This window comes from Schistocerca piceifrons, chromosome X (assembly GCF_021461385.2).
Source record: "Schistocerca piceifrons isolate TAMUIC-IGC-003096 chromosome X, iqSchPice1.1, whole genome shotgun sequence".
Classification (NCBI taxonomy): Eukaryota; Metazoa; Arthropoda; class Insecta; order Orthoptera; family Acrididae; genus Schistocerca; species Schistocerca piceifrons.
The window spans coordinates 969,828,569-969,900,657 of record NC_060149.1 but is presented as its reverse complement, the minus strand read 5'-3'; the positions used below and the strand labels follow the sequence as shown (position 1 = coordinate 969,900,657).

The following is a 72,089-nucleotide window of genomic DNA, read 5'->3' as shown; positions in this document are numbered from 1 at the left end:
TGCCTACAGGAAAATTCAAGAGACTTTTGGAGAGAAGAGATCCACTTGTATGAATATCAAGAGCTCAGATGGCAACCCAGTTCTACGCAAAGAAGGGAAGGCAGAAAGGTGGAAGGAGTATATAGAGGGTTTATACAAAGGCGATGTACTTGAGGACAATAGTATGGAAATGGAAGAGGATGTAGATGAAGATGAAATGGGAGATAAGATACTGCGTGTAGAGTTTGACAGAGCACTGAAAGACCTGAGTCGAAACAAGGCCCCCGGAGTAGACAACATTCCATTAGAACTACTGACAACCTTGGGAGAGCCAGTCCTGACAAAACTCTACCATCTGGTGAGCAAGATGTATGAGACAGGCGAAATACCCACAGACTTCAAGAAGAATATAATAATTCCAATCCCAAAGAAAGCAGGTGTTGACAGATGTGAAAATTACCGAACTATCAGTTTAATAAGTCACAGCTGCAAAATACTAACGCGAATTATTTACAGACGAATGGAAAAACTGGTAGAAGGGGACCTCGGGGAAGATCAGTTTGGATTCCGTAGAAATGTTGGAACACGGGAGGCAATACTAACTTTACGACTTATCTTAGAAGAAAGATTAAGGAAAGGCAAACCTACGTTTCTAGCATTTGTAGACTTAGAGAAGGCTTTTGACAATGTTAACTGGAATACTCTCTTTCAAATTCTGAAGGTGGCAGGGGTAAAATACAGGGAGCGAAGGGCTATTTACAATTTGTACAGAAACCAGATGGCAGTTATAAGAGTCGAGGGGCATGAAAGGGAAGCAGTAGTTGGGAAAGGAGTGAGACAGGGTTGTGGCCTCTCCCCGATGTTATTCAATCTGTATATTGAGCAAGCAGTAAAGGAAACAAAAGAAAAATTCGGAGTAGGTATTAAAATCCATGGAGAAGAAATAAAAACTTTGAGGTTCGCCGATGACATTGTAATTCTGTCAGAGACAGCAAAGGACTTGGAAGAGCAGTTGAACGGAATGGATGGTGTCTTGAAGGGAGGATATAAGATGAACATCAACAAAGGCAAAACGAGGATAATGGAATGTAGTCGAATTAAGTCGGGTGATGTTGAGGGTATTAGATTAGGAAATGAGACACTTAAAGTAGTAAAGGAGTTTTGCTATTTGGGGAGCAAAACAACTGATGATGGTCGAAGTAGAGAGGATATAAAATGTAGACTGGCAATGGCAAGGAAAGCGTTTCTGAAGAAGAGAAATTTGTTAACATCGAGTATAGATTTAAGTGTCAGGAAGTCATTTCTGAAAATATTTGTATGGAGTGTAGCCATGTATGGAAGTGAAACATGGACGGTAAATAGTTTGGACAAGAAGAGAATAGAAGCTTTCGAAATGTGGTGCTACAGAAGAATGCTGAAGATTAGATGGGTAGATCACATAACTAATGAGGAGGTGCTGAATAGGATTGGGGAGAAGAGGAGTTTGTGGCACAACTTGACCAGAAGAAGGGATCGGTTGGTAGGACATGTTCTGAGGCATCAAGGGATCACCAATTTAGTATTGGAGGGCACCGTGGAGGGTAAAAATCGTAGGGGGAGACCAAGAGATGAATACACTAAGCAGATTCAGAAGGATGTAGGTTGCAGTAGGTACTGGGAGATGAAGAAGCTTGCGCAGGATAGAATAGCATGGAGAGCTGCATCAAACCAGTCTCAGGACTGAAGACCACAACAACAACAACAGCATGTTTTAATAAACCAGATGTTTCAGTTATTACTGAGCACTGGTATACCAAAAAAGAATCTTATTATGCACCCATTAACAAAGAATTTCTGCTCATCTTTCAGTAGGGATATCAAACCTTATGGTGATGTTGCAAAAAGTGGCAATAATTGATGCTCAAAGATGTAATTCGTTACGTGTTGAAGGTGTTACTGAACTTTCTGTGATAAGCTATAGATGGGAAAGGAAACATAATTTTAGATATAGAAAGACCTCCATCTGAAAGTACAGATATTTTTTTAGCTATTCTCTATCAGTTGCTTGTAGAGAGAGATAGTAAACACTCTGGGAAAACAGCTGGGTAATTATGCTGATAATTGTTCAAAGTTTAATAAAACCTTATCTAACACAAATCAGTTTTCACTCTTAAGGATGGTGAGTGACACACACAGATCTGACATTGCCGATATGTAATACAGGGTACCCAGGACTTTGTACTGGGATACGTCTGTTGATTTATGTAAATGACAAAATACTGCTCCCCAAATTCAAGGATAGTTCTGTATGCCGATGCTACATCCATTGCACACAAGTGTAAAGATCATGAGCAACTACAAAGACTATGAAACTGTATTACAAATGAAATAATTCGGTATTTCTATGAAAATCATCTCATTGTCAGCACAAGATTGCAGCAGTAATGGATTTTCACCCCACAAGACAGATTTTGAAATTCAGTTGTGCACTGGAACTGATATTGTCATCAAAGAAAACTACTGCTTGGTTACAGTCAAACTTTCTATATTTAACATGTTATAATGTGGAAACTAATTACCATACAAGAACATAACTTGGTAGCATTAATGTCAAGGACATGGGGAAGAGAAATAATGCAGAATCAATTCAATTGAAACACTTAATGTGCTGCTACAGTACACCATACCATTCAGTACCATTACTGATGATGGTGATGGAGGCTGTTATGAAAAGCTTGCAGTTTTATTCAAATCTGATGTGGCAAGTCAACAGAACTTTTTATCCATGTGAGTAAAAGTATTGTGTAAAATCGATAGCGCAGCTTCTTACAGAAGTCTCTTCTGGGCCCTTCGGAGTCTTTCACTTACATGTCAACATATTTACTCCCTAATAGTATTTGTTGTCCATAATAGGGGTAATTTTACTCCGTTCAGTTAAATGAACTTGCAAAATACTGGAAGTAAAAACAATGTCCATGAAGACTATACATCCATGCCTACGATTCAGAATGGAATTTCACATTTGGATCGAAAGTCTTCAGTAGGTTGCTGCTAGCCATCAGGCAGAAAACTGAATATCCTAAGATATTAAAAAAAATACAAAATAAAAAAATTATTTTATTAGTCTCTCCTTCTATAATTATAATTAAATGTAATGTTTCGACTCAAGGATGCATATGCTAGTTAACACTACGGTTCAAATTAACAGGATTTTAATTTTATCATTTTATGCAGGGCTGACAGTACTCATTGCTTTGTACGAAGTATGAGAGAAAAACAGAACTTGAATAAAAAAAAACAAAACATTTCTAGCTGTCACGGTCATTACTTCCTTCCTCTGTGAAGATGAATATCTTTTGTGACTGAAAATGAGGGGAAGATCACTTACACCACCCGTATAGAACACTTATGTGACACATTCATGAGTATTGCTCCAATGTTTGAGATCCAGGTCAGATTTAAGCAACACACTGAATCAACTCTGAGGTTGGACGCTAGATAGGTTACCAGTAGTTTCAAACTATGTGCGAGTATTATGAAGATGCTTGGCAAACTCATGTGAGGATTGCTGGAGGAGAAACAATGTTCTTTTTTTATAACACTATTGAGAAAATTTAGAGGGCATGAGAAAACAGGGCTCAGATAGTAGATAGCCTTTCTTCCCTCTCTCTATTTGCGAATGGAACAGGAAAGAGTGATTTGTAGTGGTACAAGGTACCCTCCACCAGGTACCATTTGGTTGCTTGTGTAGTATGTATATACATCAAAATACGGAAGTTAATTGTGACTACTTACTACATTAAGAAGTAATAGTTGAACTAACCTAAAGCTTCGTGATTTACTTCAAATGTTTTCTCCCACTGATACACTCTGACAGTCAGTGACTTGCATCTATAGCAGTCTTACAATTTGGAGATGTCAGTATTGCTTAAATCTATTAATATTCCCTCAGTGAGCTCTTTTTATCTTAAGATCACATAAACTGGATTTTTGAGAAACTACACACAGGAAGATGGCATATAGCTGTTTACAGAAAAACGATAAAAATTTAAGCATATCGGTAACAGACACTGGGCAAGAGCACATATCTGGGCTAGAGCACTATACTGGATTCCGCCCGCTTCCCCCCGCCCCTCCCCCCATTTTCTCTAGAAACCTTGGCTGGAGTTATAAATTTATTTGTAGCATAGTCTAAGGTATAGATTAGGGTGAAAAAGAGATCATTTCGTTGACAGTTGTGGAACACAGCGAATGAGAAATAAAGGTTGTGGTAACAGACAGACGTGTGGCTTTGCCTAATATTTGTTTGCGGCATATTTAAATGTATTTTTCCCACATTTAACGCATTTCTCATAGTTAAAAAAATAATAAAACTTCTAGGTCATCCACAAAAACATATATTAGAAAATGAATAAGCATCCGACGTGTTTTGATGCATATTACGTACAGATATCGTACACAAACTGGAAAAATGCAATGGGCGTTCCACTACGTATCCTTTACCATATTTGATTCGTTTTTCCGCATTTGCTACTGCTGGTATGGGTTCAAAGACAAATTCGTGCTGCAAACGTCTCAGTGGTAGTCAGTCTACATTAGTAAGCTGCAGTTAATGTGTTAAAAACATTTAGACACATTGTCCTCAATGCGTAATATGTGTTATGCTATAAATCACTCTGCCTTTCGACCAATAATTTGTAATCAGTTGGCTTCAATCAATCACGTAAGACTCTAATACGTAACTTTGACTACGCTGCGGATTATTATGTCACTATAATCGAGATTATTCGCATTCAAATCTTCTTTCTACATTTAATTCTGTTAACGCAAGATTCATTCAAACAATCCGGATTGATTTGACGTTCCAAAACAACAGCTGAAGGCAGGTCTGTATAAACGCTGTTTTGACGTCACTTACGTCAACAGAGTTGTTAACAGGGCTAGTCACCAGGCAGCGCTGTCACGCTTTCAGCCTTTCTGATGACGTCATGAAGCGATTCCTCGGGGCCCGCGAGACGCACGTGCGCCGACAGTGGCGCAGGTGGAACTCGCGCAAGTGGAGAGTCTCTATGGCACTGGCACCAGCTCGCATCTTTGCACCTGTGTCTTGTTCGGACGACACAGCGCGTTGATGTATGTCAAGTTTAGAGACAACGTATCTGTAAAGAACTCTTTCGCAGTTCTGATAGCACTTTATTAATCACTATCAGGCTCAGAAAAGATCGTCTTGTTTTGGTGTAATAGGTACAGTAATACTCAACAACATTAACCCAAGAACCTCATTGTGTAAGTACAAGCTGAGGGGGAAATGGAGGGAAGCTCCTGTTCTATAATTTTTGTACTCTTAGTGGAGCTTTCACATAGATTTTCTTGCTAGAGGAGATCGGTTGGCTCACATCAGTGCAATTTAATTTCACCTCTTCTGCAGCTCTGTACAATGCGTGTGCAAGGCAAGTGATGTGTGCCACACTGGGATAGAGACTCTGAAGTCTGTAGGCTGCTACAGCCATGTATGAAGCACCATTTATTGGTATCTATTCACACCAACTAGCGACAGTAGCTTCATTGAGTTGTCAAACGCAAAGGCGGTTGTCGAGCTGTTTATTCTGCTGAGAGCTTCACACCCCTAGGAGAAACATTTCTCCAGGTCCGTCAACTTTAAGAACACCAACAAAAGTATTTACAATTTAACCCCTATCCAAATTGGTGATTTCCGATAGACGCCCTAATCTCTTGGTCAACAACTTTAGTTCGTATTTTGTCGAGCACTTCCTCGTAGCACACAGATAAATAGTCGTTTCTCAGCGTAGCTTCATCTGGAACTGGATTTATTTTGTACTTCAAGAACTGTCTGAAGCGGGGATTCTTCACTTTCTCCAATAGGACATTGCAAGACACCACCATCTTAAACAAGTTCTTGCACCTCTGAAGATGGACATGTCTACTCAAATAACAGCGTTCGTCTGCTGTCCTTTTCAGCACTTATCTTCGTGCAGCTACTGTGTTTGGAGGTGTTGCAGTGTTTTTACACTATAAAGCCGTTTCCCCCATTAACCTTAACTTCATATAGTTTATAAAATAATATTTCCTTGTCATTGCTGAAGAATTTCTCCCCTGGTTTCGTCGAATAGGACTAAGTTTGTATTCAAACTGAATGGGGCGACTACTTGTGCTACGTTTATTACGCCAGAAGCCACCCTTGTTGGCTTCGAGAATGTTTTTTAGACTCTGTGCAACAATCTTTACATCAGTGAATGGACTACATAATGTGTTACACTGCTTGTCTAATATAAACCCGATAAATAAATCTTTGTAGTAATTGTGTTTAATTGTGACAACATTACCTCAAACATTGTCATGTCAGCAAAATTTTCGTGTTTATATTCTTGTGTACCTAAAAATACGACAAACATTTGGATTTCTGGAAAAAAATTTGGTCGAAATATGATTCATTATGGAAAAAGTTGTCCGAAATTTGACATATTACTAAAAAAGATATAAACATAATTTTTGCTACATTAAAGCTTTGTGGATGAATTGCTGTAAAATTCACCCTAAAGTTCAGGAAAGAGATTTGACACTAAGATCCATGCCAAACTAATAATAGAATAGTAGGCCCTCATTCAGAGAAGACAGTAATCCTCACATGGCTGAGACCTATTCTTGAATAGTTGTTTAAAGAAGGAAAAGTAACAGCTAAGGAAGAACATTGTAAACCAATAGTAGTGAGTGACATTTTTGGAAAGAAAGTTGATGTTCACCTATATTCTGTGCATAAAATATCATTAATCTTACACCATGGCTAGCGCTAATGAGGAAGAAATATTGTTGCCTCCTAGTACCAGTAATGGGAGTGTGTGTTACTTGAACCACCTGTAATAAAGGGAAGCAAATTAAAAAAGAAACATGACTACCAGTTACGATTAAAAAGTGGAACTTCCATCAAACATTGTTGCTGGTGCCGTAGATATCCTGTTAGGATAAGATTGGTTACTTGATAATTATTATCGATTGGATTTCAACCAGAAAATATTTGTGTGGAAAATAGGTAAAAAGGTAGCTAGCATACCTTTCCAAAGTAATCCATTGAAATCTAAGCAAGGCCCATCATCAGAGGAGCATATTCGTTTAGTTGTGTTTACTGATATTATTGCAACAGATGAAAATAAACAAGAAAAAGAAGGGAGGTATTAAATCAAGAGGAGTTGGCATTTAATCGATAGCAAGAGAATCACCTGTAGTGCCAGAAGAACAGAAATTTTAATTAGAAGGTATTCTGTTAAAACATAAAGATGTGGTCACAGATAACTTGGGACTAATGAAGGAATACTTCTGTAACTTTAAAGTAAAAGATGACACAGTTTTTTTCCTTTTGCAAGTCATATCCACTACCAATAAACCTTCGAATTGCAGTGAGAGATGAAATACGAAAGGAGATAGACAGCAACATAACTCAATGTATTTTTAGGGTCTGTTGTGGGTACTTAAGAGACTTGTGGTAGGTGTTCATTTAGTTTTAGATTCATGATCACTCCATAAACACAAAGAGACAGAAAGGGTTAGAACCCTGAGTACAGAAGAGATGTTATCTAACTTTGATGAAGCAGAATTTCATATTTCCATAGATTTCATGGAAGGATACTGGCAGGTAGCATTACATGAACACTCAAGGCCATACACAGCCTTCTTATTTGAAAGAAAATCTTTACAGTTTAAAGTAAATGCCATGGAAGTATTACAATTCGCCTTGGGTTGTGAGCTGTACCAAGGAGAATGGAATCCAGGAGAGGGTGATCACAGAACAATAGCTTTCATTAGTTGAAGTCTTGGCAAGCATGATTGAATTACTCCATTACCGAATTGGACATTCCTGTGTCAGTTTTCATTCCTGCTCAATATTTATTAGGGAGGGAATTAGTGCAAGAATTAATAATGTATGTCAATGATTTATTAATAGTCTACAAGACTTGGGAAGACTGTTGACAATTATTGATATATATTTTGAGGTGACTGGAAGAAAAAGGGTTACTAATAAAAGTTTCTAAAACATACTTTTGGTGACAAGAGTTGACTTTTTGGGACACAGTGTGGGAATAATGGGAATACAGCCATGTCCAGAAAGAATGCAAGTTATAAAAGACTGTCCAGAGACTAGAAATATTAAGCATCTATGATCACTTTTAGATTTGGCTGGATTTTATAGGAGCTTTGTAAGAGGTTAGGCTGTGAAAGATGCTCATTTATCGGACTTATTGAAATAGAAAACTATCTGGATCTGTGATGAAAGTACAAAAGAAGACTTTAGCAATATTAACCAAGCTACAGCAAAAGCATCATCCTAAAGTGAATCAGGTGTTCAAACTAGCCATTGATGTATAATAATTCAACTTGGGTTGTGAGCTGTACCAAGAAGAATCGAATCCAGGAGAGGGAGCTCAAAGAAAAACAGCTTTCATTACCTGAAATATTGGCAAGCATGAGTTGAATTACTCAATTACCGAACAATTTGGAAGCAAGACAAGTCACTATTTTACACTGACTATGAACTTCACTACATAATAGGTGAGAATAAATATTTTATGAGTATATAGCGTCCCCAGTGCTATATTACGAAAAGACTTAAAAAACAGTATTTATAAAGAAGAGACATTTAAAAATTGAATGATATATTTTTATCATGTAGCCGTAAAATAATAATTCCTCTGTCGAGAAATGCAAAGAAATGCAATGCAGAGAAATATAACAAAGTGATCTAAAGAGACAACAAGATACGCTCTTTCGTTAATTTTTTTAGTAGTCTTCACTTCTTCTCTTGTCTTGATTGTGTATAGACGGACATCTTACGAGTGCTGGCAAATGTAAGCATCTTTGTATGAGTTAAGCAGATTATATATATATTTAATATAATAATATTATATATATATATTTAATATTATTGTGCACTTTTAATTTGTAAGAGGTGATCCCGATTTCATGTCCGCCTTCCTTGAATTAACCTGCATTCAAGTAATTTACAGTTCAACAATTGCAGCGGCTGATGCAGCCAACGACGCCATTACGTGGCGATATTAACTTATGAAAAATTAGTGGAAGCGAAATACTCGCCCGCTATTAACATAATATTAATTTTTCTCCACGGTCGCATGAAGTTGCAGAAATACGTAGCTTTAAGATTCTTATTTTCAGTACCATAGCCGAGAGCCAGAGCCAGGACTCCGACTACAATACAATGGTTAATGGATGTAAGAAAAAATACTCTCGCGCGTGTGTGAGCCGCAATTGTAATTAATAACTAAAGATCTTTTGCTTTAAAGTGAGCTGACTAGCCGAGGAAATTAATATGAAAAGTTTATTACATTGTTCAGCTTATATGCTCATGTTTTAAGATTCAGCGAGTCTAACATTCATTAACGTAACAAATAATTTGAGATTAATATTGCTAAAAAGGAGAACTTCAGGAAAGCATTTAATCGTAAATCAAAATTAAATGAAATATCATTTTTATTAAGGCCCACCATGTAAGTCGGCAACAATCAAAAAATAATAACAACAATAATAATATATTAAATTACGACGGCCGACGGACGCGAGACCAGAAAGAATGCAAGTTATAAAAGACTGTCCAGAGACTAGAAATATTAAGCATCTATGATCACTTTTAGATTTGGCTGGATTCTATAGGAGCTTTGTAAGAGGCTAGGCTGTGAAAGATGCTCATTTATCGAACTTATTGAAATAGAAAACTATCTGGATCTGTGATGAAAGTACAAAAGAAGACTTTAGCAATATTAACCAAGCTACAGCAAAAGCATCATCCTAAAGTGAATCAGGTGTTGAAACTAGCCATTGATGAATAATAATTCAACTTGGGTTGTGAGCTGTACCAAGGAGAATCGAATCCAGGAGAGGGAGCTCACAGAAAAACAGCTTTCATTACCTGAAATATTGGCAAGCATGAGTTGAATTACTCAATTACCGAACAATTTGGAAGCAAGACAAGTCACTATTTCACACTGACTATGAACTTCACTACATAATACATGAGAATAAATATTTTGTGAGTAATATCTAAATAAGTATGCATGAGAAGATAGCATTTACTATTAAGGAATTACTCATTACTCACAGAAGTCACCATAATTTACCACAGCTCACATTTAAAAAGAACAAGAGGTCAGAAGAGACATCAGAACTGAATAGATTCTCTCTTACATGCATAGCCATCACCACATAGAGAGATGGTAATAAATGGCAAGAATATCCAGATTACATTCTAAGTCCAAAAAGGCTACTCTGTAAAAGGAACAACATATATTTTGTCAAGGACAACCTTGTTCTGTAAGTTCTAAGCTTTTCGATCTCTGATTGTGGCAGGAGCTGAAGTGGTGTAATAAATGAAGAAAATCTTAATATCGGTCTAGATGACTTTACTCAAAATAATGTTTCTTGCTCATGCTGAGTTGAACAAAGAGTAGTATATTTAAGAGACAGTCGTATATTTAAGAGACAGTAGTATATTTAAGAGGAAGCTCAGTAATAAGGTATGGGTTCAAAATACAATAGAATTAAGGTAACTAAAGTTATAAGAGGAAAGACGAGAAAGTAGCGGTTTAATGGGAGTGATGTAATAATGAACAGGCTATGATACGCATATATACATGAATTATATTATGAATAGTGCAGGTGGGATAAAGGGAGTATTACTTAAGTTTAAATGGAGGAAAAATGGAGGCATATATATAGGGCCAATATAGGTATAAAATTTGAATGGTCTTTATGAAGGATTTTTCTGTAGGAGGAGGAGTATTTATGGGTTTCTGCAGAAGTAGGATACTATTAGCTTTGAGGATTACTCCAAAGTTGCAAAATATAGGAACGAACCTGAGTTTTGTGGTCTAATTCTTATACTCATTTCAGAAATGGATAACTAGGACAGAATTGTCTTAACTTTGTGTGCTGCTCTTAACACAGAAAGTAGGAAGTTAACGAGTTTACTACATTAGTTGTTATCAACATTTATTACATTTGATTGTTTGGAATTGACAGATTAATATATAAACTCCGAAAAGCTCGAAGTGTCTATGGAAAACTATAATTTGCTGTCAGAACTGAATGGATACATCCAACGACTTGGGATGGTTGCGTGTTTCACAACTATTCCTTAGAATGTTTCGTACTTTTCTTATGGTTAGCAGTACCTTTGTTTGCTAGGAGCTTTTTACGAGGGGAATTTTTACTTATTTTGGATGGTTAAATCACATGATTTAGTTTATACACATTTTTAGGGAATGTTAGCTTAACTTAGAATAAGTAGGTTAACTGCCTGCTTACCTTATCCTACTTGAAGGAAGTGTAGAGGAAATAAGAAATGAGGCTCCTAAGCCTATGTTTCCTCACAAGTTTAGTTGGTAATCAAGATGAAGATACAACTATGATCAATTCATAATAGGAATTAATAATTACTCCATGTCCAGTCAGCATGACTAGGCTATGAATACTCACTGTGTCTGAATAGACCATTGATAATTAAAACAGAGGTACAGCTGGTTTACCAGCCACCATTGTGGCTGGTCCACATACATAAATAGAGACAATGAAAAAATAATATATGGTCATAACATTTTAAGACTATAACTTACTTCAAGAATTCAAATTCCTATTGAAGAATGGTTACTTTGCACCAGTGTTTATCCGACCTCAAGCATAGTATTTGAGATCAGATACATTGAAATGATAAATTTTTACTGAGTCTTTGTAAGTAATCCACAAGTAATCATTAAGTAAGGTTAGGGCTATATCATGAGTAAAGATGTTTTGAAATGGAATTATATGAAATATTACTTAGTTCAAATACCATAAGTAAAGGGTTTTTATTTTACAAAGTTTTAACAATTTTCGTTTCTGAAGACAAATGTACAATCTGAACTAGCAGTATTATTTATTTCTCTATGTCCTGTGGTTGTGATGACATCATTTACATACACAAAAAGGTGACATACAGTATAACATACCACTTGGGTAAGGTAATGTGTTGCACAATGTCTACCAGGCCGACAAATGATGAGTATCATAGTGAGCATACCGGTTTTTTATAAGTTTGTTGTTCTAGAATAGCACGTTGTTTGGAAGTTTATGACTGTCTGTGCATGTACATGGGTAAGGATGGGCGCCACATGTCTGCAAGGTGGAATGACGGCAGCTGCTTTACTTTACTTTTGTGGTACTTGCTGGTTCGGCTGTTTATTCCATCGGAGATGTGACTTGCCATGAAACTGCATACTGTGTGACAATATGAATTATTGCATGCAAGAGAAAAAAACAAAACAAACATTTTTTATATGTCAAAATGGATTAAGATAACTTTCATTAAGGTTAAGCAGAATGCATGTAACGTTACAACTCATATTTGAAAACAAACCTTTATCAAGTGTTTTTGCATCATATATGAATGGTCAGTACAATTGTACTTCCAAAGAAATGCTATCTCCTAATTAGCAGAAAGTTACTAATTTGAGAAAAATATACAGCTTACAGCACCAGAAAAGTTACAGTGAAGAGAAATCCATATTAACAAATAATTACACAGACCAACAATGGAAAACTTTTTGGTGAAAATACCTTATTCTTTTTATTGTTAGGATGGGAAATCTAAATATGATACTTCAAAAACTGTATCACCCACCATTTCTTCACACTTTACAGTTAAATTCATTAAATTAAGCGATTTTTTAAAGAATTTAACAGCTTTTGTATAGTTAAAATAATTTAAAATGAGGTGTAATAAATGTAGATGAGAAACATTTGCTGGCACAAAAGGTCAATTCTATTTTTGTGTTAACAGATGGTGGTTTGTATACTGTCAATCTAACTTCACTTTCTCGTTTCCTGTACATGTGCTCAATACAGTGTTTAATTGTGGTTGTAAAAACTCTGCTGACAGTTTTTGTTACATTTGTGTTGAATTTGTGATTAAAAACACCAAAGAAACATTGTTGACTTTTTGAAAAACGTTTATCTATCATACTTTCGATCTAAACTTGGTGATCAAGATAAATTTTAGGCGCTACACAAGGCATATTGTGTGTGTGTTGGAGACCTGAGAAAATGATTCAAAAAGGAGAGAAAAGCCTTTAGATTTGCTGTTCCCATGATATGGAGGAGGCCAAGAAATCATTCCGATGATTGCTACTTTTGCAGTGTTGATATTACTGGTCATTATGAGGAAAACAAAAAAGGTAATAAGCTACTCTAACCTTTCATCTGCCATCCGACCAGTAAGGTATGGTGTAGATTTGCTGTTTCCTGACCCACCAGATGATTTAAATTCTGTTCTAACAGAAGTATTTTCTGATGCACAATGTGATTTAGATGAACCAGATGATGATAAATTCCAATGCAATACAGAAAGTCTAGAGCCCAAATTGTTTACTGAGACCGAGCTTAACGATTTGGTTAGGGATCTGGGCTTAATGAAAGAAAAAGTTGAATTGCTTGGCTTTAGATTAAAAGAAAAGAAGTTATTGGCAGTTGAAACCAGCATATACATGCATAGAAAGAGTGAGCAGCAATTTTCCAACTTTTTTCAACAAGAAGGTGATTTAGTGCACTGCTCAGACATTCCAGGTCTGATGAATGAGTTTGGTATTGAATACAACAAGGAAGACTGGAGGATGTTTATTGATTCATCCAAAACTAGTTTTAAGGCTGTTTTATTAGACAATTGTAACATGTATGCATCTATACCTGTTGGACATTCTGTACACATGAAAAAAAGCTATGAAAATATAGAAATAATGTTAAATAAAATAGGCTATTCTGCTCATGGTTGGATGATATGTGGCGATCTAAAAGTAACATGCATGCTCCTTGGTCAGCAAGGTGGCTTTACCAAATTTCCATGTTTCTTGTGTGAATGGGACAGTAGGGCTAGGGATGAACACTGGTACAGAAAGAACTCGTCTGTGAGGAAGTCTTTAAACCCTGGTGAGAAGAACATTCTACACAAAACCTTGTAGATCCAAATAACGTCCTCCTGCCACCTCTACATATAAAGTTAGGCATAATGAAATAGTTTGTAAAGGCTTTGCCTACAGATGGACTACTTCTTTTTCTCGATCAGTCGATAATAGCTGACGTCGAGAGATTGTGAATAAGATATTGGCCACGCCTTCTTTGCCAGCCTCCTCCACTTTCGTCTCGCACGCCGCTGCTACGTAAGACCACCATGCAGCAGCGAATACTCGATCGCTGCTGCCCTTCGTTTTACAACTTATTGTTAATCCTAAATCGCACTACACTGACTTGTGACCGCTTTGAGTTTCCCGTCGTTTCGCCTCAGACGAAACTCACACACAGGAGTGGGTATGATGACAGTTTTTCATACCGGAAATTATCAGATTTCTAAATTACCACGATTAGTCGTAATTTTTTCTTCATACTTGGTGTTTATTCACTCATGCCGCAACTACGGCTATAATGGTTCTGCAAACAAATATGCTGCATGAGTGTGGAAAACCACAGGATGGTTGTCATTTGTCATGATTAACATTTTTTTAAAAACTTTCGAGAAATCGTGTTTTCACTAATAGAAGCAATAGATTTCTTTTATGTTGCCTCATTTGGTAAGAGGGTTTGAGTTGATTTGGGGTGAGGGGACCAAATAACGAGATCATCGGTGGTCGCATCGGATTAGGGAAGGACGGGGGAGGTAGTCGGCCGTATCCTTTCAAAGCTGTCACCCCGGCATTTGCCTGAAACGATTTAGGGAGATCACAGAAACTTCAATCAGGAAGGCCGAACGCGGGTTTAAACCGTCGTCCTCCCAAATGCGAGTACAGTGAGCTAACCAATGCGTCAGCTTGCCCAGTCGTATGGCAAGAGTACTGCGCAAAAGAAACAGGAAGAACAAAGTCCCGTAAGCTGCCGTCATTCCGTCGGTCACGTGGTGACGTGCTGACACGGGATTGGCTGTCTTGAAGTGGCGTGATACTCTCATAGCAGTACAGAGCAGGGTGTGGTCGCATCCACGTCATCTCAGCACACAGATCGTTGGAAAGAGTGATATTGTATTTCTCTAAATACAATTTTAATAACATTCTCGGATTAACACATCAATTCAAAAATGCAAAATTAGCCTCTCAGACAGTGCAATCTTTATGGTTAAAGCCTAACACAACTGTGAAGCTAGTAGCGGTATCCATTCCCTTTGTTTCCAGCGTCTCAAGCATAGTAATAAGGAAAATATAATAATAATAATGCTACCAATAAAACGTGATGAAGTTGTTGATGTGGTCTTGAATCAAAGACTGGTTTGTGCAGCTCTCCACCTTACTGTATCCTGTGCAAGCCTCCTTATGTTGGCTAAATACAGCAACCTCTAATTGAAACTGCTTAACTGTATTCATCGCTTGGCCTCCCTCTACAATTTTTACTCAGCACACTTCCCTCTGCTATCAAACTACCGCTACCTTCATGCCTTAGGACATGTAGTACCAAATGGTCCCTTCTTCTAGTCAAATTCTTCTATAAATTTCTTTTCTCCCCAATTAGATTCAGTACCACCTCATTAGACACTCGATCTACCTATCTAATTTTCAGCATTATTCTGTAGTACCACATTTGGAAAACTTCTATTCTCTTCTTATTTGAACTGCTTGTAATGCACATTTCATTTCTGTAGAAGGCTACACTCCACACAAATAGCTTCAGAGAACACTTCCTGACACTGAAATTTGTATTAGATGTTAACAAATTCTGCTTCTTGAGATATGTGTTTCTAGCTACAACCAGTCTGCATTTTATATCCTCTCTGCTTCCGCCATCCTCAGTTACTTTGCTGTCAAAACAGCAAAAATCAACTAAAACTCTTACGTGCCTCATCAGTAAACCCATCACCTGATTCTTGAAAGATTCAAACTCATATGTATGAAACACCTTCAAACGTCTGATTAATATGCGAATGAGGTAAGGTGTTAAATATTCGACACTAACCATGTAAGGGAGAAAAAATTTTACAAAGATTTAAAATTACGTTTAAAGTTATGTTTCATGCTCTTCGATTTCATAACTGCAATACGGTCTGTTCGCTAGAAGTACATAACCTTCTGCTCTCTGTATTTTATCCCAGCTACCTTTAGAATTTAAAAGACTGTATTCCAATCAACATTGTTGAAAGCTTTCTGTGGGTCTCCAAAATTATAAATGTAGGTTTATCTTCATTTAAACTGTCTTCTAAGATAATTCGTAGTCTCAGTATTGCTTTGTGTGTACCTTCATACTCCAGAACCCAAACACATATTCCCCAATATCAGCTTTAATGGTTTTTTCCATTCTTCTGTGAATATTAGTGTCTGTATTTTGCAACCATGACTAAATAATTGATGGTTCGGTAATATTCGGACTTATCTGCAGCGGCCTCTTTTGAAACTGGAATTAATACATTCTTCTTGAATTCTCAAGGTATTTCGCCTGTCTCTTACATCTTGCACATCAGGTAAAATAGTTTGTCATGGTTGGCTCTCTACAGCGTCTAATAATCCGCACTGAATATTGTCCACTACAAGGCCCTTGTTTCCACTTAAGTCCTCAGTGTTCTGCCAAAATTCTTCTTCCAGTGTTATATTTTCAGCTCATCTTCATCTAATTTCTTTTCCCTTTCCATAACATTACCTTCAACATAATTTACACTGCATTGCTCTTCTGTGTATATCTTCCACCTCTCAACTTTGCCTTCTTTGATTAGTACTGGCTTGCCATTGAAGTTCTTGCTATTTATACAGCAGCTTCCCTTTCTCCAAAGGACTCTTTAATTTTCTGTGGGCGGAATTTATCTTTGCCTAGTTATACATGCTTCTTAATCCTTGCATTTCTCATATAGCAGGTCCTGCTTAGCCATTTTGCACTTGCTGTCAATCTCTCTTTTTGGACATCTGTATTTCCTTTTCATGGCTGCAATTGCCGTATTTTTATATTTTCTTCTTCGTCAATCATTTCAATATCTCGTGCATTATCCAGCTATTTCTACTGGTCCTTTTCTTTTTACTTGTTTGATACTCTACTATCTTCACCATTTTATTTCTCAGTGTTACCCATTTGCCTTCTGTTGGGTTTCTTAAGCTTCTTTCAGTCGATAGTTGCCTACTTCTTCCTTGAAATTCTCATCAACCTCTGCTTATTTCGACTTATCTGTGTCCCATCACGTTAATTTCTTACCTTTCTACAGTTTCCTCTGTTTTAATGTGCAATTCATAACCAATAAAAATATTTGCAGAATCCATATCTGCACCTGGAAATTTTTTGAGTTTAATATCTGGTTTCGAGGTCTCTGTCCTACCATCAGGTAATGTATTTGAAATCTTTCTTGTGTCTGCAAGTCTTTGCCATGTGTACAGCCTTATTTCATGATTTTTAAACCATCTATTAGTGATGATTAAATTATGATCCATGCAGAATCTACCAGAATTTTTCATTCTTTCCCCCAGTCCTTGTCCTGCTACTCTTTTCCCTTCTTTTCGTTTTCCTGCTACCTAATTCCAATCCTCATCAAAGTTAAATTTTACTCTCCCTCAACTATCAGAATAATTTATTTTATCTCATCATAAATTCTTTCAATCTGTGCGTCATGTGCAAAGCTAGTTGGGATATAAACATGTAATTTTGTAGTGGATGTTGGCTTCATTTTTTTCTTGACTACGATAATGTGTTCACTATGCTGTTCATAGAAACTTAACCTACACCCTTATTTTCTTCTTCATCATTAGACATATCCCAGCATTATCCCCAATTGATTTCGTATTTATAACCCCGTACAGACCTGACCAGAAGTCCTGTTCTTTCTGCCACTGCACTTCACTAATTTCAAATATATCAATCTTCAAGCTATTCGTTTCCCTTTTTAAATTCTCCAAACTACCTGCTCGATGCACCCCACTTGCAAACAGCACTTGGCAGACAGGGACAGTGACACATCCGAGTGCTAGCCAAGCTCTACAGCGCTTAACTTGGGTCATCCAATGGGGATCGGTGTTACCACTGTGGCAAAACCATTGCCTACATGTAGCTATAGAGTTATGAACCCTGAAGTGCAGTAGGCATGTTGCACAATATTGTGACAACCTGGTGTTAGAGTATCATCTTGTTTCTTCAGTTCTAGGCTGTTAAGTCAGTTCTACTGGTTAACTTGAGTTTTTTGGGAGCTTAGAATGCTGACTGTGGGTTGCACATTATCCAAACAAACCAAAAAAAAAGGCTTCATTTTACTTTAATTATGCAGGTCAGCCCAAAACACTGGATTGTGTGAAAATAATCTAATAAATCCATTCACATGATCAGACTTTACATTTTGTAAGCCAGATGACTTAAAAGTTACTATTTTAATCAGTCACTTTTTATTGTTATTTTTGTGATATTCAACAAGGTTTATGTAGCCTGTCTGACTTTTTCGTTCTATTGCAGTATTCAGTGACAATCTAAACATTATAACTATATGAATGAAAATATCTTTAGTGAATATTGTCTGCCATAATTTCCCGATTTGTTGAATCATATGCAAATGTCATTTTCGATCGTTTAATTGAAAAGAATGTATCCATATTCATTATTACTAGTACAAAAAGATTTACTTTGCATTTATTTATGAAATATGCTTGCCTTTTGGGTTATGAAAGTAGTGTGTTCTTCAAAATATACTGAGTAAACTACCAATGCTTTGAGATACAATAAAACTGATAATACCATGTTACAATTTATTCTTAGGGTATAATTGTCTGCTGAGGGTCATATCAAATACGAAAATTTTAAAACCTTGACCACTCCTGAATAAATTTCTGCAAACATCCACGTTTGCTGCATTTAAATATGGCTGCCATCAATGTTTGCACCATATCATAGCTCAGAAAAGAAAATACACACTGTCATCTGAAGCTGTCAAACCAAACAAATGTGTCCCTTATTAGTTGGTTAGTAGATAACTGCCTATAACAGCTAATTTTACAATGGTGATGTGTAATGTCGTTCTTATGGCGTCAGGTTATAATTACACAATGACTTTTCAATCAAATTATCGTTTAAACAATTTCAAAGACAACCAAAATGATGTTCAGGTATCCTTACACTCTGTCTCTGTTGTTTGGAGGCAAATCGTGTTTGTAATATATTGACTAAACTGGTTTGGTGTGGGGACAGAAGGGCTAAAAGTTACGAAAACATTAATTACTACAAAATCAAAATTGTACATAATTTAATTGGTATATTAAAAGACTGTATCTGATTAGCACATTACGTATTAGGCGTCGGATTTTGTAAGGTTGAGTTATCTCGAAATTTGCTGCTACATCCTTATTTCTGTTTTAGTTAATTAATAATGACTAAAACATCTTCTTTTAGATTAATCAGATCACTTCCATCACGACATTTTGACCTCACAGTTTGATCAATCTATCTCATATGCTTAAAAACTATATTTAACAAAAGTACCAAAAAGCAAAGTGAAACACACTTTCGTATCAGAGTTAGTGGGATTAGTCCATAGAAGCTATCCTCCACACACACAATGTTACTGTGGGTGGTTCTGGTTTCCACTAAGTGTTAGTAATTCTGATGATAGTTTCTAAATAAGAAAACTTAAATTACAAAGTGAAAGCTGATAAAGTAGATATAAGTGAAAAGATTTATATGAAAAGACACAATAACTTGATAGCATTTTTATGTTGTATTAGGGACTGTTTCTTATGCTATGAGTGACTGAAATCAGGAAGTACCACAGTGTGTGACTGGCATTTGCATGAAATCAAACTGTGACATGATGTCTTTCCCCCACAGTGTAATGTGCTCTTTGTCTTGACTACCACATTTATGAAAGCGCTGCTAAAGATTCGATCATAACTAAATATTTATGACAAAACGTTCAAATATGTGTGAAATCTTATGGGACTTAACTGCTAACGTCATCAGTCCCTAAGCTTACACACTACTTAACTTAAATTATCCTAAGGACAAACACACACACCCATGCCCGAGGGAGGACTCGAACCTCCGCCGGGATCAGCCGCACAGTCCATGACTGCAGCGCCTTAGACCGCTCGGCCAATCCCAAACAGCATTTATGACAAGCAAAACTATAAATATGGTTGCTGCTCATTTCATTTGCACCAATTTAAGCTGTGCTCTTTGGTTTGTGTATAACCACACTCTCAAAAATCGTGGCTTATTTCAAAGAAACCACAAAGTATTGGTAACAAGCAAGACTATACATATGATTGCTGCTCGTTTCACTCGCAGTAACTTAAGCTTTACTTGTAGGTTCCCACCTAACCACACCCTCAGGAATCATGACATATTAAAAAAAGGTCAAGTATTTGTGATAAGAAAAAATATAAATTTCATATGATGTAAATGTCTTTACTGCTTGTTTCACTAGCAGCAGTTTCATCGTTCATTTTTTAAGCTTGAAGCCATGAAAGAGAAGAAACTCATTTCATGTAAATAACATCGAATATTGTGGGACATGCTTCTATTACATAAATAAGAAGACCCAGAATGTGTTACAAAAGCAAAGCTGGAGAGAAAAGGTATTAGTGTGTTCTAGGATATTATCCTACTTCTTTCAGTTCTGTAACAATACGTCTCTAACCACAGTGAATGCATTTCATCTTGAAATCTCTTAAGGACTGATGTGTCTAAGAGATATTTAATTATAACAAATCGTATATAGAGTGATGTGTTTGTGATAAATCTTCTATTTGACGTTGCCTTCAAATTGCATACTGTCAAAAAATCCAAGTTATAACATGGAAACAACGAAATATGATGGATACAATACTGTGTCTCAAAATTAGTAAGTGAGGAATGTCACATGACCGATTTCTGATTTCAACCAAACACTAGCCACTAATTTCTGATTTCAGCCAAATGCCAGCCACATAACATAATACTTCCTAATTTTAGTGACTAACGATACGTTATGTCATAACCAGTGATTAGTATGTGAAAATTTATGTTATGATGGTACCACTGTTGTTCCAACTGGTATAAATTGAGGAGCATTAAAGCAGTAAAGTAGGGATCATTTCAGTGGAGCCAGTAAGTGGTTCCATCTCACTGAATTTTGTTAGGTAAACTAAGGTCATGTGTTAATGATAAGCTATTGCTAAATGCATACTATACCTTTTTCCAAGCACCATTGACATGCCATTGTGTTATTGAGGAATTTCCCTGGAGCAAAAAAAGATCACATTTGGCAAAAATAAGGAGTTCAGATGCATCTGTGGGGCTATAAATAATGAGTCTTGGAAACCCTATTTAAAAAAAAAATAAAAATACCAACAGCTACATTCCTCTTCATATTAAGTTGTCTAATACATACAAAAGAAAACTAGCATTATTACAAACTAAAACACTCTACCCATTGATGTTATTTTGGAAATTTGTGGTACGTTCCTATTGGGACAAACTGCTGAGGTCATGAGGTCATTGGTTTACACACTACTTAATCTAAAACTATCTCACGCTAAGGATAACACACCCATCCATGCCCGAGGGAGGATCCGAACCTCTGATGGGGAGGGGGGGGGGGGGAGCTGCAGGAACTGTGGCAAGGTGCCTCGACCCCGCGGTGGTGTAGCCACGTGGCCCATCAATATAATACACACCTAAAACAGAAGACAGATATCACAGTCGCTAGACTTACGGAAACTCTAGACAGTTACAAATACATGAGGGTAAAACAGTTTAATATGTTGTCACTACAGGTACACAATGTGTCACCAATATGTTTAAAGACGTCGCACAGATGTGGCTTTGAGAGAAAAAGCATTTTATACAATAGAAGAGTTCGAAATAGGCTTTAAAAATTATCTCAGACGGTAATATAGTTTCATTACATTAAACTTATGTATGTGATTCTACAGAATACATCATGCACAGTATGATGGACAATTTAATGTCGAACAGTAATTACGTAAAATATTTTTTAGTCTGTGCTTGTTATTTATGTAATAGTATTGCTATGTCTGTGTACACAAAAGATTATGTTGGTTGCATTTTTAAAGGTGTATAATAAATAAATAAATGAAACATCCTTCATCTGAAGCACTTGATTAGATAGAAAGTGTGTATTTGTAATTAACCTTGATCTTTTTTCCTTTAAGATGATTTTGCAGTTACAGTCATCTCGAATACAGGCTGCTGTGGCAGACTTATATCCATTTATGGAATTTACCAAACTATTCTATTCATTATGTTCGGCTGACGTAGAGACCCATAAATCTTCCTGTCTATTCCAGAAATTGGGAATCTAGCACTTTCTGCAGTGTTTGCTTATTTTTACATGACATCCATCTTCTCACTGTCGTTTCTTGGGGTGGTAGGTTTCATATTTCCACAATATTATTTTCCAACTAATGAGAACTAATCAAGTAGATATATATGCAAAACAGAACTAACAGCCCCTTGGTTTCCAGAGCTCTTACTTCCATAACATAAGGTGTGCAAAGTAAACGTATCTATAGAAATACCAGTAACTTGATGTTTTTAATTTCTGGATCTGCGTCGTTTACCAGTCATGATTGGACGGACTGTGTGAAGATTAAATATGCAAGAGTTATTTATCATTTTTCATATATATAAGGAAATATATATGACACACACACTGAAGAGCCAAAGAAACTGGTACACCTGTCTAATATCGGGTAGGGCCCCCGCGAGTATGCAGAAGTTTTGCAGCATGACGTGGCATGGACTCAACTAATGTCTAAAGTAGTCATGGTAGGAATGACACCATGAATCCTGCAGTGTTGCCCATAAGTCTGCTAGTGTAGAAGGGGGTCGAATCTGTTCTGAACAGCTTGTTGCAAGGCATCCCAGGTATGCCCAAACATGTTCATGTCTGGAGAGTTTGGAGGCCAGCGGAAGTGCTGGACGTGTGGGGTGCCGGATTGACCTGCTGGATTTTTCCAAGTCCGTCGGAATGCACAATGGACATGAATGGAGGCAGGTAGACATGATGTTTACATATATGTCACGTGTCAGAATCGTATCTAGAAGTATAAGGGGTCCCATTTAATTCCAACTGCACACGTCCCACACCATTACAGAGCCTCCACCAGGTCGAACAGTCGCCTGCTGACATGCAGGGTCCATGAATTCATGAGGTTGTCTCCATACTCATACATGTCCATCCGTTCGATACAATTTGAAAAGAGGCAACATGGTATCAGTCATTGTTGACGGGCCCTGGCGAGGTGTAAATCTTTGTGTTGTGCAGTTGTCAATGATACACAAGTGGGCCTTCGACTGCGAAAGCCCATATTGATGCTGTTTCATTGAATGGTTTGCACACTGATGGCCCAGCATTGAAATCTGCAGCAATTTGCAGAAGGGTTACACTTCTGTCACACTGAATGCTTCTCTTCAGTCGTCGTTTCTCCCATTCTTGTAAGATTTTTTCCAGCTACAGCGATGTCGTAAATTTGATGTTTTACTGGATTTCTTATATTCACCATATGCTCGAGAAATGGTCATATGGGGAAATCACTACTTCATCGCTACCTCAGATCTGCTGTATTCCATCCCTCTTGCACTGACTATAACACCATGTTCAAACTCACTTAAATCTTGATAAGCTGCCATTGTAGCAGTAGGTACCGATCTGATAACTGCTCCAGACACTTCTTGTCTTACATAGGCATTGCCATATTCTGTCTGTTTATATATCTCTGTATTTGAAATCACATGCCTATGCCAGTTTCCTTGGCGCTTCGGTGTGTGTGTGTGTGTGTGTGTGTGTGTGTGTGTGTGAGAGAGAGAGAGAGAGAGAGAGAGAGAGAGAGAGAGAGAGAAGATTACTCTTTCATATCTTGTGCAGTTGTCCTTTTGAATGGTCCTGGTGACAGGAACTGCACTTCTGGGGCAATGAGTTGAATATTTTTAAAGCAACCATTGTATCAATGTTCCTTTCATGATTATGCATGTCTTGTCTCGTGCAGATAACACCTTGGTTTTCTTTTACTCTGATGTGGTATAAAAACACGTAATGGATGTAGATTTCCTTATTCCTAATTGGGTGAACATAGGCTTGCAGTGCTGCAGTCTTTAGCTTGATGCAAAGATTCTGACTACTTTTTTTATGTAGCACTGCCACATTCTTGCAGCCTTCAGAATATCCCCATAACAGTAGGCCATGATTGATGTGGCTATTAAATATTGCATAATGCACTGTTATAAGGTATGGGTCAGCTAATACACCTGTTCTCCTCAGAAGGTATATTACTGTACACACAAACTAAGTTGACACTCGGCGCGGTGGCTGAAGCGAGTGACAGTGGAGGCATCTCCCATTTACAGTCATTCCCATAAGCCACGGCGCCGAGTGTCAACTTACTTTCTGCAGACAGTACATCGGAGAGCTGGGAGCACACATACACTGTTTGTTCATTAATTATTAATTTGCTGTCAACCAGGAATCCCAGCAGTTTGATAGCCTCCATATTATCGGGGTATGCAACATTTGTAAGGCTACATGTAAGATTTTGTTGTGTTATTTCTTCATTCGTTTTCATTTTATTGTCGAAGAACCATTGTTTGATGTTTTGTAAGATCACATTTGTTGTTTGCAGAGCTTGTGCAGCAGTTTTTGTTTTCGCAGATACTAAAAGTGCACTGGCAAAAAAATAAGTTAAAATCTATGTGGATGATTGGTGCTGTACAAACAAAACACAGAAGGAAACGTATACTGGAGACTGCCCAACCGAATGAACTGCTGGACAAGGAAATATGCATGTGTGGTTGGACATTTAAAAAAGTAAAATTCGTAATGTCCTGTCGGTGCCGAATTCACTGAAGACATGATACATGCACGGATTGGAGAAGGATAGAACTGTCTCTGTTATTTTCCTTGAGTTATTTAGTGAGATTACAGAATGCATAAATCTGGCAAATGAGTCGAGGATTATACACTTCAGAAAAGTTGCAGTAATATTTTCAGTGATCAGACCACCGCTACGATCGCAAGTTCGAATCCTGCCTGGAGCATGGGTGTGTGTGATGTCCTTAGGTTAGTTAGGTTTAAGTAGTTCTAGGGGACTGATGACCTCAGAAGTTAAGTCCCATAGTGCTCAGAGCCTTTTGAACCATTTTTTGAAACTAGTAAAGAGTATAGGAAGGTGTTTTGTACTGAGTGACTAAAACAGTCAAACAACACTTCGAAAATGTGCCTCTGTTTAATGGTTTTGTTCAAATTTAAATAAGAAACTCTCGTGTTACAATGAGCCAATAATAGCAACCAAAGCATTAAGCCGTAAAAATCATATGCAAAATTTACTATAAAGATAGTGACATTTATAATAAGTAACCTTTACTTCCAAAGCAATTCGTATTTTCTCCTTGAGTTTCATTCTTCTACACATTTTTCTAACGCACACTGTGGACATTTTTATAAGCGGAGGTAAGTTTCTGGAAATTTCTTGTTTAGTTGTTAGTGTAAGATCTACGGTCTCTATTGGAAGTCCCCCTTAAACATCCCAACAACCACCACCACCTCTATTGGATTGGATTGGCTTTGTCAATAATGATTTTTAATTCTGTCATCAAATGCCCCCACTTTCGAAATCAGTACTTTAATCTAAAAAGCCATGGATTCATGTCAGCAAATAACAACTCTGCTTTTTCCTTCACATTTTAAATTAATCAAATAAACTGGCTTGTTCTAGTGCGTAGTTCCGTTGCTTTGTTGTCTTTGGTTGTCGGTATTATTAAAATCCACTGCTCCGGTATGTCTTCATTTATTAAAATACAATCTCTGAAAAGCAGTTTGTTTTGAGGCGTATGAAATTCAGTGCTGTGTTTATCTAGGTTTGTTATTTTGAGTATGCGAATGGTGTCCATTGTCATGTAATCGTATCGGGTTAAGAAGTTATTTGTGTGTTCGAAGTTTGGTTGCGCGTTGCGCGATTACTTGCTAGTTGCAAGCAGTTATTTTTATCGGTGTACTGCTACAAATTATTCGATTGTTGTAAAAGACGTCTCCAGGGCTATTACGAGTCATAACATATCAAAATTGATGAAAATACGTCCTAAAATAATCTCCCTTCGTTGTCTCATACCATTATTATATATACTGTCTGATGTTTTTGGAGCATTAGTAACATCCAGTACTGGTATGTAATTTCACTGATAAAATCAAACCATTACCGTCGCACCCCTCCAGTTCTGTAGGACTACGGTTTTGTTGAATACAGATTTTTTAATATTGAACTGTATTAATCATCCCTTTTATGTGTAATCATGCTTATTTCTAGACCTCGGTATATTTATTTTATTACGCATTGTATCGCAGTCATGTTTTACGTGAAGTTTCATTGCTCACATCGAAATAATTGTGACGCATTGGCATTATTTCACCTAAACCAAGTATGTAAAGATCTGTATTTACGAATACCGGTACATGAAATGTGTGGATATTGTAATTGGAATTGTGAATAAGTTTTGTTTTAATTGTAGCGTAACTATGACTGTGTAGCTAATATCTAAACCCCAGAAAGCACCAAGCTGGTATTCTGAAGGGGGTGTGGAATCTGAGAAACAACCAGTATTCAAGAATATTGCTATCAAAAAGATGTTTTTGGGAGTTAATTTGACAAACTTAACCATGATAGCCTCATGATACTTATTCAAGAAACTGGACTAAGCAATAAATGCTTGTGTGTGAAAAAATAAACGTGTTTGGAGTCCAGTGAACAACATGAGCCATAGGTAGCCTATATGAACTGTGATGTCATATGGCATCTATGATATTTTGTTTGTTTCAGTGAAATATTTTGAGTGTGTGTTTTGATCATAATATGAAGTTTATTTTTTGTGGCTGGTAGCTTAGACTGTATTGTTTGCTAGGTGTACTTTAAGTCTAGGCCTACTGGAGATGGTGTTCGACTGGGGGAATGCTTGTGGCATACAAGATGTATATATGTGTTCATTTACATTGACAGGCTGATCTGTAGACTAGTGTAAACATATATCTAGGATAAGTTGGGTTGGTAGGTCATTCCACAGATACATTTAAGGTAGGTCATTCCATAGATACATTTAAGTACCTATGTGAGGCTCCATTTTCGAATTGTGGTCTGGTATTTTCAAGTTTTTAATATATTTGAAGGACTAATAGAAAGAACATCATGGGCCCAAAACTACCTTTTCTCACAGAGATCCTGTTAGTCTCTAGCATTTTATTTCGCTAATGTTTTCGTATTATTAGTTATGTGAGCAGTTGATCAGTTCTGTGTCTTATATCTCCACCACGTTAAGGGTGTTGTCGTTCATAAGCTTGGTATCACATTTTTAACTAATCCTGTTGTTGGCATTTCAAAGATTGATTTGGACACAACAGTTCATAACCAGTTCTTTGTCTTGCCTTTCTCCAACCAGTCAGTTATAGAGAGGTCTGTGGTTTAACATGAACTCTAAAAACAGTGCAGTTTTTATATTAACAGATTGTTGCCAGAGGTTAAAGAGTGGTAAATGACAGAAGAAAGGGGTTGTGACATTTTGAAAACTTAAAGTAAGTGCAATTTTAGGGTATGCCTTCTTAGTCACTGTCCACGTTCTCAGACTAACATGTAAAAATCTTTTTATGTACCGTGATATCATGTCTTAGAGTTGAAGTTCGTTGTCTAGATAACAATAGGGGGAACAACCTTACACGTGAGGTGATATCAGTGCAAGAATCCAAATATTAAACAATGAAGTTATTAAGGAATTGTTTTATAAAGAAACAGTATGGCTGGTCACTACTGATAGTCAAGGAAGCAAGATCCCAGGAGGCCCTACTGCTGATTAACACTTTTAAAAGTGAAACACTAATCTTATTTTTCAGAACTATTCATTCTTGTCCTCACATCCTGTCTGTCTGCGTGAGGTAGGAACTAAGTTAAGGGGCCATTGGAAGTGTTCTGTTCCACCTGTCTCCTTTGACCCATGAGATAATGGTGTTGTGTGTGTGTTTTTGAATTGGTTTGTGTTTGTTGAGTTTAACATCTGATATTGGGTTCATTATCACTATGGTAACATGGGTTTATTTGAGTCTGGGTAGCCAGTGCTGTAATGTGGATTTGGAAATCTTCGTGCGTGTGTGTGTGTGTGTGTGTGTGTGTGTGTGTGTGTGTGTGTGTGTGTGTGTGTGTGTGTGCGTACGTACGTACTGGTAGCGGCGGTCAACCTAGGTGATTTTGTTGCATGCTTTTGTTGGTAATAAACTTTTATTTTTGTTTTAATGTGTAGTAATTCTGATGTTCTGTCTGTTTTACATTTATCGTACTTTGGTTGGTTTTAATTGATCTGGTGTATATACAAGTTTTTGCGTTTTCGAGTTGTTGAAGGTTTTGGTTTTTGTGATGTTTTTTGAGTTATGTTGGTGTGTGAAGTTTACATTGTTTTCATTATTATTATTATTATTATTATTATTATTATTATTATTATTATTGCTGGTAGGTATTGAGAGCTGCATTTGAGCTACATAGGTCAAGGGAAATGTCTGATTCCACTCTTCGGGTTGTAGCTATTGGTTCCTTGGTATCTGGGCTTCCTTTCAGCTGTATTGGTTCCTTGCTATCTGGGCTTCCTTTCAGCTGTATAGGTCGAGGGAAACATCTGATTCTGCTTTTCGTGACACTTATGCAGTCTAGGGAGTACATGCACTGATCACGAGAAAAGTACCTATTTTTGAAGGAAACACGTATTTCTGAAGATATAAGCATATATATGCGCTGAATACCAAAAATTTTTTTATTTCAAAACTTGAGTGTTACAGTCATATCTGACGCGCTCTTCACCAAAAAAGTACTTATTTTTCATTTGGATGCAAAAAAAAAATCAGTTAACTGTCTCAAAAAATTTTTTTTGTATCAAAAATGACATATTGCATATGTATGCACGGAATTTAATTTTTTTTTTTCCTCTCTCTCTCTCTCTCTCTTCAAGAAAGGTGGAATTAATAACAAAATTGTGGAATGGATTTTCCCAAAACATTGACGCCAGAGAAATTCCGCCAGGTAGTTATTCAGCATAGCACGGTGAGTTCTGAAAGGCCTTATAGGATTTTTTCTTTAGCTTTTTGCCAGACTGACTTCATGTGACTTGTGGTTGCGTTTGTAAAGGGATCGAGAAAATAAAGCGAATGATTAACAGCCAGATTATTGTAGCCCAAGTTACCTATGGTGTTGTAAGTTGCCACAAATCAGAAACTGCTGTGGTTCCAGTAGCAAAACATACTGTTGCAAAATTGGCAGCAAATGGGTAGCATCACGTTGTGGCACAGCAACCATAAAGCTTTGCTTTGTCTCAACGTCATAACCACCAAAGACCCATTGCTCTCGCACCTATGACTTCGATGGTGCTGACGAAGCAGCTCTCGTCTATTTCAACAGTATGGCCAGGGCCGCCCAAAACTATTGGCTCAATTAAGAAATATTCATGGCAGATATCTCTACAAAATTAGCACCAATCGACCACAGTGTGCTCACTGCCAATTTTGAGCTCCCTCATTAAAAACTTTTGCCTATTGGGTTCGAAAACCCACATGTAAGACAGTTGCAAAATTTTAGAAATGTCTAAATGACTGCCAGCAAAAAATGACATTTTCCTGATTGAACATTTCTTTCTACAGTCCCTGCGAATGGAGCAGCTCCAAATTTCGCCATCTTTCCCTGTAGTTTTCTCCAGCTTCATCTCGTTGTATTCAACACAATACCCATTTTCACACACCATATCGTTCTTCATAAGATCTTGTTGCCTAGCCCATTGTATTGAGCTTTGGGTGTTCTCCATAACATGGTATAAATCTTCCATTACAAAGTCGCTCAAATCTGGAAAATTTCTCGCCATTTTGGCACATGCAGTAATATACGATACTTCAAAACGGACAGCCTCAACAGAAAAATATAGGTTGTTGGGCGCACTGATCAAGATGCATAACTGTGAGCAACAGGGACATATACCATATGCAACAATATGCAAAGCCAACAATAGCTATAATGGTTAGGATGTATGAAACTGTAAGCATTACCTATGGCTAAAGAACTCTGTGAAGAAATATATTAAAGTGTCTGCAGCATATTGGCATAGCAACATGAATAAGCTGGTGAAAGCAGACAGTTAATCTTTTTTTTCCCCCACCTCCATATGAAAATAAGTACTTTTTTGGTATTCCGCGCATATATATGCTCATATCTTCAGAAATATATTTGCTTCAAAAATAGGTATTTTTCTCATGATCAGCGCATGTACCCCCTAAACTGCGTAAGTGCCATTTTCGTTATTGCAGATGTTGGTTTTTTGGTATTGTGGGCTTGGTTTGAGCTATATAGGTCGAGTGAACTGTATGATTCCTGCTGGCTTTGTGGCTGTAGCATTATGTCGTAGGTTGAGACTTTTTTAGGGGTGATGTGATGTGATGTGATGTTTTGTATTGTTAAAATTAGGTTGTCCTTGCCCTAGACCCCCTATTTCCCGCGGTTGTTCTGTAGTTTCATTTTATCATTGAAGTAAGATTACTTTCACTGTTTCTATTTTCCTGCAGGTTTGTTGGCATGTGTACATAGTGACAATATTGACGACATTTTGTATACTCTGGACGTAGGCGTTTCTGTCATATGGATGACGTCATGGGTCAAAGCAGATGGATTAAATCGGATGCTTCCCTAATGCCGAGTTCCGAAGGTTTGATTGGATCTACTGACACTGCCTTTGACTGGTAGCATGCTACTGATGATGTGGTGTGTGTGATATCCATGCACAAAACTTCCACACAAACACATGGGTCGTTTCACAATGCCGTAATTAGTTTCAACCAGTCAGTGGTAGTCTTCAGACGAAAGGCATATGCTGAAGCTGACGGTAGACAGAGATTAGTTTCTGTTGTGTTCAATGTTGTTGAGAACAGAATGGAAACCAGTATGTGCCTTTACCCTAAAGGCGCTAGCTGGCTTGTCAAAATTGGATACAGCGTTGTGAAATGCTTGTGAGATTATGTCAAAAAATATATAAAAGAATTTTAGATCCCTTATCTCTAAAACAGTATGTCATTTTTTTCCATATTTATATTGCTTCTGCATTATTTTTAAATGCAAGTGGGGGAGCCTATGATTGTTTCGTTATGAGAATAGATAAAATTGTCGTTGCAGTGTGTGGCTGATTTCGATGAGTGATTTATGTCCAGCATTTTGATTATGTGATAGGTGAAAGCAGACGGTTGGTATTGATAAAAATCAAAATTTCTGTTATGTAAGCTAGGACTAGTGGGCCAGGGAAAAAACTAACTAATCGCTCGGTCATTTCAGAAAAAAATTGATATTTGCTGGATGAATTCCCGAATGTTTAATGGGTTTAAAGACATTTTTTAAAAAATTTTATTCTCAACATTTAGAAACAGTGGCTATTTTTTGCTTTTACAGGCATCTGTTTTTCTTTTTTCTTTTCTTTTCTTTTCTTTTTTTTTTTTTTTTTTTTTAATTATTCAGTACTGAGTTGAAGAATCATTAACTGGACTATAAATTAAAAACCATGATAACCATGCTGAATGTATTCCTTAATATAGGCCCTACTTTTAATGGCTCAAACTTGTTGATTGCAAGCTAAAAAAGCGTATTCTTTAAACTATTTAATTGGATAGATAAAAATTCTACTCATCAAGCAGCGGCAGAACACATACATAAAAGACAGCTGTAATTGGCAAGCTTTTGGAGCCAGTGGCTCCTTCTTCAGACAGAAGGGTGGAAGGGGAAGTAATCGAGTGAAGGAGAAAGACTGGAGAGGTCTAGGAAAAGGGGTAGATATTGGTTAAGTCACCCAGAACCGCGGGTCAGAGGAGACTTACCGTACGGGATGAGAAGGAAAGACATTACTTACGGTAAGTCTCCTCTGACCCGCTGTTCTGGGTGACTTTCCCGATATCTACCAATTTTCCTAGACCTCTCCAGTTCTCTTCCTTCACCCCTCTTCCGTCTTTTATGTGCGAGTTCTTCTGCCACTTGGTGAGTAGATTTTTTATCAATCCTAATTGTATTTTTCCAAAGTAAGAGTAATTTCTCAGCCTTAATATTTATTGTGCTATTACACTATACAGTATAACTACTTCTTATGGTGAGAAGCTTACACAAAATGTACACTATTTTAAAAAATTGATTTTTTGAATTTTTTCGTTCTTTGACCTACAATATCTTTGTAAGGAGAGCAGATAAAAGTCTGAAAATTACACACTTAATGGATCTTCATGATATCAAACTTAAATTGGAAGTAACAAACAGAAAATATTGTGGGGAAGGCTAACCAAAGACTGCAATTTATTGGCAGTACTAAGGAGATTGCCTACACTACGCTTGTCCGTCCTCTTTTAGAATTCTGTTGCGCGGTGTGGGATCCTTGCCACATAGGACTGACAGAAGTACATTGAAAAAGTTCAAAGAAGGGCAGCACATTTTGTATTATTGCGAAATATGAGAGAGAGTGTCACAGAAATGATAATGGATTTGGGCTGGACATCATTAAAAGGAAGGCATTTTTTGTTGCAACAGAATCTTCTCATAAAATTCCAATCACCAACTTTCTCCTCTGAATGTGAAAATATTTTGTTGACACTGACCTACATAGGGAGAAACGATCACCACAATAGAATAAGGGAAATCAGAGCTCGAATGGAAAGATATAGGTGTTCCTTCTTTCTGCGCTCTATACGAGATTGGAATAATAGAGAACTGCGAAGGTGGTTCGATGAACCCTCTGCTAGGCACTTAAATGTGATTTGCAGAGTATCCATGTAGATGTAGACAAGCCTGTACAAATCTGTGTGTTGTCATCCGCCTTCCACCAACATCTGTTCACTCACACTTAGTTAATAATGAGCCCTTGAAGTGTGCAGTTGAACAATGGAGTCTCAAAATAACGAGAATAGTTTTTCTAAGTGTTGGTTACTAACCTTGAAAACTCAATAGTGTGTCATTTAATTGCCAAAGTCAGGATAAATTTCTGAAGGGCAAAAGCAAACCTTGGCAGTTGATGAATGTATAGTTCTTGCTGACTTTTCTGAAAACTATTCCTTTGTTGTTCAAGTGAAATACAAGGGCGCCACTGGGTAAACAAACAGGCCACAGTTTGTCCATTTGTGTTCTGTTATAAAGATCCAGATAGACTAGAGTTATAGTTTTTGTGTTGCAAATGATTACTTTGAGCACAAAGCTACAGCAGTGCATGCTTTTCACCTGCAGTTAACAAACTACGTAAAACAGCACGACAGTTCCATAAACAAACTGATGAACTTCTCTGATGGTGCTGCAGGCCAATATAAAAGCAAACAAATATTAATATCTCCTTTCTCAAAGAAAAAAAGACTGTTGGCTCGGTGCAGAATAGCACTTTTTTGCATCATGTCCTGGGAAGAATGAGTGTGATGGCATAAAGGGTACAACAAAGCGAGCTGTCACAAAAGCTAGTCTGCAACGGACCTATGAGAACCAAATCTGGACACGTCAAGAAATGTTCAAATTCTGTAAAGAATAGGTAAAAGGGATTACGTATGTTTCATTAAATGTGAGGAAATATGAGAACTCTATGCCAATGTCTTGGAGGAAAGATTCAAAACTTGTCAGAAGATTAAAGGCACCCGATCTTTTCATTGTTTTATACCTCAGTCATACAACTTGCTCAACTGTAAGTTCACATCAACATCCTCTGATAGTGAATGTCATCACTGTGGAAAACTTGTACCACTGACACTTCAAAGTAAGGACATAGTGGCTTGTGTCTATGATGAACAGTGGTGGATTGCCAAAGTTGGTAACATTGCTCGTCAAAACCAAGATGTGGATGTTACATTTTACCAGCACCAAGAACCCCATTTAAAAAATTTGAAAAGGATCAACACGAGAGGCCCGTTAAAAATGCATTAAAGGAGTTGTCTTCTCCCCTGGAATTTATGACTGTGACTAGCGAACATTTAACTCTGTGCCCAACATGAGTGAAGAAATATCTCTGTTGTTCAATAAACAATGTAGCAAAAACAAACAAGTTGAGAACGGGATAATGTAATGAATTGTCTCATTTTTTGAAGAGTTATCCTAGATATTTTTAAATTATGTAATTTATACACTGTTTCCATCAGCCCAGATATTGCAAACAGTAAGAAACATATTTTTGACTCATATTTGAAATTTTTTTTGTCCATGGAATCTCAAGGTTGAAATTTATACAGAAGTTTGATATCATAAAGGTCTATTAAATGTGTAATTTTCAGATTTATATCTGGTCCATTAACAAAGATTTGCAGACCAAAGAATGAAAAAATTCAAAAGATTTGTTTTTAAAGTGTTTCTAAGTATAAGCTTGTCATAATTGTTTCTCTAAAAAAAAAAAAAAGGTATCTGTACTGAGTAGTGTAATACCACAAAATGTATTAAGGCTAAGAAACTACTCTTTGGAAAGATAGTATTAAAAATGGGTTTTTTAAATTTACAACCAACAACTTTGAGACATTAAAAGTGTATTCCCTAATACATTCAGCAGGGTGATCATGGTTTTAATTTATAGTCCAGTGTCTGCTGAAATAAATACCTCTTATATGAAAGGTCTGGGGCAATCCATTACTGAATAATTTAAAAAACCACAGACGCTTATAAAAGTGTAAGAAAGCCTGAAACAAAAATGGCTGCTCTTTCTAAACGATAACCAATAAATGTTTTTAAAAAATATTTTTGAGTCCACCAAACATGAAGGAATTCACCCAGCGAATTCTTTCTATGAGAATGCAGTTCTCTCTCTTTGTAATTTTATGGCTTTCTCAAGTATGTTTCCCTTTGGATACAATTAATTGATAGTTTTATGGTTTGGATGGTGTACGATCATCCACGGAATGCTTGTATTTACTTAATAGGCACACGTTTCAAAATCCAAATATTAGATCATTATTTCTCTGAAGGAAACATTGTTTCCAGTATAAATCCTAGATGCAGAATTGTATTGTTTACATTGTGACTGCAGCACTATTCTTCTCTCACCTGTTGTATATAAATATTCCTGGAATAATTTTAACATCTGTTTAACAGGACACTAATGACAGCAGCAGAGAAGCTTGCCGCTGTTCCTGATGTGGATATCGACCCAGAAGGAACATTTAAGTATGTTCTAATACGTGTCTTTGGTCCAGAGGGTCCTGATGGCAAAGAACCGAGCAAATTAGTGGTCAGTAACTGGTAAACTAATATTTGGTCAACTTTGTGATACATTATTATTTGAGAGACAGTCGTTAGCATCATTTTTCAGTTTTCTCAGTTGAATTTTTCTTCTGATGTCGGTGACTTGCAATGGGGAATTGTAGCCTAAGGTTGGTTGTTATCTGCATAACATAGTGTTTCAGTGTTTACTGTTAAATTGGAAGTGAGATGGTGGATGGCGATACAACTGAAAACGCACAAAAGATTTTCACTGAAACACTGTTGAACTACAGTTATGGCCCTGTGTGCTATGGTATCTTTGCCAGATAGTGTTGACAGAGGACATAAAAAAGCATTCAAAGAAGAGCAACTTATGTTGTTTTATAGCTAAGAAGGGGGAGTGCGCCATGGACATGCAGGGTGTATACGACCCGGAAGATCCGGGGAAAAACCCGGGAAATTTTTCATTGTTTTTGTTTTCAGTTAAATTTTTGTAATTTTGATTGGTAAGAACCGATACTCTAACAAAGGATATTACTGTGTCTCAATACTGCAGCAATAAAACATGAACAAGAGAAAAAACGAAAATAAAACTTAAATTTCAAGGGAAATGCACCATATACAGCAACAAAACAGTGCTCATACAAGTGTCCGCCAACAGTAAAATGTGTCAAAGGCTTTAGGAAGACTGTGCAATGCTTCGTAACAGCAAATTGCCTCCGCTGAGCGTGACGTCACAACTGTTTACATTAAATTCATTTTAGCAGTTACGAGCTCGATCATGCGCATGCACAGTTGAGTAGTACCTTCTCCCGCTTCTGGCTACAGAAATTGTTGGCTGTGTAAGCAGTCGCAGCAAGCAGCTAGATGCTACTGGGAAAAATTTTACTGGAGCGCCCAAGCTGCCAGATTTATACATGCGCAGGAGGTCCAAATCTGGGGGGGGGGGGGGGGGGGGTGGAAATTCATATTCTTCAGGGGGGGGGGGGCGGGGGAGGAAACCTTGTTTCACAAAGCGACTCGCATTCAGCGCACGTTAGTTCGTTAGTTTATCGATTATTCATATTACTTTGAAACTCATCCCTGTCGGTTTTTGAACATTTTTAACACATTCTAAGTTGATTTTGAATGAATCGTAAGTTGATTTGTGAATGCGTGCGTAGTGTACATGTTTCCTCTGTCAGTGGAATTTGACAGAGCTGAGCGAAGTAAGGCTGAATGGATGAATACCAACCGCTGTCTGATTGTGTGCTTGATTGTGTTTGCGAATGATGAGCGTTGTTGTAATTACTAGCGGAATCCATAGATTCAGACTACAGGAGTGGAAATAAACGAATAACACGTAAGAATGATTACGTATTACCTTCGTGGTGTATACAAGAAAATGAAATTTTGACAAAAAATTTTTGGGCAGATCGCTATACTAGTAAGGGCGAGTTGTACAGTCCCCAGCTAGCAGCTACTTTAAGTTCTCTTCTGGAAGAAGCACGGAAAATGTGTTGTACGACCATGTAACAACGCCTAACCGGAGAATAATCACGGGATAGCTAAACCGTTGATTCTGGTAGAGTTAATGAAGTTAACCTGCAAATAAGCTTTGGCATTGGCAGGAATAGTTACAGAATTAGCGATAACAAGACTGTTTGTTAGAATGATGAAGGAGAAGAAATGGGGGCATCACACAAATTATGGAACAATATGACGATTCCAAGTTCGTATAAAAATTTCATACTACTACTTTTCGATCTCGTGCTTGAGGAACGGGAGTGTATGAATGAAGTGTGAAACTATTTCCTAACGTAAAGCTTTTTGCTTGTAGTTGGCCTAATAGGCATTTGATATTGGTACTTTGTGAATTATTTTCTGTCCTTACAAAACAGACCGTTTGTGCCAAAACAGTCTCATTTATTTTGTGTGTATTACAATTGTTGTAGTATTAGAAAGGCCTATTTTGTTTTATCTAGCAGACAGTGACAAAATAGGTGTAATCAGATCGGGAAACAACGCCAGTCTTGGGTCCTATTTGTATTAACAGCTTTTTCAGTATTAGACAACGACATTTCGACTTTTCGTGTAGCAAAATGTTTGACGAACTTTGATGAGGTAATAGATTCTTTCACAGAAGGAAAGCACTCCATGTAAAGCTGTACTGAGATTAGAGGGTAAAAAATTCTAGGAGCTAAGGATTGAAGAAACATGTATTGTCTTGCTTGTCTCATGTCTTTACTGGGTTTATATATCCTATATTTAATTTTATGTCACACAAAGCAGCAAGTTGTTAGCTGATAGGGAACAAAGAGTGCACATTTTCTGAAGAGTTCTTTTTTTTAAAAAAAAAGAGGGACAGAATGTCAAACCGGCCAACTGTAAACAGGAGAGGCACCACAGGACATTTTAATTTCCACTGTCCTGAATATGGTTTGATGGCATCCATTACAAAATATCAAAATATACACATTTCAATTCCACAGAGCGAAGTACAGTGACGTGCGATAGGAGAATGCTGTGTGAGGAGACGAGACACTGCACTTTGGCACACTTATGACATGTCTTACATTTCCTCAAACACACATGTTGCATGCATCAGACCCTTCAGAAAGACGTGCACTACAAAATGAACATATTTTTGTGTGTGTGTGTATATATATAAAAAAAACAAAGATGATGTGACTTACTAAATGAAAGTGCTGGCAGGTCGACAGACACACAAACATACACACAAAATTCAAGCTTTCGCAACAAACTGTTGCTTCATCAGGAAAGAGGGAAAGACGAAAGGATGTGGGTTTTAAGGGAGAGGGTAAGGAGTCATTCCAATCCCGGGAGCGGCAAGACTTACCTTAGGGGGAAAAAAGGACGGGTATACACTCGCGCGCCACGTTTTTTCGAAATTTTCCCGAATTTCTCCGTCCTTTAACGTGTTTTAGCGGCAACACAACCACGTAACCTTTATGCACATCGCTGTCTACCAACCCAAGTTCACCACAGGATCAACTTAACCAACACTTTTTCGCCTTTTTTCATACCAGATTTCCAGTTGCTTTCTAGTTCACCTTTATCTCTCCCCATATATTTTTATCTTTCATTTTCATTTCAACCTCATGTTACACTTTCCACCTTCTAATACCATGTCACCCTCACAACACCCCCACAAAAAAAAAATGGTCTTTAAATATGTCTGCTTGTGTCTGTATATGTGTGGATGGATATGTGTGTGTGTGCGAGTGTATACCCATCCCTTTTTCCCCCTAGATCTGGGACTGCTGCGCAGAACAGTCTGAATTACAGTTGGGAAGTGGGTAGTCTACACGTGACCCATTTTTACATTTAGTGTTTTTGCTGTTTCCTCTTCATTTACTGCTCCCACATCAAATGAAGACAAATCAGATTTCTGTGGCCGGGAGCTATCAAGTGAATTAAAATACATTCACATAATAATGGAAGGCTAAACTGTGTTATTAGTTGCAGATTTTATTTTATTTCCATCTTTCTGACAGTCAAGCGTTAATTGCCTTTTAGAACAATGAAGTTATTTTTGTTGGTTTGGCAAAGAAATTTTCTTTCATTAATCTTTTCCACTAAGGCAGACAATATATTTGAGACAAAGTGTTTAATTCCACACACTGTGTTTGCTGCATTTCAAGTGCACATTTTCAACTTCTAGCACATTTGGCATTACGCCATAATAAAGAACCAAACATGAGACAGGACAGTACTGGTACTCCAAGAAAATTTACATCCCAAAAACCACATAGAAAAGCTTAATAACAGGTCGTGGGATTCTGGACATACAAATTTGCACTTTAAATGTGAACATTTTAGTATGGGTCACGAAATTCCGATTCTCTTGGAGTATCCTCTGATGTCTTGTTTCTTACATAATGTAAGATCTTTTAATGTTTCACACGTACGAACATGCGGGCTCCCTACGACATCGTAGCTGCGCTTGCGCGGTGACGCCTGTCATCTGGCGCTCTCTGGCAACTGCAGAAACGAACCTATTTCTAACAGGTCGTGGGAAAATATTTCGAATGGTGTGTTGAAAATCGTTACCATCAAAGTACCATTCTAGCAGTTACACCAGAACTATGTGAGATAATGTACGATGAATTTCTTAAATCACAAAGTGTTTGACTCTCATTTAAAAATCAACTCTTTGATGATGAGCCATTTAGATGAATTTTGAGCCTGGAAGATCAGACATTTATGTCGTTATTAAAAATTTTACTGGCACCTTTGTGTGATACATCTTAAATTGTAATACGCGCATGAAAGACCAACATTTTATGAGAAAGCTTAGCTTCTCTTGCAGCGTATTAATCTGATAGACCAATATTATATGTGAAGGCTTTGCGTTTCGTTTAGCAACACTATTTACATTAATTTGAGCCATTAACTTTTTCTGTTGGTGTGTTCGCGCTACTTAACAGTGATGTTGCTGTTGGTTGACTACATCACGTGTCCTAAGCTCTGAATACCTGCTGTGATCGGCTGGCGAAATCGCATGAAATGAGCTATGACTAACTTACAAAAGCGCATCCCAATCTCAATTTCAATGCTTTGGAAAGTAACATGCGGTGTTTGGTGGAATTCGAGTTTATACTTTCCTAATACAAAAATATGCAGCATACATGTTGCTGCACATCAAAGATCTTTCCAAAATGCGTGTTTCTTTTTTTTTTTTTTAAAGCGCCAGGAAATTCTACGCCCGTGTATAAAACCATAATCAAAGGACTTATAAGTTATACAGTTCCAAGAGAAAATATACCATCAGTTAACAGGGAAAAAGTATGTTTTCACTTGGGGGAAAGTGTATTTTTGACTGAGAAATCCGGGAATTTTTTTTCCTTGTCCGCATATACCCTGACATGATATACAAGTTGGGGTGACAGTCATTAAAACAAAGGTGTTTTTTGTTATGATGAGATGTTTTCAGGAAATTTCCTCTGAATGGCAAAATATTTTGTTGGCACCCACCTACATAAGGAGAAATTATTATCGTGATAAAGTAAGAGAAATCAGAGCTCCCACAGAAGCTGTTGAAGAGTGGAATGTTACAGAAATAGTCTGAAGGCTTTTCGATGCATCCTCTGCCGAACACTTAAGGATACAGGATACTTATAAATGGTGGAAAAATCAAAATTTTTTAAATGACTTTATTAAATTCTATAGTCTTTCCTGATTACATTGATATATACACTGTAGGGTTTGAAATGAAAAATGACCTATACATACCAAATTTTAAAGTTACGGTCATGTACGAGGTGCGACAATAAAGTAATGAGACTGATTTTCTTTGCAAGATGTGGCACCCCTGCAGGCTTGCGTAGGCACAATATCTGTGACCTTGGTCTATAAGCCGCTTCTAGTTCAAGCGGCATGTTGAAGCAACTGCTCAGTCATTAGTTGTGCTGTAATAAGTTAACACGTGTTAGTGTCTCTCATCACAGAAATGGAACTGCATAATATTGCGCAACAGTATGCCATTTCTTTTTGCGTTAAATTGAGTGAAAACGCGATGACAACTTTTACGGTAAGCTTAAGAAGGCTTTTGGAGAGGAGGTTATGTCAAAAGCTCAAGTTTTTGATTGGCATAAAATGTTTAGTGAAGGCAGAACAAATGTTGAAGATGAAGACTGCAGTGGACGACTGTCAACCTCACGGACGGATGTCAACTTGGCCAGGGTGCATGAACTCATAAAATCTGATAGAAGGTTATCCATGAAAATGATTGTAGGAGAACTGCACATCAATCGAGGAACGGTTTGTCTAATAATAACATTGCTGATAATTGGATTCTGCATCACGATAATGCACCATCCCATACTGCTCTGTCAGTACAGTAATTTTTTACCTCAAAACAAATTTCGGTACTGCCAGAGCCACCTTATTCACCAAATATTGCTCCGTGCAACTTTTTTCTCTGTCCAAGAATCAAAATGGCGGTCAAGGACACCATTTTCAAACAACGCAAGATGTCCCAAAAGCTGTGACGAAGGTCTTGGAGGATATTACAGAAGATGAGTTCCAGAAATGTTACCATCAATGGCAGAAGTGCTAAAAAAAGTGTGTGCAATCAGAAGGGAACTTTGAAGGAGACAACACGAAAATTGACTAAAACTGTAAGCAACATTTTTTTTCACATCAGTGTCATTACTTTACATTCGCACCTTGTATACTGCCATGCCCCCTTTATTTCTGTTACAGAAACCAGTATTATTTTGAAAAGAACTGTGCACTTTCTTTCTGTTTCCAGCGATTATATGTATGATACATTGTATATGTTGGTAACAGTGCAGGTTTCTAGCGTCTGTAAATGATTATCTTTGCAAGTATTTACTTTTGTGTTCTGAAGCAGTTTGTTCACATGTTAATAAACGTTTGTTTCCCAAGCGCTACATATATTTGTGAAAATACATATTTTTTAGTGTGCCACACACCAAGAAATTCAATAAAAGGAAATTCTGTGGTAACCAGTTCACAAACAAAACAAGCCACACTGTTGAAAGTAACCTACGTGTCAGTTCTTCAGTGAAGAAATTCGCACATGGCACGCCTCCTGGTGATTCAAATTTTTGTGTTAAAAATGACGCTGTTTGTAGTGGATTTGTTGTTGTTGGTGTGGGTATCTTATCTTCTTTGATAAAGGAAGTGGAAAAATGTAAACAATGTGATGGTGTAGGCTGTCTGGAAATAACTGAACAACAAAGTAGCAGGAAGGGTTTAGCGTCAAAATTAGTTGGTCTGTGTAGATCCTGCAATAAATCTACCTCGAAAATGACTTTGAACATTGTGCATAATTCATATGATGTGAATTTGAGGTTAGTGTACGCAATGCGTGCAATAGGAAAAGGAAAAAAAGGCTGCACAAACGTTTTGTCATTTGATTGACCTTCCTCCTCCCAGTAGGTTCAGCAAGTACATAAGAATACTTTTAGGTGCCTTGACGGTTGTGTCTAAAGCATCTATGAAATGTGCAGTAGAAAAAACTGTTAATATTAGTGAAACAAGGGACATTGCTGTTGCACTTGATGGGACATGGCAACATCGAGGACATCGTTCCTTGAATGGTGTTTTAAGTGCCACTTCTGTGGAGAATGGAAAAGTTGATGATGTTGAGTGCTTATCTAATTATTGCCACATCTGACATAGTAACACTGAAGGACATATTGAACATCAGTGTTATAATAATTATGATGGTTACAGTAGAGGTATGGAGTGTGATGGAGCTCTAAAATTATTTCAGAGGTCAGTGCCCGTTTATAACGTTAGATATACAAAGTACCTAGGTGATGGGTACTCTAAAGCTTTCAATAAAATTAATGAGTTCAATGTTTATGGTGATAGCTTCGTAACAAAACTGGAGTGTTGTGGACATGTGCAAAAGAGGATGGGTGCTAGATTGAGGAAGCTAAGAAGTGAAATGAAAGGAAAATTGCTATCTGATTGAAAATCTCTGTCTGGCTGAGACAGATTGACAGAAACTGAAATAGACCTCCTTCAGAGGTATTAAGGACTGGCCATTAGACAAAATGCACCTCTGAATGATGATACAGCAATGAGGAAAGCTGTATGGGCCACCTACTTTCATAAGTTGTCCACAGATGACCACACTGTTCATGGACTTTGCCCTAAAGGAGCAGATTCTTAGGTGTGGTTACCAAAAAGCAAAGGAAAGTGGTCAAATATACTATCAAAATATCATAAGCATTATCTCCTTGAGCCTGTTATGAATGAAATAAAACCAATTTTTAGAGACCTGAGTGGACCCCGTTTTGCTTAGTACCACATTTACTCGAATCTAAGACGCACCTGAAAAATGAGACTTGAAATCCAGGAAAAAAAAATTTCCCGAATCTAAGCCGCACCTGAAATTTGAGACTTGAAATTCAAGGGGAGAGAAAAGTTTTAGGCCGCACCTCCAAATCGAAACAAACTTGGTCCATTGTAATATGAGACACAATTTAGGTCAAATGAATGACGATACAGCTACAGTAGTTTGGTTCGAGTCGTAAGCTCAGTAGTTAAGCTTTACCAGGTAGCCATTGCTATGCGTCAGGCGCTCCGTCCGTATTATACGGGTACCCTTCCTCTTTCGCGTACTTCGTTAGCGAAACAATGGCAAGAGACTGCTATTTGCTGTTACCTACACTCCTGCTTTCTTGGAGAATGATCAACAAGAACCAAATAATAGACAGCGTATGATAGAAGATATTCTGAACGGGAGTTTAGCGAAAATTTTTCTCCGTTTGAAAATCTTTGCAGGCACCTCTTTAGTACATTACATTCTGCACTGAAATTAGTCATCTTAGATTTAAAAATCTAGTCAATTGCCGTGCTTCATTTCTGACTGTATCACTATTAGGCATAAGAATAATACAAATATAAACATGGGATGATATCTATATTTTTCCGCGTTTGCTGTTGTCTCACTCTAGTTTCGTAGTTTATTATTTGCTGTTACCTACACTCCTGCTTTCTTTGAGAATGATCAACAAGAACCAAATAATAGACAGCGTATGATAGAAGATATTCTGAACGGGAGTTTAGCGAAAATTTTTCTCCGTTTGAAAATCTTTGCAGGCACCTCTTTAGTACATTACATTCTGCACTGAAATTAGTCATCTTAGATTTAAAAATCTAGTCAATTGCCGTGCTTCATTTCTGACTGTATCACTATTAGGCATAAGAATAATACAAATATAAACATGGGATGATATCTATATTTTTCCGCGTTTGCTGTTGTCTCACTCTAGTTTCGTAGTTTATTAGGCAGACAGGATTTAAATGAGTTAGCAGCAAACACGAAAGAATACATGGCAAAATGTTTATATTCTAATTATTCTTATGTGAAGAGAATACTGCATGCTATTCATAATTCATAAAAGTTCCTATAAGGAACCATCTCTTCTCACAGTTAGGAAAAAATTCAGAACGTAGAGTTGGCCATATTGAGAAACATCCCAAACAGTCTTGCCAGTCGGATTTTCGTAGTGCATTGAAATGCTGCTACATTCAAAGGTGCACAAGACGGAATTTGTATTTACTTCGTTGGATAATGTATGAAAATGCAGTGGTCGAAACTCGAGACGGAGGAAAAACTTGTCTGCCACCCCCCCCCTTTTTTTTTTAATGCACTCATGCAGAGGGTTTGGCGCCAGTATTTATCTTTGTGCCTGGCCTGCAAAGCATGCCTGTGTAGTGCTACATATATTCGACAGCAGAAGTTAGCTGTGGCGGCACCTACCAACATTTTCCAGAACTTCCGCTTACTTTGCACTCGATTCTAAGCCGCAGGCTGTTTTTTGGATTACAAAAACCGGAAAATAAGTGCGGCTCAGATCCGAGTAAATACGGTAAATGTCTTCATGGGGGCACTCAGAATACAAATGAAAGTTTCAACCATTCCATACGGGAAAGATTACTCAAGAATGTTTTTGTAGGACTAAATACATTAAAAGTTGGTGTACTAGATGGTGTGCTATGTTTCAATGACGGAGTGATAGGAAGGTAGGAAGTCCTGAGAAATTTGGGCATAAAATGTGGCTCTAATATGAAAGATCAATTTCTTCTGTGTGACAGACAACGGGTGCATGAAGCTGAAAGATTCGCTCTTCAAGTTACCAAAGAAGCAAGAAGTGCTAAAAGGAATGCCAAGAGGAAGCTTGAAGATGAAGAAAGGCTGCAGGATGTAGACTATGCTTCAGGAATGTTCTGAGGCACAGTTTAATTGGACTCATATGTTCATTCGCAATTTCCCGCTAGTTGTTTTCTTCAGAATTCAGGTACAAATATTTCCTAAAGTTTATAAAGCATTGCTCTAATTTTTTCTGTAACTTTTGGTAGTCCATACTTATGTAGTAGACCTAAGCTTTATTGCAGAATCAGGTAAATCATAGAAAAAATAACATTTTTATTTGGAAAAAATTATAAATATTAAAATGTAAGATGTGATACTTTTTTATCCTTGTAATATACGTAATAGGTGGAATTAAATAGGTCTAGTATCTCAGCCATGTCATGCATGTCTGGTAAAAATTTGGTCTCCTTCAAATGTATAACATTGGATTAAATGGTACCTCAGTTTGAGGAAGAATTTCCTTGTTACTTTTTTTAAATAACTCTAAGCAGGTTCAAAAATATTCAAAATACTTCTAATTTGTTTAGAAAGTGTGCTCTATTACCTGATATCAACAAAAAATCTTAAAACATATACATTATAAACAGTGCCTGAAAGAAATATAATATTGAGCTGGAAAAATGCCCCGTATCCTTAAGTGTGAACTGCCAGATAGCCGTGTAGATTTACACGAGAAATATCGTCTGGTTTGCACTGATGATGTAATGATGTGAGGGGGCTGAATGCAATTTTTTTTTTTTTTTTACGCCTGCTTTGGTGACGGAAGCAGTGCATTCAACTTCCAGAAAGAAATTATCTCACAAAACAGGCCTTTGACTAAACTTCATAAAGTGCCGTACTGTGCTGGTTTATGGTATAGAGCAGATGTTACCAACAAGTATTCCATTGGTTCTCCATCATTTGAAAAAACGTCGTTTTCACTAAAACACAGCTACATTTACAACTCCATTTGTCCTGTACAGTGTTCTATAATACATACAATTGTGACTTTAAATGACAGCTTTGAATTATCAAGGGCATCAGTTTTTTTTCCAAATTTAATGTGCCATTATCAACAGAATGATTGCATGCAGATCATTATATTGGCGTGTGAGGTTTTGGGATTGACATTTATTTTTTTTATCGCGTATCTTGAGACTTTGAGCCAAAGCTCGTGGGATGAGATGGTACCTAGTTTACAGAAAGCTGAATATAAAATTTATAAAAAAAAAATTACAGAATTAATAAAATATGAAATTAAGAGAAATTAGGATAAATTACATGTTGCATAGAGAAGTTCTCATGTATTGTGAGGGTCTCTTGTGCAGAATTGTAGCATACCACAAGGTAACCTTTGTGTGTGGATTTGAATACTTACGTGTATCACTCTTTTTTTCTGCCCTGCTGGGAAATTTGAAAAAAAAAAAAAACCTGGAGAAATCTTGTTTTTTGTCTCAGTAGATGAAACAGTTTGTTTACTGGGATTTCCTGCATCGTCGCTGGCTGGATGCAGCTTAATACATGCACCGCTTCCCTACTCCCTCATTCTTACTGCTTCTCCACTTCCTACCACTCCCCTCAGCTTGCAGTCAGTGCTGCCACCACTTCTTGCCACTAGCCTAGTAGCTGCCGATGGGAGGCGTGAGGGGTGGTTTGTTTTGATATGATTCTTGGAGATTGTTGACCCAGTGGCTGGAGACAACGGTCATATGTGCACGAGTTGTGTCTGAGTGATTTTTTTTGTGTGTGTGTGTGTGTGTGTGTGTGTGTGTGTGTGTGTGTGTGTGTGTGTGTGTGTGTGTGTGTTATTTTCTGAGAAAGGCTATGGCCGAAAATTTAGTTGTGAGAGTGTGATTGTCTTTTCTACGTGTCTGTCCATGGTTCAGCGATCATCTTTACGGTGAGTTGCTACCTATCTTCATTAGCATTAATTCTCAGAGTATTTGCACAAATTGATGGATTTATCACCACCATCTCATTTCGTCAACATAATGTCAGTGACTTGTGTAAAGCTGGCCACATGAATGGACTTCCATGATGGGCCAAAACCACAGGCCATTTCTGTGGGTCTCTCTAACGGATTGGGGCTGCCGATTTGAAGCCCATCGTTTCCCAATAATGTGCAAGCCCTGCCCATCGGATCTAGTCTCGCCGATCTGCTCCCAGGCCGGCTCTGTTTGTGTGTGGTATAATGCAGTGGGTTTTCGTGATTTATCCGAGGACTCAGGACTGTGGTGCTCCTCGGCAGGCCAGAGGCCACGGGCGATGGAGTTCAGGAATTGTGACTTTCTCACTGCAAGTACATTGTGCGGTACATTGTTTTACAAACATTTTATTTATTCTAGTACATTTTGGGGCTTAGAAAATAATTTATACAGGATGTACATATCTTTTTTTTTTACGAACATTCAGTACGCGAAATATGAGTGTCCCGGCAGACATCAATACAGTAATCGAATTCGTGTCATACCTGTCCCAGCATGGCATCGTCAATTGCGATATTTGTTTCTCGTATTCTCTCCCGGAGCTCTGCTACATCACGTGGTAGAGACCATACATACACCGGATCTTTAATGTGTCCCCACAGAAAAAAAGTCACACGGAGTGAGATCTGGTGATCAGGGTGGCCATTTCATGAAACAGCTGTTCCCTTCTGTAGCACGGCCAGTTCATCGATGCGGCAGCTCCGTATTCAGGTACCCACAAACTTCACGATGAAAATGGGGTGGAGCCCCATCCTGCTAAAAGATGAACGGAGAGCCCAATTGCATCTGAGGCATCAGCCATTGCTGCAACATATCCGAGTAGGAATATCCAGTGACAATGCTCTTGGCGAAGAAGAATGGCCTGTACAGTTTTCGACACGACAAAGCAAAAAAAAACATTTACATTTAGCGAATCACACCCAAATTCAATGCATTCGTGTGGATGCTTTGTACCCCAGATTCGACAATTATGCCTGTACACTTTCCCATTAGTGTCAAAAGTGGCTTCATTGCTAAAACTTAAGTGATCAAAATTCCATCCCCGTCCTTATTCAATTGTTGCAACTGTGAACAAAACTCAAAACACTTGTCTTTGTCGTCGTTATTGACCTTCTACCCTAGCTCCAATTTGAATGGTTTCATAGACAACTTCTGTCGCATGACTTGCCACAGTCAGTGGAGCCATTTCGAGTTCATGGGATGTACGACGCACCAATTTCTTTGGACTCCTTATGAATGTCTCTCGTATGCAATCCAAATTCACTTCACTCACACTGGGATGTCTGCTTCTCTGTGCTGGGCACAAGCAACCCGTCATAATAAATTTGTTGTGCCTTCCTTGTTGGTGGTTTCTTACCGTACTTTGTTCTAAACATCCATTGAACAGCTGTAGCACACACTTTTTTTGTCGAACTCCAACACACAGAAAGTTCCCTCCGCACCTGAACTTGCCATATTTATGACTGGTGCTATCGGCAAATCACCAAAGTATGCTGTGGTGGTATACATGAAAAAGAACTTTCAGGGTTTCTCTTCAAAATGACATATGTGTGATATCTGTGCTATGTTTGGTTCTTGTGCAATAAATAATTGAAAGTGTTCCCAGATGTAATGTACACCCTGTATATTAGAAAGTATGAGCGATAGGAAGAACAACTTGTGGCAGTCACAGGCGGTTTGTATGCTATGTACCTGTATATTTTGGCCTGCCTTATATACTTCTTTCAATAGGCCTACTTTTTTCTGAGGTTATTTCTGAAATCAGTGTAGGTATTTTAAATCTGCCTTGTGACTTCAAGGAAATGCGTATTTGTGTCACCAAATATGTTTAGTTTTATTGAAATAAAATAACATCAGTGGTCTTAATGGAATATTATATACCATTGTCTTTCTTTCTCCATCTAAAAACTGTTCATTACAAAAGATGCTGAAATTAGTACTTAAGGTTTTTGCTCATGAGGGGAAGAAATACAGAAGTCCTTACATTTTTTTTTTTTTTTTTGTGAAGTTGTCTTTACTTGCCCTTGAGACCTCGAAATTTGTCAGGGAAAAATGCTAAAACTTGCTGGAAATCGGGGAACGTCACTTGGGGAAACTTGCGGCAACCGTGAATGTTCACAAGCTGGCACTGCAGAGCTTGCTGACTGCATTTTTCAGGGATGAGAATATTCTTGCCAAGTGCACAGAATTGGCCCAAACTATAACACCATATGAGATAACAGAGCAAAAGTAAACAAGCTTTTGTGTTTGTGTCCAAGACATAGTGTATAGTGAAGACAGAAGTGTTCATTTTCTGCTTAAGGTGTTGAACATGATACTTCTGAGAGAGCTTTTCATCTATCTTCAGTCTTAAGAATTTAAAATGTCTGTTCGACCAGCTCAGGACAAGACTATTTCTATTTTACAAGAGTTCAGTTGTTGGCAGTGAAGTATTAATCCGTTCTCCAAAAGCCATGTGCTGATGTTGCCAACTACCTTGTCAGCTAGATGATTTACGTTATGTTCAGTGTTTTCCGAGAGAACACGTGTCCGAATATACAAAAGCTTTCATTTGCATTTGCAGTAGGTATGGGAAAAAAAAAGAAAAAAAAAAGAAACAGAAGCTCCTGTGTGTGTTTCCTATAGATAGTGGATATAACAACAGCTCCTTTAAGTTATGTTTTCAGATTATTTTTGATGCCACAATTTCCACTCACGTTGCTACTTTTGTGTTTTCTTCTTGCTTAGTACTCTTGATACATTTTGTTCAAAGTTTGACTATGGTTCCTGTTACTAGGTGCGAGGATACAAGTGAGTTGGCTTCCATTTGGACGTCTATGATGAGACGATGGACAGGGTGAAAGGCCTCGGCGTTGATGCAGAGTGCACTGGTGGTGGCAGAATACAGCACGACCCCAGTGCCAAGGTCATCAAAGTGTACAGCTACTCACAGGTAGTACCAAAAGCAGTGAGTTGTAGAAATGACAGTATGTGTCATCTTGAGTTGTTATTCAACTTAATTTTTTTACTGTGTGGCTGGTTTCAGTTGAAGACCATAATGGTTTCAGTTGAAGACCATTTTCAGGCACCTGTTGTATATACATCGCGGATACGGGAAAATTTGGGATGAAAAGAATGTTTGAAAATTATAGTAACAATACAAGCAACACTTACGGAATTTGATTACCAGCAAAAACTATATATATCAAAAGAATACAATGTCAGAAATATAAATTAAATATCCACAAGCATTGTATGTATTGTTACTACAATTTTGAAATATCCTTTTTGCCTGAATTTTTCCTGTTTCTATGCTGTGGGAACAACAGGTGCTCGAAAATGATCTTGACCAAAACTGGTTGCATCGTAAAAAAAAATTATCAACAGCTTAAAGTGTTACATGATGTCATTTCTACAATTCGTATAAGCTGCAGACCACAGTTAACAAAAGATATTTTAAGAACAGTGAAGTTTCTGTTCATATGTTGTGTGCCCTATAATTCAAGTATTTTTAAAGCTTTTAAGAATGTTATACGCCAAGCTCCTCCATGGGAAAGCAGTTTCTGCTTTGGTTACATGGCACAAATTATAGAATACCTTGTTAGATGGTCAGAAGTAAATGTCACCAGATGTTAATACCTGTAAATCATCATCATGCTTCTTACACCCGTGTACAATAATTTGGGTGTGGTGTTGTGGACAAGTGTTATGGTTGAAATGGCTACTGTTGTTCTGAGTAGCAGCCATGATTATGAAACTTCCTGACAAATTAAAACTATGTGCTGGGCCAGGACTACATCCTGAAACCTTGCCTTCCGTGGACAATGCTGATACCAACTGTGCTGTTCAATCTGATTCAGGATTTTTTCTTACACCTTTCAGATTACTTTTGAGGCCACAATCCTTGCTTCCACTTGTATATTTAGCGAGAGAGAGTTGTATATGTAGCGAGAGAGAGAGAGAGAGAGAGAGAGAGAGAGAGAGAGAGAGAGAGAGAGAGAGGATCTTCTGTCCCATAATTTTATGACATTATTATTATTAATATTATTATTATTATTATCAGCTTCTGTATCTTTTGATTGAGTATAGTTACGGCAGCACATGAATTGTGGTGAGCCTGGTGTTTTTACAAGACTTTTTCCAGTTGCCAGGACAGTTGTCATAATTACTCAAATCAACAATTCCTTGCACTTGGAGCAGACCAAATGATTCCTCTGTACCCCTCGCACCTATTTTATACTTTTCAGACTGTGTTTCACACATTTTGTGACCTACCTGTTTCATTTAACACAGTTAATACAGTTGCAGATTGTGGGTACGTGTTTAATTTTTTTGCACGGTTACTGCTGCTTGTGTTTGTGTTGTGTACAATGCCAGACCCATCAATAGAAAAATTAATTCTGATGCTGCATCTTGCACATCTGTTCTGAAGGTCTTTACACACTCCCTTTTTCTGCTGCTTTTGTGTTGTGATGTGTGGTGTAGAAAATTTCAGATTGCTTTACGGTTTCATGTGCTCTGTATTAGATGCAGTTTTAGTGTACGTACAAGCACATTGTTTACTTATGATGTAGTTGTAGTTAAGAGTTCTCGTTTTAGTGTTTAATTATTATTGTGATATGTAGCACACTGTTTAATTGTACTTTAGTTTTAAAATACCCAAGGACTGCTTCATTTCAGGGGTTTGGGAAGGCAGACCACAGCAAGACTGTAGAAATTCTGAAGACTGCATATCCTGTTTACAACATTACTTGGTGTGATGAAGGATACTGATCTGCTCAGGTAATTAAATTTACATATGTGTGATACATTCAAAATGTCTCTGACATTACGACAACCTTCATAATGAATGAAGGTGATATTTTTTCCATTTAAGCTGTTGTATTTTAATAAGACCTCTCCTTAATTATACAGGGTGATTCAAAAAGAATACCACAACTTTAGGAATTTAAAACTCTGCAACGACAAAAGGCAGAGCTAAGCACTATCTGTCGGCGAATTAAGGGAGCTATAAAGTTTCATTTAATTGTACATTTGTTCGCTTGAGGCGCTGTTGACTAGGCGTCAGCGTCAGTTGATGCTAAGATGGTGACCGCTCAACAGAAAGCTTTTTGTGTTATTGAGTATGGCAGAAGTGAATCGACGACAGTTGTTCAGCGTGCATTTTGAATGAAGTATGGTGTTAAACCTCCTGATAGGTGGTGTATTAAACGTTGGTATAAACAGTTTACAGAGAATGGGTGTTTGTACAAAGGGAAAAGTTCTGGACGGCCGAGAATGAGTGATGAAAATGTAGCACGCATCCAGCAAGCATTTGTTCGCAGCCCAGGAAAATAGACTCACAGAGCTAGCAGAGAGCTGCAAATTCCACATTCAACTGTATGGAGAGTCCTACGAAAAAGGTTAGTTATGAAACCTTATCGTCTGAAATTGGTTCAAGCACTGTCTGCAGCTGATAAGATTAAAAGAATCGATTTCTGTGATTTTATCCTTGCTCAAATGGAAACAGATGAATCTTTCGTTTCAAAGATTGTGTTTAGTGATGAAGCAACTTTCCACACTAACGGGAAAGTCAACCGTCACAATGTCTGTATATGGGGCACTGAGAATCCGCGGGAAACAACTCAGTATGAACGTGACTCGCCTAAGGTGAACGTTTTCTGTGCCATTTCAGCCAATAAAGATTTTGGTCCCTTTTTCTTCGAAGGTGCTACTGTAACTGGACTACAGTATCTGGAGATGTTAGAGAATTGGCTGTTCCCTCAGCTCGAACAAGAAGCACAATAATTCGTATTTCAGCAGGATGGAGCGCCACCACATTGGCACTTATCTGTCCGTAACTACCTGAACGTCAACTACCCGAGGCGATGGATCGGCCGCCAGGCAGCCCGTGACGGAGCACTTCATCACTGGCCTCCAAGAAGTGCTGATCTTACCCCCTGCGTTTTTTTTTTTTTTTTTTTTTTTATATATGGGGGTATGTTAAGGATATGGTGTTTCGGCCACTTCTCCCAGCCACCATTGATGATTTGAAACGAGAAATAACAGCAGCTATCCAAACTGTTACGCCTGATATGCTACAGAGAGTGTGGAACGAGTTGGAGTATCGGGTTGATATTGCTCGAGTGTCTGGAGGGGGCCATATTGAACATCTCTGAACTCGTTTTTGAGTGAAAAAAAACCTTTTTAAATACTCTTTGTAATGATGTATAACAGAAGGTTATATTATGTTTCTTTCATTAAATACACATTTTTTAAAGTTGTGGTATTCTTTTTGAATCACCCTGTACAGTTAGTTCTGGCCCAAAAAGCCATTTTAAATGTTTTTAAAGTACAACAAACAGTAGCATTTCTACTGTAATTTGTAAGCCATGATGAACAGTAGCACATAGTGTGAGTTTGCTGCCTTTTTATTTCTGTGAGACCTCGCTATGTGTGTAAACCGAAAAATGGCTTTTCGAGCTGAAACTAGTTGCTTAACTAAAAATATTTTTAGTAACTATATTATCTTAAGTTGAAAAGTATCGTTTTCATCCAATGACATTAATAATTTTTGTGTCCTCTTTTTCACTTTTGCCATGTGGGTGTGTTCTGAGAAGGTCTATCACATGTTTGTTTCTAAGATTGGTACAGTTGTTTTCTGTCATTAGTTATTGTATGCTGCTTTTGACCACTGAGAATCAAATTTTTCAACTGTTTAATATCAGGCTTTAGCAGCAAGTTTTTTTACTCAAGTGTTAAAAGGTGTTGTATCTAACAACTATTTTTGTGATCTGAAGATTGCCATGCAGGAACTCAACAAACTAGTTCTGATCTGATTCAAAGATTGCATTCGTTTTGTTGGTAGAGACAGTGGGGAGCTGTCCTCTTCAGTCATCATTATCCAGAGGTGAAGCTAGTTTCCTTCAGTAGTGGCTGTCATTATTGACTTCAGTCTTCAAGAGTGTGTCTCAGAAATCATTAAATCAGCAGCAGACTGTTGGTTTATTGCATGAAGAGATTCCAAATACTGCTTTAAATTCACTTCTATCTTAAATTCAGTGCCATGTATGAATGTCTTCTTTTAAACTCCATTGCTACCTCAGTCTAACTGATGTGTGTACAAAAGGAGTGAACAAGTGGCCCGTGTAATATGCCTAGTGTGTTAACAGTGTACACCACTACACTGTCTATTTTAGAAAATGAATCGCTCTGCAGCAACCCAGAATGTCTCAGAATTCCCACACTATGCAGTACAGTATCCAAAGATTGTTGTTCTGTGAAAAGAAATCCATTGGTGTTAATTAGATGTGTACTGTACTCTCCATTTAATGTACAAAAGCAGTTGTCCAGTAGCAATCCATTGCAAGAGGAGGGACAATTTCCAGTTTTGTTATTTATTTTATTTACCCATTTAAATAAAGCTGACTTAGGAATTTTCCCTTATGTGGGGACTGTTTGTACTAGATAATGTGTCTATTTGAAGTTCTATATTAGTATATTTTGCTGTTCATGTCACTTCTGCGTAATTTTTCATTGATTGTATCGATACTTGTTTGAATTCTGATATGTTGTGAAATTTCAATCATTTGGGAATCCCGTGATAAACTAGTACTATTAGCGTCAATTGTAGGCTTAAACTAAATTGTGCTCTTTCAAAAATTTTTAGAACAGTATGCCTATTATCCTCATTCAAAATAGTCTGTCTCTTATTTTGTTGTCCAATTATGTGAGAAATAGTTTAGTTTCAGAATTTTGAGATGCCTGCAAAACTATACTTTGTAAGTTAGTGCTACCAGTGTTTTGTATACGTAATTTACGTAGCAAATCAATGCTTTGTGGTTCACAGCTCAGCCAAAGTATACATCACCCCTGAATTTCATTGTATATCAATGCAAATAAATGTGTATTTTTGAGAATTTTCGGAAGTTACCATTGTCCTTTGCATAATCTGTGAGCAGTCGGGGTTTGTGATGTAGTTCCTGTAGCAGATTTTCTGCCAGACATTTTGTGTTACATCTGGTTTTCCCTTAACGCTCTACCGGCCAGAACTCTATTGGATCTTTTTTTTGCAAACTTTTATACATAAATATGTTACATTGAGTGATAAATTGAATAAAAAGTTGTTTTGAAAAGTTTCAGTTTATTAGAACAAAAACTACAGACGTCCCATTTTTGGGACATTGGCCAAATGCGCTATCCAAATTCACAATCTTATTCTCCATGCATAATATTGTAAGAAGCAACACAAACATTAAATAAAGAATATTTTAATATTATGGAATGTATATTCAGTGTGAAATGAAGCAAAACACTTGTCATGTACACCAACATTGCACCTATCACAAATTTTTCTTGTTTTTTTCTTGCAGTAAGCACATCTCTTCTGTGTTTTACTTGGCACAAAGAAATGATTTCCTGGATCTAGTCGTACATCTGTGCTCACCTGTCCTCCCATCAATTTGCTTCCTTGTGGTCCTCTTTGTTTTGGTACTGATCCTTTTTTCTTTGATAGAAAAAACATCACTATTCTCTGTGGGACATCCAAAAGTAAGACCTTCTCATTAGAGTTAGCAATTTGGTATGCACGCCATGTGTTTACTACGCAGATATATATCATCTATGTGAATAATGGCCACCACCATTTCTTTGACCTTATCCTCGTCCTATAAAGTGATATCTGCTTGTCCAGTAGATATATGCCACCCATATGGGCATTGTATTCTTCAATGATATGTGGCAGTGTAACAGATATTTCCTTTTTCTTTGCCCGTGAGTATCTTTTAGTAGAACTCGAGGAATAATAGTACTGTTATTTGTCACTACACATACTGGTTTGTTGTCACTCCATTTCACAACCAGAACTTCATTCTCTTTGTCAAATATGTAGTCATAGAATCCTCGTTCCTTCCTTTTGCCATTCTTTTTGAGTCAATCAAAGGACATGCATTAGTTCGGATCTCTGTTATTGTTCCTGCAACTTTCATTTTACTCTTTCCGAGTGTGATCAGTGTGTCAACACTGGTGAAAAAGTCGTCGAAGAAAAGCTTATAATTCGGATACTCTGATTCTGGAATCATGCTGGTTAGTTCATTTATTACCCTTGCACCTAAAGGCTCCTGTTTGTTGTCAGTCTTGCCACAGTATGGTGAAAAATTATAAAGAAAGCCATTGGAACTTGTAAGACACCAAATTTTATATCCAAATTTGATAGGCTTTCCCCTCAGAAACATTTTAGCTGAATGTTTGCCATAATAATGTACCATTATTTCATCAGTTGAGAGTTCTGAATGAAATACGCCAAATTTACCAAATTCCTATTTCAGCATTTCAAATTATAACCTCAGTTTGTACATCTTGTCGTTTCTGTCTATTTTGGAGTTGTCATTGAGATGAATGAATCTCTTTATTTCCCAAAACCTATTTCTTGACCCGGAGTTGAAGACTAAAGGAACACCGACATCAGGAACCTGTTCCCAGTACTTATTCTTGTGGGGAAGCTTATGATAACCACTCAGTTAGTTCTTCTTTGGTTAACAGAAAATTTATTCTGTTATGTTGGCAAGCATAAATTTCGCTTTGTTCAATAATAGTATCCATTAGTTTCTCAGAAAAAAAAAAAATCCTCAAACACCTGGGGCACTGTGTTATTTGCTAGACATTCCACATCATAATGTTTGTTGCTCTTCCCTGGTTCACTATTGTTTGTGTACGTTGGTTGACATTTATACCACTTACATATATATTTTTTTGTAGATAACATACCACTTTCTCCTCCACCTCCCAACGCTTTCCTTCTTTTGGCTTCTGGATGTACAACTGTAGCATTAACTTCATCTCAGCTGGTTGTGAGCTCTAAAGTACCGGCGTCATCTTGTACAACAGTACATTTTCGTCAGTGTCTTCTTCATCTGTTATTACATCTGCATAGGGTGGAATAATCGCCAATTCTATATATCATCTTCATCGTCACTCTCTTGATGGTTCTCTAGTTCTGCTAGTATTTCTTCAAATGTAAGTTCACACGGCATGTTTTTATCCTGTTGGAATCGTAAAATTCGACGCAACAAACTGTTGCCTCATCAGGAAAGAGGGAAGGAGAGGGAAAGACGAAAGGATGTGGATTTTAAGGGAGAGGGTAAGGAGTCATTCCAATACCGGGAGCGGAAAGACTTACCTCAGGGGGAAAAAAGAACAGGTATACACTTACACACACACCCATATCCAACCACACATACACAGACACAAGCAGACATATTTAAAGACAAAGAGTTTGGGCAGAGATGTCAGTCTAGGCAGAAGTACAGAGGCAAAAATGATGTCGAAAGACAGGTGAGGTACGAGTGGCGGCAACTTGAAATTAGCGGAGGTTGAGGCCTGGTGGATAACGAGAAGAGAGGATATACTGAAGGGCAAGTTCCCATCTCCGGAGTTCTGACAGGTTGGTGTTAGTGGGAAGTATCCAGATAACCCGGACGGTGTAACACTGTGCCAAGATGTGCTGGCCGTGCACCAAGGCATGTTTAGCCACAGGGTGATCCTCATTACCAACAATCATTGTCTGCCTGTGTCCATTTCCCCCATGCGGGTTCAGGGGTTAGAATAGGCCCGCGGTATTCCTGCCTGTCGTAAGAGGCGACTAAAAGGAGTCTCAACTGTTTCGGCCTTTAATGTGATGGTCCCCATTAGGGTTTGACCTCCATAACAGAAGTAAGAGCCTTTTGGGGAAGGACCCCTTACGTGGTGCACCATCGGTCCTCTGTGCCCTCTTATCGTCTGGGTGTCGTAACTGCACCCTCCATCCCTCATTTTGGGCATACACACCTGATGGATTGTGTAAGTTACGCCCTTAGTGCATCATAATCTGCACCCACGATCACTATGGACTACCCGTGGCACCCAAAATCCAGCACGGTAGCCAGCCCGTTGTGGTGGGGTCGTCATGTACCCTCTAGGTTGTAGCCCCTGACAACACAGGGATCTTACTGCCGATGCCTGCGCTGCCGCCTCCCCACGTAAGCCAAGGAGTAGATGCCCGTCTCTCCGGGGCATCAGGACTCCCGGCAACGGCCATCCTGCTAGGTGGCCTTTGCTGTGGCTGGATGGCACCCGTGGGGAGAGCCCCTGGTCGGAGTGGGTGGCATCGGGGCGGATACCCCGCAATGAAGTGGGTACAATCTCAATCCGGTGGTCGCACGACCACCAACGTCTCTAAGCGCGGTAAAGTAGACTTTAACGCTGTGGCATATAACCCCAAATCGTTCCCTTCCCTAGCCACGCCCTGGGAGGGACGCAGGGCTGCGGACAGACAGGAGCCGTATTCACCGCGATATCTTGTGTGCAGCAGAACTGATGGGGATTCATTTTTGGGGACTAAGCCTCTGTTCTTTGTGACCCATCTTGAAGATAAGTTCGGGGAAGTGGCCTCTCTTTCCAAAATGCGGAGCGGGGCCATTTTGATACAAGCACCTTCCTCTGCACAGTCAAGGGCGTTGCTCACCTGTGAGAAGCTTGGTGACATACCTGTTAACGTCACTCCCCATAAGTCACTAAATTTGGTCCAGGGGATTATCTTTCATAAAGATCTTCTCCTACCGTCTGATGACGAGCTACGGGAGAACCTGGCACGACGAGGTGCACACTTCGTTCGTCGTGTCTTTAGGGGACCCAAGGATAATAGGATCGCTACCGGTGCTTTCATCCTGGCCTTCGAGGGCGACTGCTTGCCTGAGAAGGTCAAGGTCATGATCTGCCGGTGCGATTTCAAGCCCTATGTCCCGCCCCCTATGCGATGCTTCCAGTGCTGGAAATTCGGACACGTGTCCTCCAGATGCACTGCCAGCCCCACGTGTCGCGATTGTGGACGACCTTCGCATCCAAATGCTCCGTGTGCTCCACCTCCCACCTGCATTAACTGTGGGGAGCATCATTCTCCCTGCTCGCCAGACTGTGCAGCCTACCAACGAGAGCGGAAGATACAAGAAATTAAGACCCTGGACCGTTTAACTTACCAAGCGGCGAGGAAGAAATTAGAATGGCTCAACCCCACACGTATGTTGAAGAGTTATGCTGCTGTAACACTGCAGCCACCAGTTCCTGCAAAGACTCCTTTCACAGTTGGCCCACCGAACAGTCACGTTTCGCCTGCCCCACCACCGGTGGGGGCCACTCTCTCTTCCACTGCTCCCAAAACACCCAGTTTGGGAGCAGTGCACCCCAAGCAACCGGGGACGTCGGTCCCCACCTCTCAGCCGGAGTGGCGACAGCCCTCTCCGGCTCCTCAGCCGGGGAAGCGACAGCTCTCTCCGGCTGCTCAGCCGGAGACGCAACAGCCTCCTACGGCCTCACTTGTTCAGAAGGGATCCCTTGGGGGAGTCCCTTCCAAGGACTTCCCCAGTGTCTCACAAGACACTAGCCAGTGGCTGAAGAAGCCACCAGCTGCTGGTCGAAGGGCTTCACGCTCTTCCTCTGTTCCTGATAATGCGTCAGAAAAGCCCTCCCAGCATGCCAACCCTCCTCCCAAAGACAAGAGAGAGAAGAGGAAGCTCTCCAAGAAGGATAAGGACCCAGTGGTTCCCGCACCAACGCTTCCTGTCAGCTCAGCCTCTGAGGATGAGGTCGAGCTCTTTGCGTCCCCTGATGACCTGGGTCTCGCCGTCTCCTCAGAAATGATGGCCGTAGCGACGTCCGTCACTCAGTCGGTGGCAGCATGTGACCCTGCCCAGTAATTTGCATTTTCAGTGCCTGAATGCTTCTACAGGACACGCTTTGTACAATCCTCCAGTGGAATTGTGGTGGTTATTTTAGCCATCTACCTGAGCTACGTCAGCTTGTAAGCATGACACCTGCTTTATGCATTGCTGTCCAGGAAACCTGGTTCCCGGCAATGCGGACCCCTGTCCTCTGTGGATACAGGGGTTATTACTGCAACCGTAGCACTTACAATAGTGTGTCAGGTGGAGCCTGCGTGTATGTCCTTACCTCTGTGTATAGTGCTCCTGTGCCCCTTCAAACATCTTTGGAAGCTGTGGCTGTCCGCATAAGGACTACCCAGGACATAACCGTCTGCAGTGTCTATCTCCCTCCAGGTGGTACAGTCTCCCTGACCGAATTGGCTGCACTTGTCGCCCAACTTCCCACGCCTTTTCTTCTCCTTGGGGATTTTAACGCCCACAATCCCCTGTGGGGTGGATCGAAGATTACTGGCCGAGGCAGAGATATCGAGAATCTCACCTCCCAACTCGACCTCTGCCTCTTAAACACTGGCGCTGCCACGCATTTCAGTGTGGTGCATGGCACGTTCTAGGCCATAGATCTGTCGTTGGGCAGCCCAGGGCTTGTACCATCGGTCCACTGGAGAGTCCATGACGACTTGTGTTGTAGTGACCATTTTCCCACCTTCCTTTCACTACCCCAGTGTCGATCCCATGAACGCCTGCCTAGATGGGCATTTAGCAAGGCAAACTGGGAAACATTCTCCTCTGCTGCCACTGTTGCATCTCTCCCCCACGGTACCATCGATGTAGCGGTTGAGACACTGACTGCAGCGATTGTTTCCGCTGCGGAACGTACCATTCCTCGTTTGTTAGGGTGCCCCCGGCGAAAGGCAGTGCCTTGGTGGTCTCCGGAGGTCGCTGAAGCCATTAAAGAACGTCGGCGGGCTCTTCAGCGATATAAGCGGCACCCGTCTTTGGAGAATTTCATTTTCTTCAAACGTCTCCGTGCTCAGGCACGGCGGCTCATCAAGAGGCGGAAACAGGAGTGCTGGGAGAGGTACGTTTCCACCATTGGTTCCCGTACTTCACCCTCCCAGGTGTGGATGAATATTCGGTGCACCTTTGGAGTGCAGCACTGTACAGGTGCCCCAGGGCTTACCATCAACGGGGCGGTATCCACCGATGCTGATGCAATCGCCGAGCATTTCGCACAGCACTATGTTCGGGCCTCTGCGTCGGGGAATTACCCGCCTGCGTTTCGCGCGCTTAAACGCCGGGAGGAAGGCAAACGGCTTTCTTTTGCTTCTCGCCACCCTGAGACGTATAACGCCCCATTTAGTTTGTGGGAACTCCAAAGTGCCCTGGCACAGTGCCCCGATACAGCCTCTGGGCCAGATGGCGTCAACAATCAGATGCTCAAACACCTGTCCCCGGACTGTCAGCGATGTGTTCTTGTCATCTTCAACCGCATATGGAGCGATGGTGTCTTTCCGTCGCAGTGGCGAGAAAGTACCATCATTCCGGTGCTGAAGCCTGGTAAGGACCCGCTTACTGTGGATAGCTATCGGCCCATCAGCTTGACAAATACTCTGTGCAAGCTACTGGAACGTATGGTGAGTCGACGGCTGTGTTGGCTGCTCGAGTCTCGGGTCTTCTGGCTCAGTGCCAGAGCGGCTTCCGTCAGGGCCGTTCCACCGCCAATACTTTGGTCTTTCTTGAGTCTGCAATCCGCACTGCTATTTCCAGGCGCCAACACCTTGTCTCCAGAACATATGACACGACGTGGCGGCACCATATACTCGCCATGTTGCACGGGTGGGGTCTCCGGGGCTCTCTCCCCATTTTTATTCAGAATTTATTATCTGTTCGGACATTCCGCGTTTTAATTGGCACATCCCATAGTTCACTTCATATCCTGGAGAACGGCGTTCCACAGGGCTCAGTATTGAGTGTGCCCCTTTTCCTTATGGCCATTAATGGCCTTGCAGCAGCAGTAGGGTCGTTTGTATCACCCACGTTATATGCTGACGATTTCTGCATCTTGTTCAGCTCCTCCACCATTAGTGTTGCAGAACGTAGGTTGCAGGGAGCCATACGCAAGGCGCAGGCATGGGCCCTAGCTCATGGGTTTCAATTTTCTCCTGCGAAGACTTGTTTTATGCACTTTTGTCGGTGTCGAACTGTCCATCCCCACCCTGAGCTCTATCTTCAGGATGCCATGCTCAGGGTTGTTGACACTTACCATTTTCTGGGATTGCTGTTTGATGCCCGGCTTACTTGGCTTCCACATATTCGTCAGCTCAAGCGTCAGTGCTGGCAGCATCTGAATGCCCTTCACTGCCTCAGCAACACAACTTGGGGTGCCGATCGTAATACGCTGCTGCAGCTCTACAAAGCCCTTGTGCTGTCCCGGCTTGATTATGGGAGTGTGGCGTATGGCTCAGCGTCGCCCTCAGCGTTGCAACTGCTGGACCCCGTTCACCACTGTGGGGTTCGACAGGCAACAGGAGCATTCCGCACCAGCCCTGTGGACAGCATACTTGTGGAGGCAGGTGTCCCTCCACTGCGATTGAGGCGCCAACATTTACTGGTCTCTTATGCTGCCCATGTTTTTAGCTTGCCCGGGCATCCAAACTATTGTCTCCTGTTCCCGCAATCGGTTGTCAATCTTCCTGAACATCGACCCCGGTCAGGTTGTACGATCGCGGTCCGCGTCAAAGAGCTTCTCTCCGGGCTTAGGGTTTTTACAGTTCCACCTCCTTTCCGGGCCACTTTGCGGACACCCCCATGGTGTGTTCCTCGCCCTTGCCTTCGGCTCGACTTGGCACAGGGCCCAAAGGACTCCGTCCCTCCAGAGGCCTTCCGCCGCCGTTTTTATTCCATCTTGGCCACGTATCAGGGCTCTGGCGTTGTATACACTGATGGTTCGATGGTTGCTGGTCGTGTCGTATATGCGCTTACTCTAGGGGACCATTCTGAACAACGTTCCTTGCTGGATGGCTGCAGCGTTTACACAGCTGAGCTGGTCGCCATCTTTTGTGCCCTAGAGTATATCCGCTCCTGCTCAGGTGAGTCCTTCGTTATCTGTAGCAATTCCCTGAGCAGTTTACGAGCTCTCGACCAGTATTTCCCTCGTTTTCGTCTGGTGATGGCTGTCCATGAGTCCCTGCATACTCTTGCACGTAGCGGCCGCTCTGTTGTCTTTGTGTGGACCCCAGGCCATGTTGGGATCCCCGGCAATGAGAATGTTGACCGCCTGGCGAAAGAGGCCACCAGTAAACCACCTCTGGAAATTGGCCTCCCGGCGACTGATTTGCGGGCACTATTACGCCGCAAAGTTTTCGATTTCTGGGACACTGAAAGGCGCAACCTGCCCGTGCCAAACAAACTCCGTTGTATCAAGGAGACGACGACTGTTTGGCGGTCATCCCTGCGAGCCACCCGCAGGGACTCAGTCGTCGTTTGTCGGCTCCGCATTGGCCACACCCGACTGACGCACAGTTATTTACTGTGTCGTGAGGATCCACCTCTTTGTCGTTGTGGGGTGTCCTTGACGGTGGTCCATATTCTGTTGGAGTGCACCCTTTTAACTGTGCTCAGGCAGACTTTTGCGCTGCCTGATAAGCTCCCTGCGCTTTTAACTGACGACTCTGCCATAGCGGACTTAGTTTTGCGTTTTATTCAGGCAGGGGGATTTTATCGCTTAATATAAATGCGTGTGTTTTATTTGTTGATTTTGGCCTTTGGCCTACGGTTTTAAACTCAGTTTTTAATGTGTTCTCGGTGGTTGACTTTTCCTTTTTTTTGTTCCTATGGTCGGCTGACCACCGTCGCACTCCGTGTGATTTTATTTCGTTTTGTCTGGTCCTTGTCTACGTTTCTTTTGTTCTGTGTCGTCTGTCTCCTATTCTGTTGAACATTTTTTAATCTCTGTGGGTATTTTTAGTATTTTGGAAAAAGGGACCGATGACCTCTGCAGTTTGGTCCCTTTCATCCTTAAACCAACCAACCTGTGTCCATTCATGCGAATGGACAGTTTCGTTGGTAAATCACGTGTGTGCTTTCACACATGGCTCTGCCTTTGATCGTGTACACCTTCCGGGGTACAAGACTGGAGGAGGTGGTGGTGGGAGGGTGCATGGGACAGGTTTTACACCGGGGGCGGTTACAAGGGTAGGAGCCAGAGGGTAGGGAAGGTGGTTTGGGGATTTCATAGGGAACTAAGAGGTTACGAAGGTTAGGTGGACGGCGGAAAGACACGCTTGGTGGAGTGGGGAGGATTTCATGAAGGATGGATCTCATTTCAGGGCAGGATTTGAGGAAGTCGTATCCCTGCTGGAGAGCCACATTCAGAGTCTGATCCAGTCCCAGAAAGTATCCTGTTACAAGTGGGGCACTTTTGTGGTTCTTCTGTGGGAGGTTCTGGGTTTGAGGGGATGAGGAAGTGGCTCTGGTTATTTGCTTCTGTACCAGGTCGGGAGGGTAGTTGCGGGATGCGAAAGCTGTTTTCAGGTTGTTGGTGTAATGGTTCAGGGATTCAGGACTGGAGCAGATTCATTTGCCACGAAGACCTAGGCTGTAGGGAAGCGACTGTTTGATGTGGAATGGGTGGCAGCTGTCATAATGGAGGTACTGTTGCTTGTTGGTGGGTTTGATGTGGACGGACGTGTGAAGCTGGCCATTGGACAGATGGAGGTCAACGTCAAGGAAAGTGGCATGGGATTTGGAGTAGGACCAGGTGAATCTGATGAAACCAAAGGAGTTGAGGTTGGAGAGGAAATTCTGTAGTTCTTCACTGTGAGTCCAGATCATGAAGATGTCATCAATAAATCTGTACCAAACTTTGGGTTGGCAGGCCTGGGTAACCAAGAAGGCTTCCTCTAAGCGACCCATGAATAGGTTAGCGTACAAGGGGGCCATCCTGGTACTCATGGCTGTTCCCTTTAATTGTTGGTGTGTCTGGCCTTCAAAAGTGAAGAAGTTGTGAGTCAGGATGAAGCTGGCTAAGATTCAGTCACTACACTCAAATTATGTGATAACAACTGAGACATCTGTGTATCCGACACAAACAGGGGCAAAATATTGGTATCTGAGAAGAAGTACTTTTGAAAATCTTGTTTCTGAAGGTTTAACAACTTCCGACTTTGTGCCTTCACGACCCAATCTGTTACCCCTGGAAACCATCCTTGTAACCATTGATGCCACTTCCTTATCACAAATATCCCGCACGTCCAGGGCCGCACTGCGATGGAGCACTTCATTTCACGCCGATCACCTGCCACCCTACCTAAAACCTCTTTCCTCATTACCTTAGCCAGCTTCATCCTGACTCACAACTTCTTCAGTTTTGAAGGCCAGACATACTAACAATTAAAGGGAACAGCCATGGGTACCAGGATGGCCCCCTTGTACGCTAACCTGTTCATGGGTCGCTTAGAGGAAGCCTTCTTTGTTACCCAGGCCTGCCAACCCAAAGTTTGGTACAGATTTATTGATGACATCTTCATGATCTGGACTCTCAGTGAAGAACTACAGAATTTCCTCTCCAACCTCAACTCCTTTGGTTCCATCAGATTCACCTGGTCCTACTCCAAAACCCATGCCACTTTCCTTGATGTTGACCTCCATCTGTCCAATGGCCAGCTTCACACGTCCGTCCACATCAAACCCACCAACAAGCAACAGTACCTCCACTATGACAGCTGCCACCCATTCCACATCAAACGGTCCCTTCCCTACAACCTAGGTCTTCGTGGCAAACGAATCTGCTCCAGTCCGGAATCCCTGAACCATTACACCAACAACCTGAAAACAGCTTTCGCATCCCGCAATACCCTCCCGACCTGGTACAGGAGCAAATAACCAGAGCCACTTCCTCATCCCCTCAAACCCAGAACCTCCCACAGAAGAACCACAAAAGTGCCCCACTTGTAACAGGATACTTTCCAGGACTGGATCAGACTCTGAATGTGGCTCTCCAGCAGGGATACGACTTCCTCAAATCCTGCCCTGAAATGGGATCCATCCTTCAAGAAATCCTCCCCACTCCACCAAGAGTGTCTTTCCGCCGTCCACCTAACCTTCGTAACCTCTTAGTTCCCTATGAAATCCCTAAACCACCTTCCCTACCCTCTGGCTCCTACCCTTGTAACAGCCCCCGGTGTAAAACCTGTCCCATGCACCCTCCTACCACCACCTACTCCAGTCCTGTAACCCGAAGGTGTACATGATCAAAGGCAGAGCCACGTGTGAAGGCACCCATGTGACTTACCAACTGACCTGCCTACACTGTGAAGCTTTCTATGTGGGAATGACCAGCAACAAACTGTCCATTCGCATGAATGGACACAGGCAGACAGTGTTTGTTGGTAATGAGGATCACCCTGTGGCTAAACATGCGTTGGTGCACGGCCAGCACATCTTGGCACAGTGTTACACCCTCCGGGTTATCTGGATACTTCCCACTAACTCGAACCTGACAGAACTCCGGTGATGGGAACTTGCCCTTCAGTATATCCTCTCTTCTCGTTATCCGCCAGGCCTCAACCTCTGCTAATTTCAAGTTGCCGCTGCTCATAGCTCACCTGTCATTCAACAACATCTTTGCCGCTGTACTTCTGCCTCGACTGACATCTCTGCCGAATCTCTTTGCCTTTACAAATGTCTGCTTGTGTCTGTGTATGTGTGGTTGGATATGGGTGTGTGTGCAAGTGTATACCTGTTCTTTTTTCCCCCTAAGGTAAGTCTTCCCGCTCCCGGGATTGGAATGACTCCTTACCCTCTCCCTTAAAACCCACATCCTTTCGTCTTTCCCTCTTTCCTGATGAAGCAACCGTTGGTTGCGAAAGCTAGAATTTTGTGTGTATGTTTGTGTTTGTTTGTGTGTCTATCGACCTGCCAGCGCTTTCGTATGGTAAGTCACATCATTTTTGTTTTTAGATATATTTTACTGCGTGGAATGTTTCCCTCTTATTATGCGTTCAGTTAACTAAGTAGAAATCAGTAATATCTTATCTCAGTGAGGAACTTGAAACTTTCAGCACAGGTCAGGAGCATGTAGAGGTGCTCTTCCTCTACTTGAAAAGAACAGTTGACCATGCACTGAGTAGATAGGTTCCTAGTAGAACAGTTCATAATGGGATGGAACCTCCGTGGTATACAGTCACTGTAAAGAAAACTTCTAAAGGAACATAGATTACTGCATAATAGGTGTAAAACAAAGTGTAGGATAATAGATTGAGAGACGCTGGATGAAACATGTTTGGCTGTCAAGAGAGCAACACATGAAGCCTTCAATGACTACTGTAGCAGAATATTGTCAAATGACATTTCACAGAATCCAAATAAATTCTGGCCGTATGTAAGGGCTGTTAGTGGCACAAAAGTTAGTGTCCAGTCCGTAGCAAGTGAGACAGGAACTGAAATTGAGGGTAGCAAAGTAAAAGCAGAAATTCTGAACTCGATTTTCAAATGTTCCTTTGCAAATAAAAACCCAGAACTGCCCCAATTCAATCCTCGTACACTGAAAAAATGAACGAAATAGGTATTAATGTCAGTTGTGTTGAGAAACAGTTGAAATCATTAAACAAAGCTCCAGACCCCGATGGAATCGCAGTCAGATTCAATATTGAATTTGTGGCTGAGTTATCCTCTCTTCTCACTGTAATCTATCCAAAAAACCTTACCCAGTTTTTGGAAAAAGTTACAGATCACACCTGTCTGCAAGAAGGGTTGTAGGAGTGACAAAACTACCATCCAGTAGCCTTGACATCGATTTGTTGTAGATTCTTAGAAAATATTTTGAGCTCAAACATAATGAGGTATCTCGAACGGAACTACCTTCTCAATATCAACCAGCATGGTTTTCAAAAACATAGATGATATGAAATCCAACTCTCACTTTTCTCACATAACTTGCTGAAAGCGTTGGATCAAGGCAACAGGTAGATAGTGTTTCTTGATTTCCTAACAGTATTTGATTCTGTTCCACACCTACACTGTCTGTGAAAAGTATGATCATATGGTGTACCAAGTGAAATTCTTGACTGGATTGAGGACTTTTTGATAGGAAGGACACAGCATGTTACCTTGGATGGAGAGTCATCATCAGATGTAGAAGTAACTTCAAGTGTGCCCCAGGGAAGTGTGTTGGGGCCCTTGCAGTTCTTGTCCATTAATGACCTTGCTGTAAATCAGGATTTTTGCAGATGATGCAGTTATCTGTAATGAAGTGCTATTTCATAGAAGCTGCATATATATATTCAGTCAGATCTTGATGAGATTTCAACATGGTGCAGTGATTGGCAACTTGCTCTGAATGTTTAGAAATGTATAAACTTAGTATCCTGTGACTATAATATTGTTGAGTCACTGTCGGAATATGCCAACTCGCACAAATACCTGTGTGTAACACTTTGTAGGAATATGAAATGGCATGATCACATAGGTTCAGTTGTGGGTAAAGCAGGTTGTAGACTTTGGTTTATTGGTATAATAATGGGGAAGTGCAATCAGTCTACTAAAGAGATGCTTACAAGTCATTCGTGTGACCCCCCCCTAGACTATTGCTAAAGTGTGTGGGACTTGTACCAGATAAGACTAGCAGGAGACATTGAATGTATACAAAGAAAGGCAGCATGGTCACAGATTTGCTTAATCCATGGGAGTGTCACAGAGATACTGAAGGAACTGAAATGGCAGACTGTTGAAGACAGTTGTAAACTATCCCAAGAAAGTGTATTAGCAAAGTTTCAAGAACTGTCTTTAAATGATTACTCTAGGGATATACTACAACCCCCCACATATTGCTCTCACAGAGGTCGTGAAGATAAGATTAGAATGATTACTGCTCACACAGAGGCATTCAGACAAATTCAGACAATCATTCTTCCACGCTCCATACATGAATGAAACCACCTTTCATTCCATGTAGGCTTTCACGGCCGGCGTCTTTATCAGTAAACTCTTCCGGGCTAAGTTGCCGTGGTCGATCTGTAGAACTTCTTCTCCCTGACGTTTCGTTCTCAGCTGCGGAGAACATCTTCCGAGGTGTGTCGACGACTGGCTGCTAGGAGGTTTTTTTTTTTTTTTTTTTTTTTTTTTTTAAAACCTGTACAACAGGCAGGCTGTCAGCAGCACAGACACAAGCAGCAAAAACAGTGAGAAGACACATAAGTCACAGAGCGGTGGGCAATAAAACAGGAGACACATAGAGACAATCACGGAGCCGTTCACACTCGTCGATAATCCACACTGCTAGCTGATGAGACGACGCACAACCACTGGAGAACCTACGCAAGAAGAAAGGTCAACAACTTTGCTCACTCACTTTTCTGCTACGCTGTCGTGATACCGGTATAGTTCCCAAGTTTTTAAAAGTGAGAAGAATGTTTCATTCGCCACAAGCTAACCGTATTTATTCTCGTATGGAACTGGCATTACTACGTGAGCGGATACATCAGACACGACGAGGACTGGCGGTATGTGATGGCCAACTGCTAAATCTTCATTTACTTATTAGCAATACTATGCAGTTTTGTCATTGGAACAAAGTGGACAGTTTAACATTTAGATCTATGGAGATTAGTGCAGAAGTGTCTTCCAATAGGCAGAAGGACAAGTTTGATAGTCTACAAGAGGGTCGACAGGAAACAGCGATTCCAAACAATTCCCAAACGGTTATTAATTTATCGGAAAAAGAATTGTCTAAGGAAGAACTTTCTGTTCTGTCTAAAGGAGGGAATTTTGCAATAACTCCATCCAAGATTCCTGTGGAGGACATTATTGCTAATATAGAGGCAGGAATTCGTCAGTTACCATCATATTCTGCTGATGAAATTAGAATGGAAACCTCCAGGATATTACGCAAAGCTAAGCCACCCAGCAGCAGTCTGTCTCAAGGGGAAAGGAAGGCATTGCGGGAGATCAATGCAGACAAGAATGTTGTTATAGTTGCTGCTGACAAGGGAAATGTTACTGTTTTAATGAATACTGAGGATTATCACAAGAAGATCAGTGATCTCTTGGAACCCAGCACATACAAGAAGTTGAAAAAGGATCCCACAACGAAAGTGCTGAATGCCACCAAGCGTCTGATAAAACAGTCTTCAATTCCTACAGAAGTTAAAAAGTATCTTTGTGAAACGGAGGCTTATCCTCCGAGATTATATGGATTACCAAAGATACATAAACCTGATGTTCCTTTGAGACCAATAGTCAGCGCAATTGGAGCTCCTACCCAAGAACTAGCCAGACACCTTGCCTCTTTGTTACAACCTCACATAGGCAAAACTGAGAGTCATATTAAAAACTCTCTACACTTCACTGAGAAATTGAGGGAAATTACTGTCGGTCCTAATGACATACTTGTCAGTTTTGATATAGTGTCTTTGTTCACGATGGTTCCAGTTGATGAAGCTCTCTCCCATATAGCCAATATGTTCCCTACTGATATAGTAGCCTTGTTCCAACACTGTCTATCCTCAACCTATTTTCAGTATAATGGTGAATTTTATGAACAGATCGATGGGGTAGCCATGGGAAGTCCCCTAAGTCCCGCAATTGCGAATTTATTCATGGAAGTGGTATCGGTATGTGGGTAATACCTTTGTAATATGGAATCATGAGGAAGAAGACTTGAATGATTTTCTGGTACACTTAAATAGCATCAACCCAAAGATTAAATTTACTATGGAGAAGGAGAAGAATGGACAACTTAACTTCTTGGATGTATCAGTTATCAAACGGGCGGATGGGACCTTAGGCCATAAGGTCTACAGGAAAGGTACACATACCGATCGCTACCTCCATAAGAACTCAAACCACCACCATAGGCAAAAGAGGGGGGTCATAAAAACACTAGTGGATAGGGCCAATAATATTTGTGAACCAGGCTACTTACAAGAAGAACTAAATCATTTACGAATGGCCTTTGCGAAAAATGGTTATACAAAAAACGAGATTAATCGAGCACTTCACCCAAATAGAAAAATGCCTAAAAATAGGAGACAGCAACAACCATCAGCTGGAAAAGTATTTCTTCCGTTCATCCATAATATCACGGATCGCATTGGAAAAGTACTAGCCAAGTTTCAGGTAGAGACCATTTTTAGACCTACTAAGAAAATTAGTGAATGCCTAAGATCAACAAAAGATGCTCGTCACCCCCTAGCCACCCCAGGGGTATATAAAATTCCATGTAGTTGCGGCAGGGTTTACATAGGAACTACCAAAAGAAGCATCAATACACGGTTGACGGAGCACAAAAGAAACTGTCGCTTGGGACATATCGACAAATCGGCAGTAGCGGAACATGTTTTTAAGGATGGAGATCACGACATAAAATTTGGTGAAACAAGCGTGCTAGCGAGGACGTCGCACTATTATACACGTATGTATAGAGAGGCAATTGAAATCCACAAACATCAATACAATTTTAATCGTAAAGAAGAAGGATTAAAATTGGATAAGATATGGCGGTCGACGTTGCATCAATCACGTGACAATCGATTGCCTGCAATCGAGAGAACAGACGATAGCCAGAGATAGCTGCACATCGACGCCATGTGACGTGTGGTGGCGCCCCCTACGATCTCTATATAAGCGGCGGCCCCAGCTCCTAGCAGCCAGTCGTCGACTCACCTCGGAAGATGTTCTCCGCAGTTGAGAACGAAACGTCAGGGAGAAGAAGTTCTACAGATCGACCACGGCAACTTAGCCCGGAAGAGTTTACTGGTGAAACCACCTTTATTTTACCAAGACAAAAATTGTGATTTACTAAAGTTTCAAACCTTGACAGGAAATAATGGATTAGGCTGTCCATAAATTATAAACTAACATTATTGTGATGATGGAAAATCTCATATAAAGACGTGAAACAAATACTAACAAAGAGATAGAGGGGCTGGCCAGTACATCCAATAGATCTACAAAACTTAACAGAAAATTTACGTATCCTAGCTTTTGGAACTTTGTTCCTTCATCAGGGAGGAGAGAGGGGAAAGAAGGGGAAGAAGAGAAAGTGGATTCAGTTACTCACAACCCAGGTTATGAAGCAACAGGGTAGAGGTAAACAGGGAGGGTAGCAAAGATGGAGGCATGGGTGCATACTCTACAGTATGTCAACATGTTGCCTTGACCTGTTTGATCACCAGGTCTGACTCCAATTCGGTGCACACGGGACATCATCGAACAACTCCAGTGTCTCCCAAAAACAGCATTAACCATCCCTGTTTTGATGACAATGTGAAACAGGCATGGAACTTCATCCCACAAACTCATATCCAGCACAATGCATGTACGTTTCCATGCTTACATTCGGGCAGTTACACTGGATTTCAATGTATTAGTGTATCACATTTGCAATGGTGTATCTCGCACTTATATTATCCTGTGATCTTGCAACGTTAATCACTTAAATAAGTTACTTAGACATATATGTTCCTGAAATTTCATTACTCTACGTTAATTACTTTTTGGTGTTGCAAATTTTTTTTTTTTTTTTTTTTTTTCAGTGTACATGATGACTACAATAATACATTATAATGTTTCTCCAGTGGTTCCAACATTAACTTTTTAACAGAAAAGATTTTGCTTACAGTTCATTTTTAAGTTAACATTCTAAACTTTTTAACAATCCATATTAAAGCTAGCAATAGTAACTATATTA

At 39.6% G+C, this 72,089-nt stretch overlaps 2 long non-coding RNA genes across 6 annotated transcripts; both read left to right on the top strand.

The window, feature by feature from the left end:
- Positions 1 to 25,304: 25,304 nt before the first annotated feature.
- Positions 25,305 to 35,097, top strand: LOC124722017. Of its 4 annotated transcripts, none has more exons than XR_007006432.1 (3): positions 25,305 to 25,396; positions 30,521 to 30,660; positions 35,037 to 35,097. It is a non-coding gene; the product is annotated as an uncharacterized LOC124722017 (long non-coding RNA). The 4 variants fall into 4 exon arrangements; XR_007006431.1 differs by lacking the exon at positions 25,305 to 25,396 and adding an exon at positions 25,697 to 25,721; XR_007006429.1 differs by lacking the exon at positions 25,305 to 25,396 and adding an exon at positions 25,755 to 26,108.
- Positions 35,098 to 35,111: 14 nt separating this feature from the next.
- On the top strand, positions 35,112 to 51,468 carry LOC124722016. 2 transcript variants are annotated; one of them, XR_007006427.1, is made up of 3 exons: positions 35,112 to 35,172; positions 49,525 to 49,680; positions 51,408 to 51,468. It is a non-coding gene; the product is annotated as an uncharacterized LOC124722016 (long non-coding RNA). The 2 variants fall into 2 exon arrangements; XR_007006428.1 differs by lacking the exon at positions 35,112 to 35,172 and adding an exon at positions 44,869 to 44,929.
- Positions 51,469 to 72,089: the final 20,621 nt, after the last annotated feature.